Raw genomic sequence first — 72,089 nt, forward strand, 5'->3', positions numbered from 1 at the left:
GCCTGGCCAAAGTGGTGAAACCCCGTCTCTACTAAAAAATACAAAAATTAGCTGGGTGTGGTGGTGAGCACCTGTAATCCCAGCTATTCAGGAGGCTGAGGCAGGAGAATCACTTGAAACCAGAAAGTGGAGGTTGAAGTGAGCAGAGATCATGCCAGTGCACTGTAGCCTGGGCGAAAAAATGAAACTCCTTCTCAAAAAAAAAAAAAAGTATTAATAAGAAAAATGAATTATAACCCATGGATAAAATTGGAATCTATATATTCATACTAATAATAGGGGAGAAGGGAGAGAGGAAGAGAGGCAAAGAGGAGAGAAGAGAGAGAGGGGAGAGAAGAAAGAGGAAAGGGATAGAGAGAGAGGAAAGGGGAGGGAGAGAGACATTTTTTATAGAACAAAAGAACACCTAGCAATAAATGTGGAGACAGTGGGTAAACACGTAAAATCAACAGTTTACAGCCATTATAGCAAACTTTAATTAGAGCAAGAATCACGTTTAGGAAGAAAAGTGTGATGAGGAGCAGGATATTTGCATGGGCTTAAAGTCTCTTTCAACATATTGCTTACTAGTTGCAAGGGAGAAAATAGAAATCCTATAGTGAAGAAAATGAACAAGAGTTTGATCAGGTGATCAAAATTAATATAATGAATGAATGAGGAGCAGATGGATATTTTATGCCTGGGTTACCTGAGGAGGACACAGAATCTTTTATGTAGTTTTGTGGCCAGAGAGGAAACATCAGCAAACCCAAATGGAGAAACATTCCATAAACCTACTGGCCTTTGCCATGAAATGCAAAGGAAAGACTAAGGAACTGATCCAGATTAAAAGAGACTAAAGAAACAGACAACTAAATGTAATCCACGGTCCTGTACTGGCTTCTGGACTGGAAAGGGTAAAAAAGTTATAGAGGACATTACTGAGTTAATTGGAAAAAATATACATAAAACTATTGCATCAAAGTGTCCTGAATTTGATAACTGTACTATGATTATGTAAGAGAACGCCTGGCTGGGCACAGTGGCTCACGTCTGTAATCCCAGCACTTTGGGAGGCCGAGGTGGGTGGACCATGAGGTCAGGAGTTCAAGACCAGCCTGGCCAACATGGTGAAACCCCACCTCTACTAAAAATACAAAAATTATCTGGGTGTGGTGGCACACACCTGTAATCCCAGCTACTCAGGAGGCTGAGGCAGGAGAATCGCTTGAACCTGGGAGACTGAGGTTGCAAGGAGCCAAGATCACACCACTGCACTCCAGCCTAGGTGACAGAGTGAAATTCTGTCTCAAAAATAAATAAATAAACAAATAAATAAAGAATAAAGAATGCCCTTAGTCTTAGGCAATAATTAGAAAATATTAAGAGGTAAAAGAAAGTGTAAAAGGCTTACCCCTCAAATGATTCAAAAAATGTAAAAAGTACAGACATGGGCAAACAGAGAAAAACAATGATTTTTAAATTGTGGTTAAAATGTTAAAAATTTTAGAAATCTGGGTAAAGGATATATGAACATTTTATGTATTGTTTTAAAAATTGTGTAAGTTCGAAATTATTGCAAGAAGAAGTTTTTCTAAACATATGATTAAAAGTTTTTAAAAATTCAGACTGTTCTTCACCCAATTAGATTGAATTAGTGAGAAATGGCTCTAATTCATAGTACCCTGGGAGCCTGTGAATATTTCTATAATGATACCCACCTAGTCTCTATGAATGAATCACATGCCAGAAACATCTGCCCTGTGATTCTATGGAGATTTCTGACTTCTATAAATTTGACAGAGTATGTTTGAGAAGAAAAGCAGAAGTTTCCTGCTGCTTAAGTCTAGAATGAAACAGGATTCATAATCTTTATATTTCAGAGCTAATCAAGTGGCAATGTCAATGGGGGAAATCCAGGTCAACTTTAATTCTCATCATGACTAAGTGGCAGAAAGACTCAGAATACAATGACCTAGAACTGACCTCAGGGAGAAATCACAGTCAAATCAGGATCACTAATTTCCAGGATTCTTGGTAAGGATGACTCAGCAATTCATAAATCTCAACATTTACAATAAACACAAACCTACGTCACATGTCTTTTACTCTCAAATAGGTAGTACAGTACCAAGCTGCTTCTCAGGACTACATAGAGTGTTTATACATTCTTTAAAAAGATAAGTTCAGATAGAGAAATAGTTTACCAAGTATAAAGGAAATGTATATAACCATCTTAAATGTATTAGAAATTAAAAATCTAGTATGCTCATTACCCACCTTGAATTTCTTAGCTCTGGAAGATAGCATATTCTTCAAAAGTTATCAGTTTCATTACCTAAGAAGTAGAGACAATACTGATTTTCTTCAAATGTGTTCAACCCTTTTGTTCAAAAAGTAGTCATGTTTTCATTTGAAAGACAGAGAAATCCTAGAGATTGTGTGGTCTGATTGCTTATCTGTTGGTGTATTCTCATAGCATCTCTGGCTTCCCTGTTGATTTATAATACAGCATCATTCAAGGTAAAAAAGAAATTGCTACATTGTGAGTCAATTCATCACAAATAACGAATACAAGTTTCAGCTCTGATGTTGATTGTATGATTTTGAGCAAATAATTTATCTCTTTTGGCCTTAGGTTTGTTTGGTTGGTTGGTTGTTTTTGTTTGTTAGTTCTTTGAGACAGGGTCTCACCCAGTCACCCAGTTTGGAGTGCAGCAGCACAATCACGGCTCACTGCAGCCTTGACCTCCTGGCCCAAGTGATCTGCCACCTCAGCCTCCCAAGTAGCTGGGAGTACAGATGCATGCCAACATGCCTGGCTATTTTTTTTTTTTATAGAGACAGTGTTTTGCCATCTTGCCCACGCTGGTCTCAAACTGCTGGGGTCAAGTGATCCACCCACCTTGGACTCCCAAAGTCCTAGGATTACAGGTGTGAGCCATAATGCCCAGCCCAGGCCTTAATTTTTTTTTTTTTTTAAATAAAGCTTCACAAGAAAGGCAAGCAAAACAGTGAGGCATCTAGAAACCATATGACTTAGAGAACGGTTACCAGAACTGGAGAGATGTCAAGTTTAGACTTGAGGGTTGGATTTGGCTTATGACAGCTGCCTTTCCATGGTGATGAAGGAGAAGAGTGAGACTTGGTATATGGCTCAATAGGCAGGATGAAGCTGTGAGGTGGAAGTGCCAGCAAAGTGGATGGTAGAAAAAAGTTTAAAATGCTAGAGAATTTCCTAGCAATTGAGCTGTGCCACACGGAGGGAAATGTTTCAGGGGTCACTAGTGGAGCCAAAGGAGACCTTAGATAATTTGGAATAGCAAAAGTTCAGCATCATGCAAGATACTGAACTGCTAGATAACCAAAACACCCAATTCTTTTTATTTATTTATTTATTTGTTATACTTTAAGTTCTAGGGTATATGTGCACAATGTGCAGGTTTGTTACATATGCATACATGTGCCATGTTGGTTTGCTGCACCCATTATCTTGTCATTTACATTAGGTATTTCTCCTAAGGCTATCCCTCCCCACTCCCCCGACCCCAAGACAGGCCTATGTGTGTGATGTTCCCCGCTCTGTTTCCAAGTGTTCTCATTGTTCAGTTCCCACCTATGAGTGAGAACATGCAGTATTCAGTTTTCTGTCCTTGTGATAGTTTCCAGCTTCATCCATGTCCCTACAAAGGACACGAACTCATCCTTTTTTATGGCTGCATAGTATTCCATGGTGTATATGTGCCACATTTTCTTAATCCAGTCTATCATTGATGGAAATTTGGGTTAGTTCCAAGTTTTTGCTTTTGTGAATATTGCCACAATAAACATATGTGTGCATGTGTCTTTATAGTAGAATGATTTATAATCCTTTGGGTATATACCCAGTAATGGGATTGCTGGGTCAAATGGTATTTCTAGGTCTAGATCCTTGAGGAATTGCCACACTGTCTTCCGCAATGGTTGAACTAGTTTACAGGCCCACCAAAAGTGTAAAAGTGTTCCTATTTCTCCACATCCTCTCCAGCCCCTGTTGTTTCCTGACTTTTTAATGATTGCCTTTCTAACTGGTGTGAGATGGTATCTCATTGTGGTTTTGATTTACATTTCTCTGATGGCCAGTGAGGATGAGCATTTTTTCATGTGTCTGTTGGCTGCATAAATGTCTTCTTTTGAAAAGTGTCTGTTCCTATCCTTCGCCCACTTTTTGAGGGTGTTGTTTGATTTTTTCTTGTAAATTTGTTTAAGTTCTTTGTAGATTCTGGATACCAGCCCTTAGTCAGATAGGTAGATTGCAACAATTTTCTCCCATTCTGTAGGTTGCCTGTTCACACTGATGATAGTTTCTTTTGCTGTGCAGAAGCTCTTTAGTTTAATTAGATCTCATTTGTCTATTCTGGCTTTTGTTGCCATTGCTTTTGGTGTTTTAGTCATGAAGTCCTTGCCCATGCCTATGTCCTGAATGGTATTGCCTAGGTTTTCTTTTAGGGTTTTTATGGTTTTAGGTCTAACATTTAAGTCTTTAATCCATCTTGAATTAATTTTTGTATAAGGTGTAAGGAAGGGATCCAATTTCAGCTTTCTACATATGGCTAGCCGGTTTTCCCAGCACCATTTACTAAATAGGGAATCCTTTCCCCATTTCTTGTTTTTGTCGTGTTTGTCAAAGATCAGATGGTTGTAGATGTGTGGTGTTATTTCTGAGGCTTATGTTCTGTTCCATTGGTCTATATCTCTGTTTTGGTACCAGTACCAGGCTGCCAAAACACCCAATTCTAAGTTAAGGTGATTCTTCATCTAATTTGGCCTAAGATTGAATTAGCCTGTTTAAGAAATTAAAGCAAGCTCTTGACTCATATTCAGCTTGGGATCAGTTAAAGCTCCTAGATCTTTTTCACGAGAATGCCTGCATAGTCAGACTTCCCCAAACCTGTACTTGAACAGCAAGTTCTTTATTTTTATGGGTGATGTAAATGTGGAAAGTCTCAGCATAGATAATTGTCAGCACATGAAATTTCGGCAACTGAATAGACAAATTAGATACCATGAACCAGTGAGTCAACAACTAACTATATTTGTTAAGCTGGTAAAACATTCTGACTTCTTGAGGTGTCTAATCTAGGCTTGCCTACTCTTTTAGGGGATCTTTTAAAACTGTTTCTATGCTGGTATATAATCTCAAATTCTTCCTACTGTTATTTTATTAAGTATCTCATTTTATTTTGATTTTCTACATGGTTCAGCCTGGTTGTTTTTATTAAAGCCAAGATAACTTCAATTGCTCAACAACGAGGTGAACTTGAACTGCTGAGCATGATCAGTCTCATCAAGTTGGCAAATGCTTATTGAGGGTCTATCTATCACATGCTGTGCTTGATGCAGTGGGAAATATGAAAGTATGGAATCGTGGCTTTAAATCATGTGCAATCTACTTGAGGGCTCTGGGAGTATAACTCTCAATGCAATCAGTCTGTGATGAGTTAAGTGAATGGAGGGCACAGTAAGCACTTACAGGAATCGAAAAGATACCATCTCTTGTAGTGATGTGATCAGGGAAGTTTTTATAGAAATAGTAAAAGTTTGAAGGATGTTCAGAAAATGACAAGGCCTTTTTGTTTTGTTTTGTTTTTTTTACTTTCTCTTTCCATTATCAACCAGGGGAGATTAATTCAAGAAATAGAGGTGTGTCTTAAGAACTCCAAAAGGAGAAAGACAGCCAGACCTCAGGAAGCAATCATAACAAGGCTTGGAAAACCCCAAGCCCTTTCTTTCAATATCTCCCTCTGCCTCCCTTGAGCCACCTGCTTTAGTCTGTCTCTCCCTGTACACAGATTTTTTTTTTCTACTTCTTTGGTTCATGGGGATAGAATTTTCATGTCATAATTTCAGCTACCTGCGGAGAGTGAACTTCACTTAAAATTTCTTTGTGAGGACAGTTGAAACTGTTAGCTCAGGCTAATCTAAAAGACGCAATTTAGAAACGACTGTCAAAAGAAAAATAACTTAAGATTTTCAGTTCATCACTCAATGTTCATCCTGAAGATTTCTCAAAGACTGCTACCTACCTCCCTGTTTTTCTTTGACTTTTTTTTTGTAGCAAGGTTTTGAGACATTGCTACAGCAGCATAACATAGTAGGTGAAGTATCCATTGATAAATTATATTTTATCTGCTTCCATCTGTTAGCAGATAACTTCCCCACTAAAAGGATATGGTTCTATAGAGCAATGGCATATGCAGACAGTGATCTGTTATTCCACTATTCTCTTAAGCTATCAATCAGACTGATGAGCCAAATTTATGCTTCTAGTCTGTATTTGTGGTTATAACCATGTAACATTTGCTTTAGATTGTTTGTAGGGAAAGTCAAAGTAGGATGGTTTGTTGGAGGTAAGATGGCCTAAGAAATAAATCAAAGCATTTCAATTATGATGTATAAGAAAATTTAGAGTTGGTTTGTACAAACTCGTATCCAATCAAGGTCCAAGCATTATATTTGATGGTTAAGCCTTTTAAATCTCTTTGATTACAGAGCAGCTCACCACTCCCCTTCCTCCCAACCCACCCTTATTACACCATGGGTTTATTGAAGATACTAAGTCACTAAAGGTCTTACGGATGGTAGTGACTTGATAAAATAAGTGTTTAAGAAGGAATATTGTGGCCAAAGTGATGAGTGCATTGGAAGAAACATAAAACTAAAGATTGGGAGAGTACATGTAGGAAATAATTGCTGTATTCTGGGCAAGCAATGATGGTAATCTGAACTAGGTAATTAGAGCAGGAAATGGAGGGAGGAACTCATCTTAGTTTCAATCCAAGAGATAGTTCCGAACTCCAAAGAGCGTTACAGAAGAATTATCTAAGATCCATAGTTATCTAACAAGTGAGAGTAATATTAAATAAGCTGTACTCAAATGTTTGAGCAATGTAATTAAGTAGTGATCTCTCCAACCCAAGAAGTGTTCAAGAAAAAAACTGGATGACCAGCCACGGGCAATTATGTAACCTTAAGGCAAGAATCTCTTGTTTCCTCCTCTTCTTCAACAAATGATTGTCCAACATGTAATTGAAGAGTAAGAGGAAACACAGCTTTGTAAGGCAGTCCATTTTTTGGCTGAGCATCTATAATTATGAAAACTATAAGTAGCTCAAAACCTATCTAGTTGGTCCTGGTCTTCTTTCTAAGACTATATATAAACAGCTCCATTTCTTACCATTTTCTCTTCTCCACGCCAAACGATTTAAGTTCCTGTAACTGTTTCTAATTTCCCATCCTCCTTCCGTTTTTCTGGCCGTGCTCCCAACTGTCACTGTCCTTTTTGGAGTGTGCACCCAGAACTGAACACCCTTTGTGAGGTACAGTCCAACCTGAGTGCAATAGAGAGGCTGTTCACTCTGCTGTTCCAGACATTTCATTAATGCAGCCAAAAGTTACAGTTAAGGTTTTAGGAGTTCCTTCATGCTCTTGACTCGTTTTGAGTAAAAAAAGAAAATTCCCAGAGTTATTCTGTTTATATGCTACTGTTTTGATATGTATACATGTGAAGCTCACCTTGAAATCTAACCAGAAAACTTCATGTTAACCATAATACATGTTTCTTTGTTGGATTCAGGTTATTGTTCAAGTTCCTTTTGAACCCTATATCAGACATCCAGCATTGCAGTCACTGTTCTCTCAGTCTTATATTTTCTGGAGCATTGATTAGACAGCCAGCTCAGTCTATATTCATTAAAACAGAAAGTTTAAATAGGGTCAGACTATGATGGAAAACTCCTGCAGATCCCTCTGCTGGATGACATGGCTTCATGAGCAGCACTTCCTTAGATATGGTCCCTTACCAGTTACAAATGAACTTAGTCGATTTATTACATTCTATCCCCAAATATTCTTCTCATGTCCAAGGATATAGAAGACTTAATCTTGTCTGCCTGCAGCCTTCCACTGGTCTACCTAAAGAAGACCTCTACAGACAAAGGAGACGAGCCCAGCATGGCTTGTTTGCAGTGAATCTAAGCAGGTTCCTCATCTGTTCTGGAATACGTGTGTCGAGCTTGCCAGACTGTGGTTTGTAGACTTTATCTTCCTCCCCTTTTGAAAATCAAGGTAGCATATGCCAAATTCTACCTTTTTGGGGCCTGTGCCATTCTTCACTGTCACAGATTAATGCAGCCTTGTGACCTTTCTGGCAAATTCTCAGGAAGCTCATTAGTTTAGGCCAAGAGATTTAAACTCAAGGGAGCTGAGTTTTAAGAATCTTTACCAGAGTTGGATCAAACATGGCAGGTCTAAAGATTACTTTCATTGATGAAGGCAATGGAAGCAAACTAGGAGTAGAAGAGTATAGTTTTCTCCCTGTCTCCCATTGATGTTACACCACCAGCCTTTGGAGGAGGTCTTTGCCTTCTTCGTTCTTTCTTTTTTGTAATGGAGTGTTAAATAGCTCAGACGATTTATTTACTACTGTACTGAAAGTGAAAAACAGAGTGGCTGTATTGGTACTCCAAGTATGGTTTCTATTGAATGCATATTGCTTTTGCACCATAGCAAAGTAAAAGAAAAATCACATCAAACCACAGTCAGGGACCATCTGTATAACCTTAGCTATTCATAGTTTTCTTGGGAATATATTTTTTAAACTTTTATTTTAGGTTTAAGGGTAAAAGCGCAGGTTTGTTACATAGATAAACTTGTGTCATGGGGGTTTGTTGTACAGATTATTTCATCACCCAGGTATTAAGTGTAGTACACTTTAGTTCTACTTCCTGCTTTGAACATACACCAAATCCCCTCACTTTTCACTTCAGCACTTTTCACTTCAGCACTTTTCACAAGCCTTTGTTCCTACAACTTCAGCATTCCAGGTCCTGGATGTAACCTCACATGCATATTACTCCTTAATTATGAGCTTTTCTACCTTTCCTGTGTGCCTTTCTAAAATCTGAACTGAATTCCTTGAGAGCCGTATGAGCATCTTTGCCGACCACTTCAGCTTTACTCAGGCTGGGTTATTTGGAGAAATCATTAGTTACCCAAACATTTCAAATGCTCTCTATTTTATAGTTGAAATCATGGACTTACATCTAGCTTTAACTGAATTCTTTCTGAAATGTCTCCCCAGGTCTAGTTTAAATGTCTGACACTCCTCAGAAGACAGAGTCTTTTTTCTCAAGGAAGTCATGTGGTAATGGAAGAGGCCTGGACTCTTGAGTCGGGGCTTTGCTCTAAACCTGCACCTGCTAAAACTAGCTGAGTGACCTAAGGCCAGTTACTTAATGTCTCTGAGGCTAGGTGGAGATACTGATGCATTCCCTCACAGAGTCATTGAGATGAATAAATACAATGGTATGTTTTAACTGCTGTGGGTGACATCTGATATGTGGTAGGGGCTCAGGAAGTGTTTGTACCCTTCCTCTTTGACTTTCCTTTTCCCTTCAGTTCACCAACCTGCTTTCACTTGTTTTTCGTAATTTATCCAGGACAAAATCTCCTCTCATGAGTTTTTGCTTCTTTTGGGAGTGTCAGCATCTAGCCAGGTAAGTTAAAAACTTATCAGTCTTTCAGTGTGACTGAATTAAACTCTGTCAGCATATGAGAAATCCCCCATCATTGCCACATCATGCCTCTCTGCTGCTTCTGCAATCTAGGTCAAGACTTCAGTCATATCCTCCATCTGGTCAGATGTTGATCTCTATTAACTCTAAAAATTATTTAGAAAATACTTAGAACATTTTCAGCCTTTTACAGTTAGCTGTTCTTATGTTTAGCTTCTTATTCCAAAACACAGTAATCTTTTTTTTTCTTTTTTTTTTTTTTTCTTTTTCTTTTATTATTATTATTATTATTATTATTATACTTTAGGTTTTATGGTACATGTGCGCAATGTGCAGGTAAGTTACATATGTATACATGTGCCATGCTGGTGCGCTGCACCCACCAACTCGTCATCTAGCATTAGGTATATCTCCCAATGCTATCCCTCCCCCCTCCCCCCACCCCACAACAGTCCCCAAAGTGAAAACACAGTAATCTTTTACATCCCAAGATGATTTTTCTCATCTTGGAGAGATGAGAAAATATGGAGAGTCCAAAACAGTGTTTTGGCCTCTCCATGAAACTTTTCTATTCAGATTCCCTACAGTTGTATGTACTTCTGCAGCTATGTTACCATTCCAAGAAAGTACAATGCAGACTCCAATTTGATGATGGATTCAGAAATAAGTTTTCAAACTTTCAAATCTAAATATGATGGGTGTATACATTCTCTGATTCCAAAATAACACTATTTGGTCTGTTTTCACAATTTGAATTCTATTCCTGTTGGAATACCTGGCTCACAAGCCAGAGTGCCTTCTCCATCTTGATTCTCTCTTCATTCTCTCCTCTTTGAGTCAGTTTGCAGTTTTATTCCAGAATGAACCTCCTGAGTTGTCTGGGAGTATCAACAAAGGCATATTGTAACATAATACATTCCCAGTTTTATTTGGCAGCACCAGCCCTGAGACAGGCCTTCATTTGTGATGGTCAGAAAGCCTACAAAACAAGGAAATATTTATATGTGCAAAATTTGGAAGGTAGAGGGAGGCAAGTTGCATCAGTGAGAGATCAAAGGTCAATGCTGGATGGGATGTTTTGTTCCCAGCCTCCATCGGTTGAACTTAGGTGGAAACAGATCAAAGGCTCATGGGAAATGGGCATGGAACTCCCCACTGTCTGATGCCAAGTGGTGACCAGAACAGATGGGAGCAGAATGATAAGCACAGCATCCCACATCAATGGATACTTATTTGGAAGTAACTGAAGTGGAAAGGTCAGGATAAAATGTCAGCATCTCTGTGTGGGTGAAAATATGTCTGAGAAACTAACTTCGCTCCAAGAAATATGAAGGCAAAGGGGAATGCCTTGGAATCAAAGAGAAGACACTTTCAGTGCCTTTATCCCAGCTGAATGTACTCTCAGACTCCCTAAACCTGATTAAAGTTTTCTCTTACCCTTAGTATGCAATCCTTGCTTTACCCTTGTTGCTATTGGGTCAAAAAGTTGGAGAAGTTGCTGCTAGTGAAATGTTTATGGAAGAAAATGTTTTGGTAATGAAAATAACAGGAAACAATTTTCCCGTCTTGATATTTTTAGGATACTTAGAAAAACTTCAGGAAAGTCATTTTGAGCTGGTCACTAGATGTTCATTATTTCCTCCTCATTTAGTTTGATGTTACTCATGAATTCACTAACATTTATTGAGTATTTGCATTGAGTCAGGTTCAAGAGAGGTTTATGGTCAGCCACATATACCCCAGGGGCACTAAATTGGGAAGGTTAGTGATTTATGGAAGCAATGACTCAGGAAAGCAAAGTCTAAGATAAATTGATAGTATTAACACGAATATTAATACCAACACAGGAGTGCCCTAAAGAGCAGAAGGGGGTGGGAGGTTGGATGAAGACTAGAAAGCTGCACAGCTTCGCAGCTCTAGGCCTTATTCTCCATTGTATAGGAACCCTTATAGTTTCTGTTTGCTATGCTGTGCCCTTTGAAAGAAAACTGCAACCTTCCCTAATCATGATATGATGCACCCAGGTTTTCCAATGTTAGCAATGGAGTAAGAATCCTGTGTCCAGAGGGGCAGATGGATCTTGCACCTCTGACTTGCTCCACTTTCTTAGGAATTTTATTATTTTTTTCTCACTGTTGCCACCATGATGCCTCAGGCAGCACTGCTCTTTACATCTTTGTCTACATGGAAAACAGGACTTAATGCCTTAATGCCTTCCTAGAACAGTGCTTACAGAAGTAATGAAAGCTAGAAATGTCATAAATATAAATAATGTGATTTACAAGATGCGTTTACCATCTAGGACTCCAGGCCTCTTCCCATCTCATCTTGTGGTTTTTTCCCATGAGACTGACATTATCTCACCTCCCAGATCCCATGTTTCCTACACTTATACCCAAGGGATCATATCCCTGGAAGAAATGCAAGTTCAACTTTTCTGCACAAGGTCACCAAGGGTGTGGTTACTCTTTTGTGTCAACTTGACTGGGGATGCCCAGATAGCTAGTAAAACATTATTTTGGGGTGTGTCTGTGAGGGTGTTTTCAGAAGATATCAGCATTTTAATCAGTAGACTGAATAAAGAACATCCATCCTCACCAGTGTAGGCACTCATTATCCAATGTGTTAAGAGCCCAAGTAAAACAAAAAAAGTGGAGGAAGGGAGAATCTGTTCTCTGTTTCCCCTGAGCCATCATCTTCTCCTGCTTTTGGACATTGAAGCTCCTGCTTCTCAGGCCTTCAGATTTGAACTAAATAATACCACTGGCTTTCCTGATTCTCTAGTTTGCAGACGGCAGATTGTGGGACTTCTCAGCTTCCTTAATGTTGTGATCCAATTCTCATAATAAATCCTATTGGTTCTGTTTCTCTACAGAACCCTAAGCCCCTCAATTGATTCCCAGACTTGAGCCAGTTTAAAGATCCAGAATGCTCGAGCGAAGGGGAGGTAGGGTCCCCTCAAGGAAGAACCCCAGTACACTACCAAAAATGTATAGTATTAATCATCCTCCCAGTCTTCCCCAAAGAGACCTATGGTTTTTTTTGTTGTTGTTGTTTGTTTTGTTTTTGTTTTTTGAGATGGAGTCTCACTCTGTCGCCAGGCTGGAGTGCAGTGGTGTGATCTCAGCTCATGGCAACCTCCGCCTCCTGGGTTCAAGCTATTCTCCTGCCTCAGCCTCCTGAGTTGCTGGGACTACAGGTGTGTGCCACCACACCTAGCTAATTTTTGTATTTTTAGTAGAGACGAGGAAGACCTATGGATTTTTACCATTATAAATGTGCACTGGAGAAAGGAAAATAATCAGACATTTTAGGGACTACAGAACACTGGGAGCAAGGTCCTGCCATCATCCACAGATAACTACTCTCCTTTTAAGAGACAGTTTTTGGCCTGCTCCTGGGCCTTGTGCAAATGGAATGCAGAACTACAGACTCTCTCTATGGTATCCCTAAAAGACAGTGGTGAAGGGAAATCCTCCCAGTGGGCAAAACTTCAGACAGTACACCTGGTTATGACTTTGCAGGAGAAGAAGAAATGGCCACATGTGAGATTACGTACTAATTCATGGGCGGTAACAGATGGTTTGGTTGGAGGATCAGGGACTTAGAAGAAACATGATTGGAAAATTGGTGACAAATGAAATTTGGAGATGTATATACATAGATTACTTTGAATGTGCAAAAAATATAAAAATATTTGTGTCCCATACAAATGCTCACCAAAGGGTGACCTCAGTGGGGAGGATTTTAATAATTACACAGCTAGGATGACTGTTCTGTGGATATCAGTCAGCCCTATTGCCAGCCACCTCATGCTTGCCCAATGGGCACATGTACAAAGTGGCCCCGATGGCAGGGATGGAGATTATGCATGGGTTCAGCAACATCAGCTTCCACTCAGCAAGACAAACCAGGCTACGGCCACTGCTGAGAGCCCACTGTACCAGCAACAGAGATTGATACTGATCCCCTGCTATGGCACCATTCCCTGGGGCAATCAGCCAGCTACCTGGTGGCAGGTTGACTAGATTGGACAGCTCCTATCGTGGAAGGGGCAATGTTTTGACTTTACTTATTCTGGATATGAATTTGCCTTCCTTACATGCAATGCTTCTGCCAAAACTACCATTCATGGACTCACGGAATGCTTTATCCTCTGTCATAGTATTCCACACAGCATTGCTTCTCACCAAGAACTCACTTCACAGCTAAAGAAGTGCAGCAATGGGCCCATGCTCGTGGAATTCACTAATCCTACCATATCCTTCATCATCCTGAAGCCGCAACCTTGACAGGAAGATAAAATGGCTTTTTAAATTCTCAGTTACAGCACCAGCTGGGTGGCAATACCTTGCAGGCTGCGGCACAGTTCTCTAGAATGCTCTAAATCAGCATCCAATATATGGCACTCTTTCTTCCGTAGCCAGGATTCACAGGTCCAGGATTAAAGGGGTGGAAATTGGAGTGGCACTACTTACCATTACCCCCAGTGACACATTAGTAAAATTTTTGCTTCCTATTCCCATGACTTCATGCTCTACTGGCCAAAAGGTCTTAGTTCCAGTGGGAGGAATGTTACCACCAGTAGACATAACAATGACTCCATTGAACTGAAAGTTAAGTTAAGACTGCCACTAGGCCACTTTGGGCTCCTTATACCTGGGTCAACAGGCCAAGGAGGGAGTTACAGTGTTGGCTGCATGACTGATCTGATTACTAAGGGGAAATTGGACTACTGGTCAACAGTAGTTGAGTATTGGAGGTAAGAAATAGTATGTTCGAAATACAAGAGATCCCTTAGAGTGTCTCTTAGTATTACCACGTCCTGTGATTAAAGTCATTGGAAAACTACAACAACTTAATCCAGGCAGAACTACTATTAGCTCAGATGCTTAAGGTATGAAGGTTTGGGTCACTCTGCCAGGTAAAAAACCATAACCAGTTGAGGTGCTTGCTGAAGGCAAAGGGCATACAGAATAGGTAGTAGAAGAAAGTAGTTATCAATACCAGCTACAATTATGTGACCAGTTATAGAAACAATAACTGTAATTTTTATTAGTTTTTATCCTTATATTGTTATAAATGCATTTGTGTGTCTACGAACATACACTTGGGAAATATCTAGGTTTTCCTCTCTCTCTTACTTCCTTATGATGTAACATAAAGTGTATTGACTTTATACCAGGTTTTAAGTATTATTAATATTAAATCAGTATTCAAGTTATAGGAAATCAGGAGAGTAAACTTTACTCAAGAGCTTTGCCTCTTCTTTTAGGGAAGGTATTTTTGGTCGTATACAGCATAGTTGTATCATGTTAGGCGGAATTATGACTCCATTGTCTTTATTTATAGATTAAGTACGTAAAAAGATGTGTGTGGGTGCCAGATTAGCAAGGGGTGGACTTGTGATGGTGAATTTTTCAGTTTGACTGGGCTAAGGGATGCTCAGATAGCTGGTAAAACATTTCTTCTGAATTTGTCTGGAGGGTGTTTTCAGATAAGATTAGTGTTTACATAGTAAACTGCATGACGAATATCTGCCCTCAACAATGTGGGCAGGCAACAGCCAATCTACTGAGGGCCTGAATAGAACAGAGGAAGAGAGAATCCATTTTTTCTGTATGAGCTGGGACAGCCATCCTTTCCTGCCATTAGACATTGGAGTTTCTGATTCTCCGACACTGGGGCTTGAACTGAATTATAGCACTGGCTTTCCTGGTTCTTCTGCTTGTAGACAGCGGTTCTTGGTAACATCTTGTTCTCTGTAATCACATGAGCTAATTCCCATAATTATTCTCCTGTTACATACATATATGTCTTATTGGTTCTCTTTCTCTTGAGATACTTGGTTAATACAAAGTGTTAGTGATTAAATTGGGCTTTGAAATTCAATAGACTGGATTTGAACTCTCACTGGCTCCATCACTCACTAGCTGATTCCCATAGTTTTTTCAGCTATAAAATGGGGCTAATAATTGGCTGGTTGTGAGGATTAAATGAGCTAACACAAGGAGAGCCTTTGGAGTAGGCCTGGCACATTTAACTGCTCAATACATCTTAGCTTCAAACTACACAACAATCATCATGTCAATGAATCCAATAAAGCCCTTGAGTTGCCCATGAGGCAACATCTAGGTCATTTTCTCACAGTTTGTTTTGTAGGAAATGTCATGACCTGTAAAATCTTTTGTAGCAAGGTTCTGCTTAAGTCAGAACCTTCCTTAAGCATTGAATGGGCATTTATCCTCTGTTAAAATAAACATGCTATGAACCTAAAACTGCTGTAGAAAATAAAATTTATTTAAAAAAGAAAAATAACACTGATGAATGGTGAAAGCAGAAATATCCTTTCTTTTTCCTAAATTGCTCAGTTAATTGTCTCAATCTTCGTATCGCATCAATGATTGGGTCCTGGCTAATCAGTATATCAAGTTTAAAATGAGAAAGTAATATGATGGAATGAAAAATAATTAATCTGGAAGTGAGCCTGGCCTCCTCCCTTTCTCCTGACTCCAATGAGAAGCACTGATTGCTAGAACCACTTTCCCTCCTGGAGAAGATGGGGTGTCTCTGCCTGGGAGAGTGGGTGGGTGGAGATGCATGGGAGAGTGTGGAATAGGCAGATTGTGGGGCTGGGAGAGAAGAGCCACCTGATGGTGGAAAGATTTGGTGCACTGAGAACAGAGGCACGCAGAGCATGTGAGAGGGGCATTTCAAAGGAAAGGGAATTGCTGTAAGAGCAGCTGTGGGTATGTATTTTGATCCCTTTCACAGTTTTATTGTTTTCTTTTTTAAAAAACCCCACTCAAATAAAGGATTAATGTAACTTTCAAAAATTTATTTTGGTCGTTGGTCTGTAATTCTGCAGCTCTGTCAGCATCTCAGAAAAGTACAAGGCCAACACAATTTGGCAAAGGATTCAGAAATACACTTTTGAACTTGAAAATCCAAATGTGATAGTCTACAGACTCCCCAGTCCCAAAATATCAGAGTCTATTGTGTTTTAAAATGTGCGTTCCATTCCTTTTGGAATGCCTTGCTCACAGGCCAGAGCGCCTGCCCCATTTCCAGTCCCTTTCCAGCATCTCCCCACAGTTCAGCTTCTGCCCTAGCATGAGCTCCTTTACTAAGACACAAATCTGGTTGCATTATTCACCTCCCTTTGCTACCCAGCGGCTTCCTCTCTCTAGCAGCATCCAGTTCATGCTTCTTAAATGATCGTGGCCCTCTACAGCCCCTCCTCCTAAATAAAACTCTCTACCCCATGGGAGCCCAGAACACTACAGCAGACCCCCAAACAAGCTCGCTGCTGTGCACACCCAAGCCTTCACACAGGCTGCTGCTTTGAAACACGCCGCCCACCCTTCCTGCCTACAGAATTTCTATGAGGACTCCCTTGAAAACCTCCTGGCTGCCTACCTGGCTGTCCCACCTCTGTCCAAAGAGAAGAAAGCATTTCCTTTACGGATCTCTCTGCCATGTGTAAATCCTGAATTTTGCTGTAAGCATTAATGTTTCTCCAGCAGGTCTGCAGTTCAAAGGACGTGAACTTATCCTTTGTTCATGCTAGACACTCAGTGGTGGAGAGTGGATTAAATGCATGAATGTGCTCATCAACTCTGGGTTGTTTCATTGTTTTTGTTTGCTTGCTTTTTAAGGAAACCTGGAGCATCTAATGACCATATTCCCATTGTTTTTAACCCAAAGAAGTTCAAAAGTAGCCCACAGGAACTTATTTTATTTTTCCTGTGATTTTTTTTTCCACTTTGAAAATCTATGTCTCTCATTAGCCGTTAAGTCTTTAGAGACATCTGAACACTTTCAATCTCATAATTGAAGACCATTTAATGCTATGAAGCCATATACCCACTGGGAAACCCTCTGGATTCATCCGAGCCATTCTGGAAGCCACAAAAATATTTTTCTATTTTTCACGGGAACCTATGGGTGCCTTGTACGTGGTAGACATTGACGAATATGGAACTGAACCAACATCTTGAAGACAATATAATGTAGCAGAGAAAGGAAAGCACCTGCCCGGGAAGAAACCTCAAACCTTGCGGAATGTAATGATCTACCTCTTCGCTGCTGTTCTTGGGCTACTGAGCACAGCTGGAGGAAAGCCTCCTAGTGAATTGGTTGTTCCTCCTATAATCTCTTGGGCTCGGGCATCATCACGCCCTCCCCCCTCCTGAATTTCTCTAAGGAGCTGTTTTTCGATTTTCCACTTTCTTCAAATCATCCATCCTCTACTTTCCTAAGAGAAAACAGAAGCCGTTTGATGAAAATTCTAGTAAATCTGCCACTAAAACTTTGAATATTTTTAAAGAATGCTTTCCATTACATACATTATAAAACCTAACTCAGCTAACTGAATTAGTAAGCTAATTTTATCAGCTCACATCTCAACAAGTGTTGAAGCAGGGCCTGTGAGTTTGGTTTTTCAGCAGCTCAATGATGTTGTCAAGGGCCCAGGGTTTTTTTCCATCTCTCCTCTGTACTATGTCAGCTTGTCGACAGGCTAGTTCCAGGCACTACATCCCCATGCAGCAACATTTAGTGGAAGAAAAATTGTTCCCAGAAACATTACCAAGCCCCATAGCAAATTTCTCTTCCTAGCTACTTGACCAGAACAACATCATACGCCCACCCCTAAATCAACCCCTGGCAAGAGGAATATTTCCATGTTTAGCTTCTTCTAGACTAAACCAAGCATCAGGTTCTCTTTCTTAAGAGGCTGGAAACTGAAAATTGGAGGATGGACTTACCCCCACATCCATCCCTCCTTTCCTAACAGTTTCACTCACTGCTCTTTCCCTGCACATGGTGCAAAGCTTGATTAATATGCGTTGAGTCAATAAGTGAAGCTTGGCTCCTTGTCTTGGCCCTGCCACTAACCAGCCATGTTAAAATAGTGAAAGAACTTCTTGGACCTCTGTTTCCTCTTCTGCAAAAGGAGGGATTTAGTATAGCTTAAGGCCAACTATTACTGGCTCCATCTCCACTACTTCCTAGTGAATGCAAAAGGTTCCCATACCTTAGGAGTACCCAGCCTGCCCAGAGAGTGGCTGTGACTCCTTGTGGAAATTGTCAACAATGACAGCTACTGATGACAAGAGGTGTAGTAGCCACCTTTGTCAAAGCCCAGCCATGGTTCAGCAGGCAGAAGTCCGCATGCCTTCAAACCAGCTTTAGTTTCCCCTCAAGGCAGCAAACAAGGCAATTTCTTCCTAGGAATGCTGCCTGGCCGTGTCCATCCTGCCCAGGGAAACTTCGCAGGCCTTGCCTCTTCTCAGGGTGAGGCAGTTGAGAGTTTATCACCATAAGCCATTGTTTTCACAGCAGTGAGAGCTCTGGACTTTCCCAGGAATTCCACTGGAATGTAAACAGTCTTCAGATCCCAGGCAGAAACCAGCGGATATCCTGAGCTGTCCAAAGTCCCATGTTGGATCCCAAAGATTTGATTTCTTCTTTTTTTAATCTTAAAATGTATTTTTGCTCATCAGATAGATTTCTTTTTCTATCTCTAAATATTTAACACACCTGATATCAGTTAATATTAATGATCTGAAATGAAAGAATAAATCAACGGAATAATAATTCTGTAATGAAGGTGTCGTGCAAACAAATCTCCATGTTTCTGAACTGTATTAACTGTTAGAAACACAAGCTCATCAAATGTCCACCTTTTCATTGTCTCAGCCGGGTATGGTGGCTCACGCCTGCAATCCCAGCACTTTGGGAGGCTGAGGCGGGTGGATCAACTGAGATTGGGAGTTTGAGACCAGCCTGACCAACATGGAGAAACCCGGTCTCTACTAAAAATACAAAATTAGCTGGGTGTGGTGGCACATGCCTGTAATCTCAGCTACTCGAGAGGCTGAGGCAGGAGAATCACTTGAATCTGGGAGGCGGAGGTTGCGGTGAACTGAGATCGCGCCATTGCACTCCAGCCTGGGCAACAAGAGCAAAACTCTGTCTCAAAAAAAAAAAAAAAGAGAATTACAATTCTGAATTGTTGTGGTTGTCGTTGTTTAATGAAATACAAATTCCTCTCCTTCCTATACCAAAGCGCTCTGCCATCCAGCACAGCCTTCAAGCAGGGGACTTCAGAAGGATAGTCCACAGGAAGCCTGGGACTAAAAACTTGATGTTATTCAACTTGTGTGTTGATGATGACTGTAGGGCTAATGTTTTTCTGATTCTGTCTCTTAGATTCTCTCTGGACTATTTCATGGCTCAGGAAACACACCCCCCTTCCCCACTTCCTGAGTGTATGGGATGGCCACATATACTGAAGCTCAATCTTATGAAAAGAGCACTTCAGAGGCAGGAGGATCTGGATTTGAATCCTGGCTTTATCCTGGGCTGAACAGGACCAGTTCTGCTTTCTGCCCTGGGGCAAGTTTCCCAACATCGCTGAGCATCTGTTTCCTTTACTATAAAATGAGGACAATGATACCACGTGGGATTGTTGAGAAGATAAAAAGAGAAAGCACTTGAAAAGCTTCTAAACATAACCTTTCACAAAGCAATTCAATAACTGTTAGCTCCCTTCTCTCCTCTTTGCAGCTGCTGTTTCCTGGAGTTACAAACGTTTCTAGGTGAGCTCATGTGAGACCATCTGAAACATTCCAAGAAGTAGTCCAGATGTAAAGACAGCTTTATCCTTGGCCACGTGCAGCCTTACTAGAATGGCCCATCCTGGTAGAGAATCATGTGGCCCCTTAGACAACTATGACACCAGGAATTGGATGAAACAAAGTTCCAGCTACAGGATGAGGATATATAGATAAATGTTGATGACATATTTCTTTCCTTTTTTGGTTTCCTTTTCCCTTGAAAATGCTTTCAGATCTCTGAGACATCCCGTTGTCATCTTCCTCTTTTAAAACCCTTCATGTGCTCTTTTCTATGAAGGGCTGGTTGGCAGCTGCTGAGGCCCCAGACTGGAAGGAACTCACCGGCTCATGGCTCACCAACCCCTAACTACATCTGGGCAGGCAAGGAGGGAGGCTGCAATTTCATTCACTTCTTTAGATTGATGTTTTCACATCTTCAGAAGCCTCTGTTAAAATGGAAATGTGGAAACTGAGTTGTGTGGTCAAACTGGTATACCAGGACATTTTGGTGGTGACTCGAGTCTGATGAAGCTTTTCTAGTAACTTGTGCCTTCCATTTCCTAGGAACAAGAGTGAGTGAGGGCTAAGGACACAAAACAGCAGCAGTGTCAGCCCCACTCCTATAATATTCTAAAAACTTGTCCTTAGATCTTGATATTCTTCATTCAGGCAGAGGGCTTAAGAATATTAGAGAAATAATATCCTGATACTTTTGCATTTTAAGGTAAGCCACAACCAGAAAGAACAATGGGAGGCCCAGAAGCCCACCTCCAACCACTCCAACCAGATACACCAAGGACTCTGGCTCAGACCAGATACAGCCACCTTGGTGATCCAGAGAGGACTCCTACTGGGTGCAGTGGCTCAAGCCTGTAATCCCACCACTTTGAGAAGCCAAGGTGGGAGGATTGCTTGAAGCCAGGAGTTCAAGACCAGCCTGGGAAACATAGCGAGACCCCATTTCTACAAAAGAAGAAAAGAGAGAGAGAGTGAGAGAGGTCTCCTGTCAGGAATCATGCTCAAGTTCTGATTCAATTTCAATGAGAGATAAGGGAGTAAACAGCAGGAAGGAGGGAGATTCCAGAAAACCCCAAGACTGCATTGTTGGGCTGTCATTCTTCATGGGAATTACTCACCCATGGGTCTCCATCTGGTTTCACCCACAGGTCTGTGCACCATGTCTTGCTCTCTAGGAACCAGAACATCTCTATGGTTCTTTGGATACAAGTACTCTATTTCAGTGGCTCTTAGATTTTTGTTTATTTTTAAGAAGGGATACTGGTGGTGAATTGCCTTAAGATTACTAAAATAAAAGCATTAAGAAACTCCCCAAAACTCCAAATACATCGGGAGTCATTCTTTCTTAATAGGGACGATATTTTATTACCAAAAATGGTAGACGGGTTAGAAGGGCCTAAGTCTCAGGATAAAGGATAGTTCATTGCATTTAACTAATTCACATTCAGAAAAATATTTTTCAAATTGATCTTATTTTTCTCATTTTGCCATGAATTGATAAAGCTTTATCACAAATTAGAACAGAGAATAAGGAGGTCTGTGTTTAAATCCAGGCCCTGATGCTATTTACATCCCCTAGGCAAAGCAATTATTCTCTCTGACTTTTATTTTGTTATTTCCTAAAGGAAAGAATTGTATTAGTTGATTTCTTAAGCAGCTCTCACTTTCTTTGAGCTCCTATTTCTCTGATTGTAATGTGGAAAACTGAGCTCTGTTTCATACATAACCACACCCTTCATCTAACATTTTATAACAAATATGGTTTCCCTGATTTCTCCATTTGCAGCCCAGATAACAACTCTCTTCCTAGGATTAGTGAAAGCTTGTAATATCATACAAAACCCAGTAATTTTCCCACTAATCTGGGAGTTTCCCAGAATTATCTGCCAAAGGTTATTTTGGCACCTAACAACTTTTTTTACTTTTCCGTCATCAGTATTATCATCAACAAAAAATATTTCTTAAGTTAACAAGGAAAACACTGAATACAGAGAATAAAGACATAATCATAGAATAGGTAAAAGTTCAGACAGTCTGTTAGAGAGCAGTACTTTTCTCATATCTTAACCACATCAAGGGCCTGGGACAGGGATGATGGTGACTGGAGCGGCAGCTTTGAGGGTCACATACTGATGTCGTTAGTGGAAAGAGAAGCCAGCACCCCCCTTCTCATCAATCCAAAACCATTATAGAAAAAAAACAGGACTACATAAGAAGTTGGACTAAGGGGAGGGCAGGAGAAGTGAGACTTTATGGGGCCAGATGTCAAGGACATGTCACAAAAGAGAGCCATACCTTAGACCAGTGCTGCGACTGGCTCCCAGAGACATTTAGTCATGTCTGGAAACATCTTTGATTATCACATCTGTGAAGGAGTGCTATTGACATCTAGAGAGTAGAAGCCAGAGGTGCTGCCAAACATCCCAGAAAACACAGTCGCCCTATAAACACAGGGCAGCCCCCGCAATGAAGAATTATCCAGCCCAAAATGTCAATGGTGTTGAAGTTGAAAAATCCTTCATTGGAGTAAACTTGAGAGTGATCATGAGACTAAGAGCAAGAGAACATTTGACATCGGTGTGATAAATAAGGAAAGGGATATCTTTGAGGCAGAGAAGAGGAGAGTGAGGAAGTACATTCCTTACTGAAATCTGGACACCTCCCATCCTTTACTGAGGCTCTAGAATCAGTCCTAAGAAGTACAGAAGATCTAGCCTCCAGGCCGGGCCTGTTGTCCTGATAGCAGAAGCAGTGAGTGGGGATGAAAAGCAGAGGGACTACTGCTCTCCCTCATCAGTGCATTTACCATGGAAAACTGCTGGTGTGAAGATGGCTAAGACCATACTGAATGAGAAGGAATGAGAGCAAGTGACGTGACGGCCAAGTCATCAGACCCAGAGCAAAGCATGGTGAGCAAAGTGGATCTGCTCCCTCAAGAGGTGCAAACCTAACTCCTGGACTTTCCCCAGCTCAGAGCAGCTGCCCTGTTAGAACAGGGCCACACCATTGCCGGGGTTTGGCACACAAAAATCCCTCACCTTAAGTGCTCTGAGTTACTAAATAATCCCAGGGTTATTAGGTAGTCCCAAGGGAATCCCATAGTTTAAAATTATGGGCTCCTGAAGGTCCTGTTTGGTCCCTAAAGTCTTACTAAGATTCATTATTTCCTTAATCAATATTTATTGAATACCTATTACTTGCCAGGTCTGTCCAGCAGGTGAGAAAACAATTGGAAGCAGAAACAGACATAGTCCTCTCATGCCTAGCACTTAGAGTCTTTCAGGAAAAATAGTAAGTAAGCAAATCATCACGCAAGTATCATAGCTGAAATGCATGCTCTGAAGGCATGAGGGAGTATCATGGGGTGTCTGTTAGCCATGGGGGAACGGGGCAGCCTTTCCATGAAAATGAGGCCAGGAAGGCCTTTTAACTAAGGGGGATTTACTGGCAAAAAGACAGTGAATTTACATTCTTGACTCTGTATCCAAGTGAGGTTGTAGGTTCAGGTGCAGTGACCCTCTGACGGGACTGAGAGAAGTTGCTAAGTCCCCCCGAAACAACCCCATATTCTGTCTTTTCAATCTCAGTGGAGGCCAACTAAATTTTCCAGTACTCGGGCCAAAAGTCTTGGGTCTTCCTTTACTCTGCTCTTTCTCACATCTCACAATGAATGAATCTCTACTTAAATTTTGCTGGTTCTATGTTAAGATTGTATGCAGAATCTGGCCATTTCTCATCAACTCCACTATGCCCTCAGTGCAAGCCACCAGCACCCCTCCTCTGGCTGCCTTCAGCAGCCTCCTAACTGATCTCCTGGCTCCAGTCCTTGCTCCCTAGTCTATTCTGAAAGTAGCAGCTAGCATAATTCTTGCTCCCTACAGTCTATTATGAAAATAGCAGCTAGCATAATTCTTTTAAAATAAATGTCAGATCACATTGCTTGTTTGTTCAAAACCTTCCAATGATTCCCCATTGCACTCAAGAGTAAAAGCCAAAGTCCTCCCTGAAACCCACAAGGCAATTCACAATCCACCTTCCCTGAATTATGTTCTAGGCCCCACCTACCTCCTTGCCTCTAGCACACTGGACTCCTCTATTATTCCAGACACACTTCTTCCTCAGGCTCTTTGCATGGGCTGCTTGCTCCCCTCGCCTGGAGTGCTCCTCTTTCCCATGGCCACATGGCTCCCTCCTTCATGAACTGCAAGTCTCTGCTCAGATGCCAACTTCTCCATGAAGTGTGCCCTGACTATCCAACTCAAAATTACAACCTACCCCTCTGCATACATTCCCCACTGCCATTCCCTGCAGCCTGTTTTTCCATAGCACTTATTACTATTTCCCATCCTCTCTATATAACAGACTTAATTAGTTTATTCATTGTTTATCTCCCCCCATTAGAATTGTATGCTCTTAGAGGCAGAGATTTTAGTCTGCTTTGTTCACTGATATATTTGAGCATCCAGTAGAGTGCTTGGCATATACATGTACACAGCATAGATAGATAGATAGATAGATAGATAGATAGATAGATAGATAGATAATAGGTAGATGATAGATAGATGATAGATAATAGATAATAGATAGATGGATAGAGAAATAGATAGATATGAAAAAACCATGGCTATTCATTCTATTGCTATGTAGATTTAGAAATTAATATTTTAAATACATCTTACAATTTTACAATAGTGAACACAATTAGATTGCATTGCAGTTCATAAAAATAATCATTTTTTTCAGTATAAGCTTCTTTTTCTTTTTTTTGAACCAATGTCTTGCTCTACTGTCCAGGCTGGAGTGCAGTGGTGCGATCACAGTTCACTGCAGCCTTGACCTTCTGGGCTATGGCCATCCATCTGCTTCAACCTCCTGAGTAGCTGGGACTAAAAGTGTGCACCACCACACCCAGCTATGTTTTTGATTTTTGTAGAGGCGAGGTTTTACCTTGTTGCCCATATCTCAAACTCCTGAGCTCAAGCAATTCTCCCACCTTGGCCTCCCAAAATGTTGGTATTACAGGCTTGAGCCACTTTGCTCAGCCTAGACATTTTAAATATAGAATTTCATTAATTTGATTGAAGTATATCTTCATTTTTATTTTTACTTTTTTAAATTTTTTCATGGCAAAGATGCCATAGCATTTTATTACCATTACAAAAGTCAACCAATGATATTTTCGTTGAAATATCTGCACCGAATGATGATTCAACATATGAGGCAAAGAGGAAGGTTTTTGGAGAAGGCATTTAAGGTAGAACATTAGCAAATCTTACCGGTTGGCTAAAACAAAAATGAGCTCATTCAACCTGGCTGGAGGCCTGTTAGGGCTGTTCCTTCTCACTGTGGCCTGATTAAAAACCAGTGACATTAAGAAAGCATCACATTTCCCAAGTCTGAGGGTGCCCCAGTCAGGTGGTGCTGTTCTCAAAAGCCCTGTGTTCCTAAACACATCCATCCTCACAAGATCAGTTTCCCCAAGTGCTAGTTCCAAAAATAAGCTCAGGGCTGGCAGAAATTGTTCAGGAAGCTTCTTGAAGGCCCTCCCTTATTTCTCAGTCTGACTTTCAGCTTGTCCCAGCTACTGTAAGTAGCTTCGGCTTCCCAACGTCACTAGCAACTTCTTCTTTTGCTAATATCCTTGGTTTTCCATGGCACTGGTTGTGACTGTCTTTTAGATTAGTGGTCCCCCAATTAACTGCACCTCCACTTCATACCCTTTTCTTGAATGTGAGCTGGGCTTGTGACTTGTTTAGTAAGTAGAGGGCATACTCCAGCTCTCTTCTGATTAGAAAAAATCATCATCATTATCATAATCAACAGAGGGCAGTAGAAGGGATGCTGCGACAGTTCTGGACTTAAGTCTTCAGAAGGCCTGGCCACTTCTGCTTTCAAGCTCTTGGCATGTGAGAGGTCTAGCTACCCTGCCAGCCAGCCACTGAAAGAGACAACACAGAGAAGGAGAGACTCAGGACTTCAGCCAGAGAGAGAAGCCCAGCCATCCCAGTCTCTCTGCTGACCTGCTAACCACGTGAGTGGCCACCTGCAGTCTAGCAGAAGAACAGCCCAGCTGAGCTCAGCTCAGATTGAAGAACAGTTGGGGGTGGGGTTGTTTTAAGCCACTAAAGTTTTGGGGTAAGTTTGTCAGGAACATTTGACAACCCAAAACACTGGTCATTCATAGATGCCTTTTTTCTAAGTACAAGACAATTACTCAAATGCAAAGAAAATATGGCAAGTGTTTTCCTACCACAATCGTCTCAGTCAACAGCTGAACTATAACTGGTCATCGGCTGAAAAAAAAAAAAGCCATACTTTTTATCTTAATTCATAAATATCCATGATTCTTTTTCTATGACTCTTTAATGCCAATGCAAAGGTAGACCAGTCAGCTTCTGACAGTCTCAAGCACTGGCGTAATTCTCATTGAGCCAAACATAGAAGCTGTCAAAATGAATTATCCACTACTGGATACATGATGGTAAATGAGATTGTTCTCACCCTTCTAGGATGTTGTTACTTAATTTTCCCAAACCATTTCTTCTTATCATCCCCCATGATGAGAAAAAAAATTAAGCTGGTTAGGGTTATAAAAAGAAAAAAAAAGCCTATAACTAGAATTTAAATCCCCATAATCTGCAAGATACAGCACACCATTTAACTGCTTCCTCAATTTAAAACAAAATTCCATGAAATATAACATTGTCTGCATTGTAGGGATGATTTCTCCTTATCTGAGGAAATGAGTAATTGGGAAGGAGGTATTGCTGAGTTAAAATACAGTGGCCTTTAAATGGTTTCAAATTTTGCTTATCAAAACGTAGTCAACCAAAATGCAAGCCTTCCAAATCCAAATTCTGTCTTCACATAAATTTTCTTGTGTCTGTTCTTGATCTTTTTAGGGAGAGGGTGAAAATCCACATCTGTGGACTTTCTGTGCTGAAGTTTTGGCAGGTTTTCTCATGTGAAACTTTTCTGTTGCATCAGGCCCACGTTTTCATAGACTCCAGCATTGTCTTCTCTCATTTCTGCACAGGATGGCGCTGGAGTGCAAGGCGGGAGGGGGCTCTGGGCTCCATTCGTCTGGTCCACTAGAGAATATTTAATATTTGTATATTCGTGCCCTTTCCTCTTGCTTTTCTGCTCTTCTTCAATCCTGTGCTGTAGTGTTTCAATATAATGATGGACTGCCATATAGATAAATCAGTACTGTGCTTCTGTCTGGGCCATCCCTGACCTCTGAAACTGCACTGTGTGGACGGTTTTGAGAAGGTCAATGTTGCAGTTAATACCTTTCTCTCTGATGATGTCAATAAGACTATTAATCACAATGAACGTCCCTGTATGGCCAATTCCAACACTGCAGTGGACCACAACCGGCCCTGCATCCATGATGTTCTCCTGCTTATGGTGCACCTCCTCCAGGAAGTCCAGCATGCCCCTGGGGTCACTGGTCACTCCGTGGTCCGGTCAGGCCCAAAAGTGGTATTGCCAGACCATTCTTTCCATATTCCCCTGGAGTAGAGCTTGTCCAACCTTTGAAAATTTAAGTTCTTTTAGCATATAGTCATGAGCAGCACTTTCTTTGATGTTCCTAACACACATGACCCCATATTCTTGTAAAGCATCCTCTTCAGACCAGTATTTGACACATTTACTCTTTCTTCTCTCCATTTCTTTCATTGTCATGACAATCACTTGGGAGTTTTCTTGGAACACCATCCAGCAAAAGTCATTCACCATGTTTTGCAGGCAGCCTTGTGTGGCAATGCAACTCTTTTTGGGCTTCGAATTGTTGCACTTGGTTTCAAATTCAGGTGTGATGGTATTTGCACTGATGTAATCTGAAATAGGCTCACTGGGACCACCATCGTGTAGTACAACCCTGGTATAATCAAAGGGCGGGATGTTTTTATATCTATTTTTGTTTTTGTTTTCTTGCCTTTGACCCTCTTTTCGGCTGTAGAGAAGTTTGCACTCCTGTGGTTGTAGTGTCTCAAATTCTTCCCAAAAGCCTTGTTGGACTTTGTCTGTGGTCTCAGCTAATTTGCTTAGTTCTCAAACTCTGCTTTCTATTTCAGCAGCATTTATACGAGTCGTGTTAAGGGGCTGCTTGAGTCGTAGTACTGTACCCAATGTTTCCAGCATAGGATTCTTCTTGTAATGTTCCACAAGATCCGTCAAAGAATCAAACCGTTCTCCTCCACCAACGTCATATTTCAGTTCCTGACAGCAAATCATGAGATGGGTCACTTTAGACTTGCTGGCATTTCTCTCCCTTTTGTCATCACTGGTGCGCACAGAGAGAACAAAATCTCCGGGGTGGCTCTGGCTCTCTTGTATAAGAAAGCTACCACATTTTCCTTTTTCAATTAATTTCTCTGCTTCTTTCCCAAAGAGGTGTCCGTGAAACCATCTTTCAGAGGTAGGATCTGCACAGTTCAGAGGATATTTAAGCTCAATAACATCTCCATTCTTCTAATTGCCTGTGATGTTCCATGTAATACTGGACCAACTCAGCCAAAGTGGCAAACTTTTCCCCCCAATACGGATCCTAGTAATCACGTGTTCTGAATCTTGATGTGGGTGACAGCTCCATTTCTTCTAACGGAACATGTGAAGTCTCCAGGGGTACTTTTACTAGGCCTTGCCAAAAAACTGCCATCAACTCCTCTTGTCAACAATAGGTTTTATCTGCCTCCACACCACTGATATTTGGGTGAAACCATTGTCTCCAAGCCTCAGTTTCCTCCTTTCTTTTCTTTCTATAAGATAAAGATAGTAGGCTGGGTGCAGTGGCTCCCAACACTTTGGGAGGCTGCGGCAGGAGGATCGCTTGAGTCCAAAAGTTCGAGGCCAGCCTGGGCAAAAAAGCCAGACTTCATTTCTACAAAAAATACAAAAAACTAACCGGGAGTGGAGGCTGCGGTGGGAGGATCACTTGAGCCCAGGAAGTCAAGGCTGCAATGAGTCATGGTCACGCCGCTGCACTCCAGGCTCCTTTATTTTTATTTTTAATGAACAGGGATCTTTTTAAAATGGAAGTGGTTGGTCCTTGATGTCTGGCTTCCCTTGCTAATAAACAAACCCAGAGAACTATTTGCAATGGTGTAGCATTTAGAATCAACAGGCTTCAAAACAGAGAGGGTCTATTCTGTTTTGTTTTGAAGTCACCCTTTGCACAAAACATATGGTAATCTCGGGCAGCCCATGAAGCAATCGGCAAGATCTGAAGGATGAGAACAGTGTGTTCTTTGAAATCCCTCTGACAAGCAGACAGTCCCTCCTTCCCTCAAACCATCCTCAAAGGGAAGTGTGTCGGCTTAGGCAGTAGTGAGACGGTGTGGGAATTCCCCTGTCCCCTTGGTTCACTTTACAGACAAAGTTCATTAGGGTTAAAGATGGGTCATTCCCATCCACAGATTCCTTCACTTGAAATCAAGACTTCTTGGGAAATATAAATTTGGAGAATACGTGACAGTGAACTATAGTTCCCCCCAAAACAAATTTTTTAAAAATCAGGTGGTATTAAAAATTGCTGTTTCATGACATTACCAATAGATGGCAGCACGGGATTCATCTTCTCCCAGCTTCACCGCTGTTTTCCTGGCGAATGGGTTCACCGACAACTCGGCCTCAGGCCCTTTGACGCTCTTGGTGTCATCAGAGAGCAATTTGAGGTGTGCAATAAAATCTTTGGGTTACCCCCCCCCCCCCCCCCCGCCTTCTCTACTCTAGGTGACCTCAAACCACAATCACCAATCGACTGCGGTACTGTGAACTGGAAAAACAGCAAGGAAACTAAAAACAAAACAAAACAAAAACCCATCCTGTGAGCTCTGCAAGGGAGAACAAGATCATGGCACACAGGCAATTAGCAAACTAAATTGCAGATGAGTTCTGTTAGCAGAGTCAAAAAACAAAGAGAACGATTTTTGTGAATTGTGTTTTTAAGATCACTGCATCCAAACACTGGAGCTTCAACATAAAGACTCCTGAGCGATGTATTGACTTGACCCCTGCAGTTCCTTCCAGTTCCAAAAATCTCTGATCTGTGAATAGAAAAGTTCCAGCAGATACGTTTCTAAGAGCATGAAACTATTCTAGATACTAGTCTAGTACCTGCATGTATTAAAACACAAAAATAAACAAACAAAAAGACCTTCATGCTAATCAAAATATTTTTTAACAGAAAGGAAACCAAAACCTATCAGACCCAGCCCACAAGAACTGTTTTTTTTTTTCCAATGCCCATAGCAATAGAGTCATGTTTTGAAAACCAATTATGTAGGCCATAACACCCATTGTAGAAAGAATAGAATAGAATGGAACAGATCAGAATGCATCACAGTCTGCAGGGTTGTAAGGTAAAATTTCTTGCTCCACATCACGGGCCAAAGAAAACTTGCAAAGCTCTATCATGGAGAACAGCATCTGTCTTCAACCTTTGTATCTTCCACAGCCCAACACCAATAAGCTCCTCACCATCAAAACATCTAACTGGGCAAACAGAACTTTTGGTGGATTTGAGTGGCACAAAGCATCAAGCTGCATTAATACTCTTCTCAATCACTGTCATACAAATATGGAGAATTTGGTTATTTATCATCATTTTCTGCATATCCATACTATTCCAAGACAATCCCAATTTCTGGCTTTTTGTTCTACTCTTCCATAAGCACATTCATATTGATAACGTTGTATGTCCTGAGTTTCAGTTTGGAAAATATAGTCCCTGGTTAAATCAATGGGCATGGGATAAAAACTTTAATGTCTAAAGGGGCTGGGTAGGTAGAATCAATGAGTGAAGTAAGCCAGAAATAACAAAGGATTAAAATGTGGATTTTATAGGAGATGTGTACATTTTTTAAAAGTTAATAATAACATTAAAAAAGGAAAGTGAAATTGTGCTGGGCAGAAGAAATTAGGTCTTCTATAGACTGAATTTTATCCCTTCAAAATTCATATATTGAAGTCCTAGCTCCCAATGTGACTATATTTGGAGACAGGTCTTTAGGAGGTAGTTAAGGTTAAATGAGGGCATAAGGGTGGGGCCCTAATCCTGTATGACTGGCGGCCTTATGACCTTATTAGGGAAGAAAGAGATCTCTCTCTCTCTTTCTCTCTCTCTCTCTGTGAACGTGCACCAAAGAAAGGCATGTGACCACGTTGCAAGACGACAAATGTGTGTAAGCCAGAAAGACAGCCTTCACCAGGGAACCAAATTAGCCAGCACCTTGATTTTTGAGTTCCCAGCCTCCATAACTGTGAGAAATAGATTTCTGTTGTTTAAGCCACCCAGGCTACGATCTTTTGTTACAGCAGCCTGAGCAGACTAATGTGAAGGCTTAGGCCTGGATATACTCAGGGCCCTCCAGGGGGCAACTTCAGGTTGAATGAAGCCCTGCAGATTGAAGGAAGCACAAACTCATTGGGGTTAATATCTGATGTCATTTAAGTATCAGTCCTCATCAGGGCTCTGAAGTCCCGGGGCAACCTGTAACAGGATATTCATTCATTAAACAAATGTTTCAAGAGTACAAGATTAAAACTAGTTTGACTGTGAGTCAAGTGGGCCAAAGAACAGCTACTTGGAGAGCACAGAAAGAAAAGTGAGCAATTCCAGAAGAATGGGTGATCTCCAGAATTTCCGAATGAGCATCTAAGCACTCCCACACCCATGGGCCTGGGAAGAGATTGGCATCAGCAGGGCAGGGACCATAGCATGGGCTTTCAATTTCATCTTCTCATCCTGCTCCAAGTCATTTTCTCTCCTGTTCTAGTACAATTCAAATATTATTTGATTTAAGCCTCATGGTTTTAAGAATTTCTTTCATTTTTTTCAATAATTATTTTTTAAGTACACATCTAGGTACATTGGTGAAGAAAACAAATGAAAATTCTTGTGTTCGTGGCACCTTTAGTTAGGTAGATAATAAACAAAGTAAAAAGTGTGAGATGGCAGAAGGCCATAATATGCATTGGTAGTATTGTTTGAGAATATTCAATTATGCTAAAGAAGAAAGCAACTGAAATAAGTGAAACTCATGTTTAAGTATAGGAAGGTCAGTTAGCAGCATGAGAGACAGGTTACAAAGATCAAGTGGAGCATATGTACACACAGGGACAGGAAGGAAAGGCAGCACCAGGATACCTGAGATTCATAACACTGTAATATATGTGAGACACTCGATATTCATGAGTTCTTTATTTGGCTACTCATTTGTGAAATTTATTCTGACCTTGAGTGACTTTTGCCCCCAAAAACCAAATAGAATCTTGGCTGCTCAGCAGGTTAATTGGCAAGCACCAGCCACGCCCATGTGCTGGAGCCTCATACCATTTCCATCTGCTGAGACTCCATGCGCAAAAGTTCAATGCTAGGCTAGGCACCATGGCTCATGCCTGTAATCCCAGCACTTTAGGAGGCCGAGGTGGGCAGATCACCTGAAGTCAGGAGCTCGAGACCAGCCTGGCCAACATGGTGAAACCCTGTCTCTACTAAAAATACAAAAATTAGCTGGGCATGGTGATGGGTGCCTGTAATCCCAGCTACTTGGGAGGCTGAGGCAGGAGAATCGCTTGAACCTGGGAGGAGGAGTTTGCAGTGAGCTGAGATCGCACCACGGCACTCCAGCCTGGGGGACAGTGTGAGACTCCGTCTCAAAAAAAAAACAAAACTTCAGTGCTGGTCCTAGTGACTGCCAGGAAAGGCTGGTGTGGTAGAGAAAGAAACAGACATCTGAACATTGTCCTGGTTAGGGTTTTTACCCATTTGTGTGCCATGTGAGGCATGTTAACTCACCCCTACTTCTCCAGCATGAATTTTGAGTCAATTTAATAAACCATGTGATTCCATCACCTTCATTTGATCTGTGATTCCTTCTGGGAGAGTTTGCCTAGTTGTGGACTCAGAGGCTGCCATTGATTGCAATGAAATAATTTCCCAAGTGGCAGTGATTAAAAAAAAAAGTATTACAGCCTCCAAAATAAAGCATGGAAGAGAGACAGGGAGTTTGGGAGATGGGTTTCCGTTTTAAATACAATGCTCAGGGAAGGTCTCATTGAGAAGGTTCCATTTGAGCAAAGACATGAAGGAGGTGGGGAAGAAAGATATGTAGCTATCTTGAGGAAGATAATTCCAGACATAGGGAACCACAAGTGCAGAGGTTCTCAGCCATGAGTTTGCCTGGCCAGCTCCAGCAACAGGAAGAAGGCCAGTATGGCCACGTGGAGTGAGCAGGGTGGCAGGAACTAAAGTTCGAAGTCACACGGGACCTGTCTTTCCAGGCCCTATAGGTCATTGGAATAACTTTGGCTTTTACTCTGATGGTTTTCCACTGGACAAGAAAGTGGTCAAATTTATATTTTTATGTGATCAGTCTGGCTGCTGTATACCAGAAGGGAATAGAGAAAGATTGTGGAGGTCAATTATGAGACTACTGCAATGATCCAGGCAAAGGTGACCATGACTCAGATCAAAATGGTAGCAGCAAAGGTGGTAAGAAGTGATGAGACTCTGGTTATGTTCTGAAAGTGAAGCCAATGGGATTTGCTGTTGGACTGGATGTGGGGAAGAAACAAAGGGAGGAGTCAATGATGAATCCAAGGATTTGGGCTTTAGCAGCGGGAAAGATGGAGATGCCACAAATGCAGGAGGGAGAAATTTGGGAGAAGTTAGTATCATTTTACAGAAGAAGGAACTGAGACTTAAATAACTTATCCAAACTCACATAGGAAATGGGTTATTCAAGTCAAGAATCAATCCAAGCCAGGCCATTTCCAAGCTCATGCATGTGTTTTCTGTCTCTCAAGCCCGTGAGAAGAGTATCCAGGGAGTAATGGGAGCTGAGTAGATGGAGCAGCTAATTATGCTTGCCATGGGGTTCAAAGGTTTCACAGAAGAAAACGTGCAGCTTGGCCTTGAGGGGTCTGGACGAGGTCTGGGAGAAGGGCAGGTATTCCAGATAGAAAGGAACATGGATAGAACTGAACAATAAATAGTGTAGGGAAAATTCAGAGGTTTGAAATGTCACTTTATAATTCTGTAAAGCTGCCTTATTCATGTGAATATAGGGTCATATTGCAGCAATTTTTCAATATGTATTCAGTGAGTAGCTAACCCTATTATTGCTAGATATGGGAATACAATGTTTTCACTGTGTGTTTATTATTATGCTAATAAGCATGTGCAAAGACGGGGTCTGCACTGCCTCTCTGTTGAGGAGGAGGCACTGCTAGATGCTGCGGACATTGCACCAGAGTGATGCAATGAGGCTGGTGCAGGGACAGTAGAAAGAAGCTGGAAGGTGGAATGGGCAAAGGCTTCTGCCTGGTGAAGAGCCCCTGGCACTGCTGTGCACAGGAAGCAAATAGAGGATGAAATCCCTTCTCCTTCCTTCTGACTTCAAGTCTCTCCTCAGGGTCCTTTGGGGCAGAACCCAACTGGGAGCCGACATGGAGATAATAGGGATATCAGAGTCCAGCCCAGCATCAGAAAATTGAGTATAAACAGCTTAGTCTGTAGCTGAGAGACACTAAGGTATCAACTACTAAAGCAGTAAAACAGGTATAATAATATCTGACTTAAAGGTCAGATTAGATTTTATGTGTAAAAATACAATGTGCTTTGTATTGAAAATAACATTATTGACAAAGGCTATGGAAGGTTTATTGGGCTGGTTGTAGAGGATCGAACTGATGTATAGGATGTTGACATTCTGCTTTTTAGCTGCTAACTTGTACATACGTAAGCAAATAAGGTAAAATTAACTTTAACCTTGAGCTTTCATTTTGGAAAAGTCTCAAACTGCTTTGTTATAGATGCTTGTAAACAGGGTGAAAGATGTCCAATGTCCTGATTCTAATGACTATGCTTGTGAGAGCCCCTCCCGCCAACATGTAGGGCAATTTTCTGATTCTGGGAAAATCCCATGTCCTAGCTCTGGGAAAGGAGCTATCTCAGACTTGCTTCTGCTTAACACGGAGCCTGAAAGAAGCTAGATTATTGGATGAGGTTGCACATATATTGCTGGAACAAGCCTATTGGGAAAAACCGCTTTGTGTTGTGTTTGTTGTTTATGGTAGACACTGATGTTTATATTGACTTTTTTTCAGAGTAATTTTGCCACATAGCTTCTCAAACACATTATATTTCTATTTCTATTGGTTCAGTTCACAGAAACAAATCCTGTATTAACATGTAGTTGATCCCCAAAACCTTGTCTCTGAATTATGACATTTATCTTTGAGAATTGTTACTTTTGTTTTCCAAAGGGATCTTCACTTTGTATTTCATGAGATTCCATGTGTTACAGATTATATTAATTTACTAATTCTACAAATAATAATTGAGGGCTTACCATGTGCCTGATCCAACACTAAGGGATCAACCAGAAAGTGATTGTCCTTGCCTTCATGGAGGTTATAATCTATTGAGAAAGAGGTTGTATATAAACACAAGAGATAAATATATAAACACACAAACACAAAGTTTCTCTATAAGGAAGGACTCTGTGAACTGGGATAAAGAGCATAGGAACTGAATTTAGCATATAAGTTTAGAGATATCTCCTAAAAAAAAAAAAATTGGAATTGCAACCTATAGGACATGTCAAGCCCATGTTGGGTAAGTGGGTGTCTTGGCAGAATTGAAGGTAGAGGAGAAGACTGCAAAATGGTCAGTCAGTACGGCTGAGATGCAGTGAAAGGCCTCGGTGAGGCTAGAGAACAGCCAGACCCTCCCTGCATGCATTTTATTCTAAGGTCAACAGGAAGCCTTGGGGGACTTAAAAATGGAGGGACATATTCCACTTTGACTTTTGTGTGAAGAATGGATGATGGTGCAGAAGTGGATGGAGGAGTTTAAGAGGATGCTGAAGTGGTCCAACCAGTATCACCCTGTGTCTGTCTCCAGGGGTGGACATTCACATAGAGAGAGAAATTATCATGGCTTGGACTGGGGGAAGAGTGGTAAGGATACATTGAATTAAATTTGACCTCTATTTTGGAAATCTGATCTGCAAGACTTGGTTATTGATTGCATCTAGAGGAGGATATTCCTGGGTTCCTTGCTTGAGCAATTGGATGGATGGATGAAAGAGTTTCTGGATGAAAGGACTTGTGACAAGAGAAAAATGAAGGAAAAAAAGCCAAAAAGGATGTCAGGAGTGAAAGGCTTTGTACAACCAATCAATATATGTGCACACAATTAAAAGAAATGCACTCCCATATAAAAAGGACTCATACACAATAATTGGTGGTAACAGACCGACTCGTGGAAGACAGTATATATCCTTTTATTAAAAACTGAAATTTCTGTAGCAACAGCTTAAAGTAGGGCCACTAGTTTTTCTCTACAAACTTACCTTGGTGAATTCACTACCATTTAAAATACTTAATACCTCTTGGCTTTAGAAATGGGAAAAAATCTCTAGGAACAATTATTTAATACATAATTTCAAGGCATATAAAAGGTAATCCTTTGGTGTCAATTTGCTCAACACAAAGTCACAGTTATTTACATCTTGGAGAATAAAGAGCCTTTGTTAGAGATGATCTGTGATTTTTGAAGATCATATTGATTCAGAAAATGGCAGAGTCAATATTGGAATCCAGGGGAAAATAAGAGTTGAAATTCTTGAATGAATCAGGACAGATGATCAGAATTACCTGGAGACAAAACTATCCACTTTCAGGTTTCAATAATCCCCCCTGGCTGTCTATGCTCCCAAGAGTCATTGAAATACTGTTCCATGCTTTAATTTAATTGTTTGGATATGGTCATAGGCTTTGTAATAAAATCTCTAATTTAAGTAGATCAATAAGATCATAATTACAGGTACTCCTTTAACAGTCTTTACTGTAGACCCTGAAATGACAGAGAAAAACTTTGTATGATAACTAACTGCCAAAACAAAAACTAAAACCTTCTAATTTGATTTCAAAGATATTTCCCAGTGTTAATCATGATACACCAAACCATTAACTCATAATGGGATAAGGCTTTAAACATAGAAACTGTCACTCACTGAACCTGACCATAAAATAAGTGTTTTCTAACATTTTATTTTTAACATATCTCGGCTTAACATAGGTTATTTGTCACATGAAAATCCCAGCTGATGATGCCTGCAGAGGAAAATAGGCTGGTGAGAGTTTGGCCTTTGACATAGCAAAGCTCTGTTTATGGAGACACTGCTTAATGGTTCAGAGCACACACTCAGGGCTTAACTATCTGGGTTTGAATTCCAACTGTCCTCTCTTAACCACCACCAAATTTCTACCAGTGTGATCTTCACTAAATTGACATCAACAGTCTGCACTTTGGTTTCTTCATCAGTGAAGATAATAATCTACCCAACCCTAGGGTTTTGTATGGTTTAAGTAAGATAATGTGTCTAGAGGGTTTATGACGTGCTCTCTCCATGTAAGTACTAACACTCTGGGTGAATGTGTAAGAGGTGGTGTTTGTTTGGGTTTTAGCTCTACATAAACCAACCACAGGAAGATGTAGTGACTTGATACGAGCAAATGTTTGTGTGGAATACTCTTTCAAACCACTCCTGGGGTGTATTAGAACCTAACCATAAACAATATGAAAAGACCTGCCTTTCAAAAAATTTGATGTTATTTGGATCCTTTTGACTCTACTATTTTTAACTTAGCTGATGAATGATATTCACATTGGAGATGCTTATCCCATTTAGGTATTATTCGAAGAGCTTGGAAAAGCAATAAATGATGGCTTATATTTTAAGAATTAATTTTGTATTTATCATGACTGTCATAATCAGAGCACTTGGCAAGCCTTATGGAAGAGATGCAAAAATCTTAAAATATGATTGCTTAGGCCAAAGTAGCTCATAGTCTTATCGGAGAGGTGAATATATATTCAGAAAATAAATTGAACCAAGCTGGGTGGTGGCAGTGTTAGGTGTAACTAAAATTAAAGTTCTCCAGTCTCAGATGCCAAATTATAATGCTGGAGCTTCCAATTACTTTTAAGCCCCATGGATATGCCAGAAACAGAGACTCCTCCTGGGGCCTGAGGCAGTAGGTATGGGCAGGAGAGCAGGTCTTATAGAAGAGGCGAGGCTGCTTTTGAATTCCATCCAATGGTGTGGCAGTGGTGGAGTCTACCTACTTGGCTGGCCTTGGAAAGTAGGATAAATATCAAGGATATTTCTTTAGTACACTCTGATTTTTAGAAGCTTATTATTTCATCAAAGAGATGAGTTGTATGCCTCCCAAAACTGATCATTTCATTCCCCACATAAAGCCCTTTAATGTCTTTCAGGACAAAACCACGGTCCTTAGCAAAGCGTATAAGATCTTGAAGACTTGTTCCTGTCAGCAATGGTTAAGGGTGCTTTCATCTGCAAGTAATAAGACATTCAATCAACAGCGGCTCCAACCAGTGCTTCTTAAGCTCTAGTAAACCTTCCAGTCACCAGGGCTTCTTATTAAAATGCACATTCTGATTTAGGAGGTTGGAGTGGGGGCCTGAGATTCTGCATTTCTAACAAGCTCCCAGGTGATGCTGATTCTGCTGGTCTAAGGCAAACCTTGTGAATAGCAAGAGCTTAAAAAGACCTTTAAAAGATTGAGTTTTCTGCCTCTCACATAACAAGAAATCCGAAAGTTGTTCTACACTTGATTCAGAAGATCAATAATGTCATTGCTCTGGGATTGGCAGATCAGGGAGTGGCAAACTATGCCCCACAGGCCAAATCTAGTCCAACAATTGCTTTTGTAAATAAAGTTTTATTGGAACACAGCTGTGCTCCCTTGTTTATGTATTGCCTATGGCTACGTTCACACTAAAATGCTGGAGCTGTGACAGAGACCATATCACCCACAAAGCCCAAAATGTTTACCTTCACCTGGCCCTTTATGAAAATAGTTTGCTGACCCCCAGCTTAGACATCATTATTTGCCTCTGATCTGGGCACCTCTCGTCTCTAAACTCAGTGAGGACTCTGTTAACAAGGAAGAGAGGGAGGAGGGAGCCATGTCTGCAACGTGACTCCTCTCACTCACATCCTGCCATCCTCTGATGTAGACTCACCTTGCAGCCATGGCAACCACGGGCAGTTCCCCAAAGGCATCATGCTTCACTGTGGCTTCAGAAAATGCCATGTGGGTTTTGAGGACAATGAGATCAGAATGTTTGCCTTAAACAATATAAAGGCTGAGAGGCTGAGCAGGTAACTATGGGGACGACACGGAGGGTGGCCTCAGGTTCCAAGCTAAAGCATTTGGACTTACAAGTCATGGGGGTGGGCAGTGGCAGCCTTGGGGATTTATAAAGCATGGGGTCAGTTTAGTGTTTTATGCATGTAACTCTGAGAATACTGGGCAGATAGCCTATTTATTAGTCTGTTATGACTGACATGAAATACCACAGACCAGGTGGCTACAACCACAGAAATTTAATTTATCACAGTTCTGGAGGCTAGAAGTTCAGATCAAGATGCTGGAAAATTCATCCTAGTGAGGCCCTCTTGCTGGCTTGTAGATGGCCGCCTTTTCTCTGCGTATGAGCAGAGAGAAAGAGTAGTGTCTCATCCTCTTCCTATAAGGACACCAGTCCTATCAAATTAGGGCCCCATCCTTATAATCTCATGGAACCAAAATTACCTCCAAAAATGCTCGGTCTACTAACACAGTCACATGGGGTTAGGGCTTAAACATATGAATCTGGGGGTGGGTGGGGACATAATTCAGTTCATAACAGCTGCTGGAGGGAGAAATGTATGCAAGGAGACAAGCTGGACCTACCCATGAAATATTAGAGACTGAGAATACAAGACCTGATCTAGAAAATTGGGCTCTAAGAATGGAAAGGAAGGAATGGGTGACAAGACAGAGACTGCTAAAAAAAAAAATCAGTTTAGGTCTTGGTAACTAAATGAATTCAAGCAAAGAGTGATTGTGTCTGACAGCTGCGTTTAAAGCCTAGTGAGTAGGGAATGGAGTCACAATTAACAGAAAAATGAAGATGTGGGAAACAAGAAAGTCTTTGGGCAAATGTAGTGGTTTGGGATCTATTTAGTCTGAGGTGAGGTTATCCAGGTGTATTTGGAGGACTATAAATTCTTCTTCCCTGAAGCAAATGCTACCTAACACACCTTTTATCAAGAAGTTGTGAATATTGAATTTTTTTCAAAAGTCATTGCACCCTTCCCTTGAGACCCATGTAATTATGTTGTAAGAATGAATGTCAGGTTCTTCATTATCTATCCCCATTCCCACATACTAGGATTTTAGCCAACTTCTCTTATTCTGATGAGTGGGGATGAATTTATCACCATGACATGTTACACATAGGATACTCTAAAGAAATAGTTAGTGGAGATTCACTCACTCATGCATTCAAGCAATAAATATATATTAAATATACAGTTCTGGGCACTAGGGAATTTTTGTTTTTTTTTTTGCAATTGCAAGATTTAATAGAGTGAAAACAGAGCTCCCATACAAAGGGAGGGGACCCAAAGGGGACAGCCATTGCCGGCTCGAATGCCTGGGTTTATATCCCAATCATTGTCCCTACCCCTTTGGTCTCAGGTGATAGATGATTGGCTATTTCTTTACTTCCTGTTTTTGTCTAGTTAGCATTTTAGTGAGCTCTCTTTACTACCTGATTGGTTGGGTGTAAGCTAAGTTGCAAACCCCGTGTTTAAAGGTGGATGTGGTCAACTTCCCAGCTAGGCTTAGGGATTCTTAGTTGGCCTAGGAAATCCAGCTAGTCCTGTCTCTCAGTACCCCCTCTCAATAGGAAAACCCAAGTGCTGTTGGGGATGTTGGCTGACGACAGCTCTAACTGCTTCCTGCTGAATTGGGGCATAGTAAGGGTCATGCAGTTGAAATTTCCTTGGGAGGGGTGCCTTCGATGTCATCAACTTCGGAGCATGGGCTAGCAGGCCGGTCCAGGGGTCCGTGGTAGATCTTAGTCACAGACTGCATCTGGGGCTCCATTTGAAGAATGATTTGTAGTTTTACAGCTTTGATTCTGGAAGAGACAAACTTAACAAAGAGGTTAAAGACACAGGGATTGAAATGTATGGCCTGCAGTGCAGGGGATTATTTCTTTGGCACACTTCACAGGCCCTGACTATATGCTTGACAGTTTTGAAAAGGCCTGGTCCAGTAAATAATAATTTGGCCATCTGATGGGCGCTATCAATGCCTAAGTGAAAGGTTTGGTGAAGGGTTTTAAGTAATTTCCATTGGTTAGCTGCAGGTAAAATATTTTTCCTTCTTCAGTGGTTAGCCATCCTGAGGAGAGGAAACTATGTCCTCGTGAGGTTCCGCATTCTATTTCTTCTTCTGAGTACTGGGGCTTGGTTTCCCAGGGGGGATTACCCCATACTAGGGGTCCTTCTATAAGCATTTCTAATGGAGGGTCCCGCCTTGTGGCTCTTTTGGTTTCAATATCTGCTTGGCGGTTCCTTTCTATTTCCCTTTCCTTTCCTTTCTGATGACCCCAGCAGTGTAAGACTGCCACTTCTTTAGGTTTCTGTACAGCCAATAATAATCTCCTAATGGCTTCCTGATGTTTGATAGGTGTTCCCTCGGAAGTTAGGAATTCCCTTTCTCTCCATATTGCTGCGTGGGCATGGAGGACTATGTAAGCATACTTAGAGTCTGTATATATATTTTCCCTTTTTCCTTCTCCAAATTCTAGTGCCCGAGTGAGGGCTATTGGTTCTGCCAGCTGAGCACTAGTTCCTGGAGTGAGGGGATTACTTTCAAGTAATCCATTATCACTGAGCACTGCATACCCCACTTTTTGAAGTCCTTTTTCTACAAAGGAACTTCCATCAGTATACAAGTTGAGGTCGGAATCAGTCAAGGGAACCTCTAGAAGGTCACTTTGAGTGGTGTAGGTTTGAGCAATCACCTATTGACAGTTATATTCTATCTTTCCTTCATTGTCTGGAAGAAATGTGGCTGGGTTAAGAGTTGCACAAGTGTGCAGTCACAGCACTGGCCCTTCATAATGCCTGATATTTAAGCAAATGGTTATCTGATAGCCACAAGTCTCCTTTAGCAGTGAGTATGCCGTTCACATCATGAGATGTCCACACAGTAAGATCTCTTCCCTGTATCATTTTAACTGCTTCAGAAACTAAGACTGCTACTGCTGCCACTACCCGTAAACAATGAGGCCAACACTTTGCCGCTACATCAATTTCCTTACTCAGGTATGCCACGGGTTGCAAGCTGGTCCCTCGGACCTGTGTGAGGACTCTTAGAGCTATCCTGCTTTTTCTGTCACATACAAAGAAAAGTCTTGCCCCTTTGGCAAGCTTAACACTGGGGCTTGGGTTAGGGACTTCTTTAGGGACTGGAAAGCTGCTTTTGCTTCTGGTGTCCATCTTACTAAATGGGTATTGGCTTTCTGAGTTTCCTTAATTAGTGTACATAATGGCCTGGCTATTTTGCCATACCTGGGAATCCATATTTGGCAGAAGCCTGTTATGCCAAGGAACCCTTGTAATTGCTTTTAGGGTTTTGGGATAAGGATAAGCCAGTATAGGCTGGATACATTCCTCACCGAGGGCTCTGGTGCCTTTGGATAATTTTAGCCGTAAGTATTTAACCTGCTGTAAGCAGAGCTGAGCCTTTTGTTTGGAAACCTTGTAGCCACAAGTGGAAAGGAAGTTTAAAAGTGCTTGGGTGGCTTCATGGCACAAGGTTTCTGAACGGGCGGCTAGAAGTAAATTATCCACGTACTCAAGGACAAGAGTGTCCAGGTATGAGAACTGGCTCAAGTCTTGGGCTAATGCCTGGCCAAATAGATGGGAGCTATCCCTGAAAGCTCGGGGTAAAACAGTCCAGGTGAGTTGAGACATTGGATTCGAAGGATCTTCAAAGGCAAACAAGAATTGAGAGTCAGGAAGTACAGGGATGCAGAAAAAGGCATCCTTAAGGTCCAGGACTGTAAACCAGTCTGTTTCCTCTGGTATTTGGGAAAGCAGAGTGTAAGGGTTAGGTACAGCTGGGTATGAAGTGACAATGGCCTTATTGATAATCCTGAGATCTTGCACTAACCTCCACTGTCCATTGGGTTTCTGTACCCTAAAATTGGAGTATTGCAGGGGCTATTGCATGCTTTTACTAGACCTTGGGCTTTTAGGTCCTTAACAATCTTTTGAAGTCATTGTTGGGCCTCGGGTCTAAGGGGATACTGCCTTTGGTAGGGAAAGGAGGTGGAATCCTTTAGTCTAACTTCAACAGGACGGGCATTCTTTGCTCGTCCATATTGTCCTTCTGTTGCCCAGACTTCAGGATTAATTCCTTCCTCAAGCAGGGGACAGCAAACGTGTGTTCCTTCTATGTTCAGGTATATAATGGCCCCTGCTTTTGCTAGAATGTCTCTCCCTAACAAGGGAGTGGGGCTTTCAGGCACAATTAGAAAAGCATGTGAAAAGAGTAAAGTTCCCCAGTCACAACATAGTGGCTGGGAGAAGTATCTAGTGACTGCCTGTCCTAGGACCCCTCAGATAGTGACAGATCTGGAGGACAGTTGTCCGGGACAGGAGAGTAAGACTGAGAAGGCCATGCCAATGTCCAGGAGACAGTTAACCTCCTGGCCCTCAATGGTCAAGCATACCTGGGGCTCTGTGAGGGTGATGGGCTGGCGTTTGCCCCGGGGAACCCTCAGTCCTGCTGCTGGATCATCTGGTTAGTGGCTTCTGACTCAGAAGACCTTCGTCCCCTGGGGCAGTGGGCCTTCCAGTGATTCCCTTGACATAAAGGGCATGGAAGAGGGGGCGGCTTATTTCTATCTGGACAACCTTTTTTAAAGTGTCCTTGTAGACCACACTGGAAGCAAGCCCTATTAAGCATTTGATTTGTCTGGGCACTAGGGATTTAAATGTGTCTACAAAGGGTGAACTTTAGCAACATTGAAAGTGAGCTTAATAGTTCTGTTTTAAATGTGCTTACTCATTTTCTCATGTAAGCTTTCACTTTCTTAAGTTTTCTTTCACTGTCAGGAAATAAATGAGACAGCATTCTGAGAAGGATCTAGAGGTGCCACCACGAACATTCTGAAGGAGGCTGATAGAGCGGATGACCCACCAAGTCTGGGAGTTGACTTGACTGCCCTGCCTACGAGAAGCTGGCTAAGACAGCACAGTAGAGATGTGGCCTGAAGATTGGGGCTCAAACACAGCACAAATCTATCATAACCGAGTCTTAAATTTGCTTTACTTGTGAAAACCATATACTCACACACCAACAAGAACTCACCCCAGCTGGCCTAAGCTAAGGAATCTACAGTCCTTGGAAAAAGAACAAGTCAGAAAAAAGACCTTCAGGATCCTTCCAGCTGTTTCCTATGATTTATCATTCTTACAGTATAGCCACTTCAAAATACTTTTTTAAATTCATGCTATGAATTCCAAACACATTTAAGGGTAACCTCTGTCTTTGGTGTGATATAAGACCACTTGTGCCATTCTGCTTTCTCTTGGTTGGCTTTTATATTTCCTTTCATTCATGCCCCGTTTTCCAGTAAAGTAACCCTATCCCAGGGCCTTTGACTAGCTCTACTTTTGAATCAACTAATATTTGCTGTTTCCACGTGGCAGGTGTGACCTTAGGCCAGGTGCTATGAGTTAAACAAAGATGAATGAGACTTGGACCCTGCCCTTAAATATTCAAACCAGCTAAGTGTTGGTGGTTAAACTCTGGACTCAGACAGACCCGGGGTGGAATTCCGGCTTCTCTATCTACCAGCTTGGGCAAGTTATTTACATTCTTCTAAATTCCCCCCTTTTTTTCCCCCACAACTGGGTATGATACTATCTGCCTCATAGGCTTGCCATGAGGATTAATTAAATAATAAAGTGCAGTGCCACATGGTAAGTGAATAATTTAGCCTTCTCATTATTCCTATTATCATTATTTCCATGGGGAAGAGGATGTTTGGACTTTTCCTTCTGAACCCTCCCTCCCTTTTTTCATTCAACCTCTTAACTGCACAGAACTCTTCTGTTTTCTTTTAAGAGAAGAGGGAAAGCCACTCTGATGAAGATCTGAGATGTGAGTATAACCTTGACTGCAGATGGACGGAGACAATAGGAAATTATGTCATACCCCTGTTTAATCCACGTTGGTCCTGGTTTCATCTTCTCATTTCTGACTTTTGAGAATCATTTGTTGTAGAAAAGAACAAATAACATGATTACGTCGCTGATGATTAGTCTCTAGGCATTCACTCAATAAATATTTATTCTGTAGTTTCTGGGTGCCAGGCCCTGATTCAGTGCTAGAAACAGACTGGTGGACATGGCAGCCACAGCCTCTGACCTCATGGAACACACAGCCCAGCAGATGGCAAGCACGTGCCCAAGGGAAAGAGGAAAGCCCTAGAGGTGAATGTGGGGGAGCTTTGCCTAGGTCATCAGGCACACCATGACCTTCTATCATAGTGGAAGTCCCATGTGCACGGTGAGTCCCCTGTGCATGGTGGCAACTCTTTATTTGCCCAAACTGGAAACTCAGGGTGAAATAAATAACTGAAAGCTTGCAGATCTATACAAGGAATTAAATAGTAGAATATTGAAGTCCATTGATATCATTGATTTTAAATTGAAAAAGAATTACAAAAGAATGTGGGTTAAGAGATGGTTTAAACCTCTCCAAGCTATTTTACTGCTAGAAATGTTAACACAAAAAATGTAACAATCTGATCATGGAGGATAATGGCTGATATTTCCTGTGCCTTCCTCCAATCCTCAGGATGACCCTGGAAAGTAAGCTATGAATTTGGATTCAAAATAATGTGGTATGGTTGGAGAGCATCAACTTCATCAACTGGATACAATGGCTGGAGATGCTCTGAATTTTCAGTTAGCAGGGTTCAGCCGGTCTCCATGAAAATGGTAGTTCCATTGGTTACAGCGTCTACAGTGATTTCATGTAAAAATTGCATCCCATTGCCTAGCCGTCTGGCAAGAATCTGATTGCTGTCCCTTGAGATTCAGGAAGCTATGATGGTAAACTCACAGCTGAACGTGGCTGGAGTAGAGGTGGGGGACTGAGGCCTGGTATTACACCCATCCTCCAAATGGAATGAGTCCAGTGCTGGGTAAGGTCCCAGTTGACCCTCAGAGAGCATGGCAGGCTGGTCAGCTATGCGACAGCTCAGGAGAGTGAAACTGCACCATACAGAAATAACAGGGACTCTTTGAGCTCATTTCCCTTCCTTCCATTGTGCAAGGAACTTGGCAGGCACCGTTGTGTGGGCCAGAGTGGACACTCAGCAAAACAGCATGCGCTTGGCTTCTAAAACTCACTCTGCCAGCTCCTGATTTATGAGGGTGGTAGCAAAAGACCTGCTCTCTCTCAGCTTCTGTATCCATATCCCTAAAATGAGGGGGTTGTGTTGTATGATGCTGAGGAATGTTAGGATAAGATAAGATGATGGGAAACTCTGTTCCTCCTCTGTGTTCCCAGACACCTTAACCAGAAACCAGGCAGCCACGGGAGACTCCTCACTCCTTGTTTCTCACCTCCTACTATTTCTACCTCCTAAACCCATCCCTTCCTCTTCTTCCCAATTGTCCCCCCTTATGTCAGGCTGTCCTGTTGTCTCACCTGGATAAACAGATTCCCTGTGTCTCACTTCACCCTCCTTTCCTGCGTCTGCCTCATTCACTTACACTGTCTCCTCACGCCACCATGAAGTAGTGAGAATGCATTCTGTCTTTTCTCTCTACATCACCAGTGTCAAGCACAGTCATATGGAATAAGCTCCCCTCAAAATGTTTGATGGATGAATAACTAGGTAGAGGAATGAATTAATTAAACCTTCTGTGCAAGTACCATTTTTATAAGATAGCGTCTGAATGTGAGCTGCTATTCTCTGCAGTTCAATAAGCATAAATATTTGTTATAGATTTGGCACTGTGCTAGGTACTGGAGATGTGAAGTTGAGTTAGATACAGTTCTTGACATTCGATTACCACCCAGTGAGCAAGATGGGCTGTATTAGTTAGGGTTCTCTAGAGAAACAGAGCCAACAGGATAGACAGATTGATAGGTAGATAGGGATTTATTTTAAGGAATTGTCTCGTGCAACTTTGGGGGAAGGCAAGTCAAAATTTGCAGAGATCAACAGGCTAGACACTCAGAGAAGAACTGATGTTGCAGTTCTAGTCTGAAGACAGACTGGAGGCAGAGTTCCCTCTTCCTTAGGGGACCTCAGATTTTTTTCTTTCTTTTTTTCTTTTTTTCTTTTTAAGGCCTTCAACTGTTTAGCTGAAGCTCACCATCATTATGGAGAGTAATCTGCTTTGCTTAGTCTGCTGATTGAACTATTAGTCATATCTAAAAAATACCTTCACAGCCATTTCTAGACTGCTGTTGGCCTAACATCTGAGCACCATAGCCTAGCCAAGTTGACACATAAAAACTATCACACAGGCATATAGGCAGATGATGATAACACAATGCCTACTATTGCATTTCTGCAAAGTAAACTAGGTCTTTCTTTTATGAGAAGTTCTCTATACACTTTGGCATTCCAAAGCTGACATTTGTGAACTGCTTTCTCTGTAAATGCCATGCACTCTACAGGATGCATTCATAAGTATGGCTTCCATCCCTACAGCAATCTGTGATGTGGGTATTGTTCTTGCCTTTTACAAGTGAAAGAGGTCCAAGTAACATGCATGAGGTTCCACTGCTGATGTGTAGTGGAGCTGAGATTTGAGCCCAAGCCTCTGCACTACTCCAAGTTCAATAATCTTTTCTGTACATCATGATACTTTAAACAAACATATCTAGCTTGAAGCTTAACTTTTCCTAAAAGAAGCACGTCTTTAGCCAGGAATACTGTAGTATCACTAGATTTTGTAACAGGAATCATTCCCCCCCCCCCCCCCCACCAATCCCCCCACACACATACACGCAAGGATGTGAATCAGTGCTCCCAGCTCATTTCCTATTGGCTCTGAAGCTGTGAGAGGACCATGACTGGCCACAATCTTATTGGGTCACGTTGAATCAATAAGCTGAAAAGGGAGCTTCCCAAATATCACTATTATGACTGAGTTTTTGTCACACACACTAAAAAATCATCTCCTTATATCCAAGCCAGGCACAGACCACATAGCCGCTAGTCTTTCTCAATAGACAAGACAGAATTGTTGGCACCGGATTTACCTGTTAACTATCTGCTCAATATATGAAGAATACTCTGCTTTAAACTTGCCAAAATTAAGCAGGAAATGAACTGCAAATGAAAAATACATTGTCTCTGGAGCTCTAACTTTTAACAGGAAAGCAAAGACACATGATATGAATACATGAATACAGTAATTATTTATTAATAGCCTACTAGGCACCAAACAATGTTGGCCTTCCAAGGAAACAAAATGAGTAGAAATAATCTCATACCTCAAGGATGCACGGAATGGAGAAAAAGAGAAGAAGCTATATTTATTGAGTGGCTTTCATATGGCAGTCATTTTATCTCATTTAATCCTAACAATCCCATGAGATAGATAGCATCATCCCTTTATACAGATGGGGAAATTTAGTCTTTGCGAAATGGAGTGACTTGCCTGAGATCACACAACTGGTAAATACTGATAACTTAAACCGGATCTCTCTCTAAATCCAGAGCTCATGAACCTTCCACTGATCACACTGCAGAGAAGATAAAACAAATACATAAACCACTATGGCCAGCATGGACATATAACACCAAGAAGGGGTCAAGTAAAGTTTGAGGAATCTGGAGATGTTATTGGAAATGGTCTTTAGAAAGAACAGATGGTATTTTTCAGGCAGAGATGAGAAAGAGCATTTCAAAGGAGGGGAAAGAGCTGGAGCGAGACTTGGAGGGAGAAGTAGAAGGGGTTTGGAGGATAACAGTTGGAAAAGCTTTCTTGGCGTTTTAAAAGCAGGATGATCCTCCTAGAAGGAGTAACTAATATAGATTAGAGTAGAGCAGATTGGAACATAAGGAGACTGGGTGGGAGATCCTTGCAAGTGTCTTAGAGAGCACCTGCAGGAATGGAAGGAAAGACAGATTTGAGAGACATCACAGAAGAGGATTGTAGGTGATCCTGAACTGAATGATGGACCAGTGAGTTCAGACTGATGCAGAAGAATGAAACCAAATGCATTGTCAGAGTAGGTGACCAGATAAAAGTAATTCAGTAGAGGTCTCAATTAAGATGAAAGGCAAAGCAGAAAGAGGGAGGGAGGGAGGCAGAAAAGGAAGGGATTTCCAAATGTGCCGTCCTGAAAGTGGAGTCGATCTGAGTTGTGACCAAGCATAAGGTGTGGCCTCCTGGGGAGTGGCTGAGACAGAGCTCATCCAAATGGAAGACATCAGAAGATTACGAATCTGGAAGTCACCAGGAAATCTGGCAGTGAATTACATGGAAAGGATATCAGTGCTGCAGAGACTGAAACCATGAAAGAATATGAGAAAAAAGTCTTCAGAATTAGAAGTTACTGGGCAGAGAAGGGCAGAAAGTCAAAAGTTTACATCAAACCAGAAAAAAATAAGTTGTCTACAAAATGGATGATGCATTATCCTGCAATCATAGTGAGGATTTCCATTGGAAAAATTAATAATAATAGTCAGAGTCTCACTTCTCCCTTCTTAGGGGAAAATGACATATTAGGCATATTCATACAGGGTATTGCATTTTTCGTATTTGCTAGCAAGGAATGTCAAGAGAGGCAACTGGTGCTATCAGATAACATTGAAATGCCTCACCCTCACATTTCCTCACCTGTCCTGTGACACACCTAGCCTGCATAAACCCAGTGAAGAAGAGAAAGATCAAAGTTGAGCAAATTCTCTTCCATTTTTGTTGAGTCAATCACTTGCTATCACAGGAACAGGCATGCATGTTTAAGGACACCCTGCCCATCTGTATCTCTTGTGCTGTCAAGATGAATGGGCAAAGTGTTAGTTCATGTAATGTGCAAGAAGACATGCAGCCCGGGTGAATAACTTCTGATCAGCATGTAGTATAAGAGAAAAGTCTGTCCAGCATGGCATTGAGCTGCATTCCAGCCCCATGACATGGCATCAGATTTGGCAACTGGGTCAGCAATTGTGCTCCAGTTGTTGCTTCTATTATCTACAGGGTTTTGCAAGCCTGGAACTTCCACCCACTGAAAGCAGACTGCCGGAGCTTATCTGGCGTTTGTTAGTGCAGAGCTCATTGTGTTGTCATGCATTGTCTAGTTTAGGCTTGATTCTACTGTCACATAATCCAAGGGAAAATGAAGAGCTCTGTGGACTGATTTCCATTTAATTTCAATTTTTCTATTGTTAGTGCTCTGCCTGCTAGGGAATTCCAGAAAGTGTTGCTTCATAATTACAAGGTAGGTCATAGCAAAGAAATGAATGGTGTAGCTGTCAGTCATAAGGGAAGTCTGGGGAAAACAGCCCTGGTTGCTGGCAACTGACTAGATGCGTTTGCTTCGTGCTGACATTAGAATCTCATTTGGAAGCAACGTGAGAGGTCAGTGAGTCCAGCTGCTCTCTCAGAGCAGCAGCACTGGAATATGGTCTTTTTTTTTCTTGCTCTGTCACCCAGGCTAGAGTGCAGTGGCACAATCTCAGCTTACTGCAACCTTCACCTCCCAGGTTCCAGCAATTATCATGCCTCAGCCTCCTGAGTAGCTGGGACCACAGGTGTGTGCCACCATACCCAGCTAATTTTTGCATTTTTAGTAAAGATGGGGGTTTTGCCATGTTGGCCAGGCTAGTCTCGAACTCCTGGCCTGAAGTCATCCACCCAGCTCAGCCTCCCAAAGTGTTGGGATTACAGGCGTGAGCCACCGTGCCTGGCCCTGGAATATGGTCTTTTGGGCTCAGAGAGCTGGCTACCTCATGCTACATACAGTTGTATTACCAAGATGGCCTTGCATTTTCTCCCCATTGGGTTTAGTTTTCATAACTATATTAAGAGCTAATATTTAGTGAGTGCCCACTATGTGCCATGCACTGTGCTAGTTCTTTAAATACATTATCTCAAATAGTCCTCACAATAAACCAGTAAGGTAGGCGCTTTTATTTCCATTTTTCCAGATGGGATACAGAGTCAAGCCCCGTGGAGTCAGGATTTGAACACACGTCTGCAGGTCTGGAGGATAATAGAACCTATCTTGTCTTCACTCACGTTCCATGCTGGTCCCCAGGGCCCCAGTGCTGTACATTCCATGATGCAATCAAGATTCATTTGGAATTCTCTGAAGTGCTCCAGCAGGCCTTGTGCAACTCAAAGTTTCTGTCAACTCCTGTCTGGGGCTGACATAAATCTACAGCTTCTTTCACAATAATACTAGTAATAACAACAATGACAGGTTTTTCAATAATTTGCATATGTATTCTTGTATTTTATCCTTACAAAAGTCTTATAAAATGGGTAGAACAGATAGTTCACAGTTCAGTTTGCAAATAAGAAACCAAGACTCAGGTAAGTAATTTAAATTCTCTAAGTCACAGCTAATAAACTGTGGAATCCAGGAGTCAAACCCACATCTTCTAAGCTGAAGGCCAGTGGGTCTCAGAGTGTGGCAACTGAACCAGTAGCATCCAGGAATTTGTTTTAAATAAACATTCTCAGGGCCCAGTACATACCTAATAAATCTGAAATTCTGGGGGTGGGTCCAGCCATCCGTGTTGGAGCAAGCCCTCCAGGTGACGGTGGTGCACGCTCAAGCTTGGTCTAGGCCAGTGCTTCTTCCATTGCCTGGCGCGGCGTTCACTCTACCACCTCTAGGTCTGACCCTCTGCAATGAATGAAAAGAGAAAAAAGTGAACTGGTCTAACAGAATCTTTTGTATCTGAAGTGCAATTTCATCAGTGACTTCTTAAGATTATGCCTGAGGTTTTTGGTGTTGGGAAAAAAAAACACATCTCAGCCCCAATACAGGAGGTTAATAAAGCCCGTTGAACTTCATTTATTTTCTCACAGGGAACGCAAGGGTGACAATTCTCCAAAATAGGGATTGCATTTTTTCCTACTTATAAAAAATTTTATCTCAGCAACATCTCTTCTATGAAATACAACACCATCATAATCACAAATGGTTTTTTTAAGAGTTTTTTGTTTTGTTTTGTTTTGTTTTGAGATAGGATCTCACTCTGACACGCAGGTTGGAGTGCAATGGTGTGGTCAGGGCTCATTGCAACCTCAACCTCCTGGGCTTAAGCACTCCTCCTGCCTCAGCCTCTCAAGTAGCTGGGACTACAGGTGTGTGCAACCAAACCTGGCTAATTTTTTATTTTTTTGTAGAGACGGAGTCTTGCTATGTTTCCCAGGCTGGTCTTGAACTCTTGCAGTCAAGCACTCCTCCCGCTTTGGCCTCCCAAAATGCTGGGATTACGGGCATGGGCCACCGTCCCTGGCTAGGAGTTTTATTTTTGATAGGATTTTGCCTATAACATTAAATAAAGAAAATATTTTCCAATGAACTGTTTATTAAAAATTAGCAATATTTATCTAAATATTAATCTCAGATAAGCATTTAATGACTAACGGAAATGGGGGGTGGGGGACCCAAGCAAATAGCCATCAAAATCAGTAGAAATAACACTTATTTAAAATAAATATTCATTAGGGAGAAAGTGCTGCACAGAACATAGGAACATTGTCTTTAAAGTCAAATGGCCCTGGGATCCAGCAAGGCTCTGCCACTTACTTGCTACCTATGGGACTCAGAGCAAGTCATCTATCTATCCTCAGCTGGATTTTATGCATCTGAAAAATGGAATCATAATTGAACCCACTCAAAGAGTCGTCCTGAGAATTAAATGAGCTCACATATGAAAAATACTTAAAACACAGTGACCTCTGCATAGTAAGAACTCAAAGACTGTTAGCAATTATTTTTGTGTTTTAAGTGACAAATATGTGCCATGTGCCTAGTAGATCAGAGGCCAGGGACAGAACAATGAATAGCACGTGAACCTTGCCCTCTGATCCTTCAAGGCTCACTCTTTCACTCTATTCTACAAAGTCTGTTTCTGTTTTGGTTTATTTTTAATGTAGCACTTGGAACATATCCCGAATTTACATATAACCTGGCAGGGCTGTGCTGGCTACCAGTAAGATTTATTTTATAAGTACTTAAGATACCTTCAATGATAAGACACATTATTTCAGGTACTGTTCAAAAAGAAAAAAACCACTGCTAATCATAATTATAAGATGTCATTGATAATGAAATACTCCCTAATTTCAATTCAAGAAGCAGTAGAAAAAAATTTTGGTTTTAGAATTCATGCAATGTAGTATTTTCATTTCCCATCACTGCCTAGAACCCACAAAGAAACACTCTGCCTAGGCCATGTGTATATCTGTGTTAAGGGATGGAATGGGAAGTGGCTCACAAGAAGGATATTTCACAATAGATCAGAACTGGCTTTGAAGAAACTTTCTGAGTCAGAAAATAAATAAAACATCAATGGCAGATATCCTGCACCAAGAGGACGTATGCTTCTGGAGCTGCTGGTACACTCTATAAAAATGACTGCAGTCAGGTCCAGTAAAAGTCCACTTATTTGGCTTCTACTCTTTGCCATTCATTGTTAGGTGGAGGGCTACCAGCAAAATCACATCTATTCTCTCTAGATATTCACATACTAGTAGGAGAGGTAGAAACATAAACAGAATGCGGAGGACGGTTTCAGTGTAGAAATACGCAAAGTCTAGAAACAGTACAAGAAAAATTAGGCATTAGGGGAGGAGAGAGAGTAAGAAGTGTGGCTAAAAAAGGCTCCTTGAGAAGGCAATGCCTGAGCAGGTTTTGAAAGATAACTAAGAGCTGAACAAGCATTTGGTGAAAGCAACAACGCTAATAAAAAATTGTTGGTGTTATGTCTATTTCAGCTAATGTTGTTTTTCCACAACTGTAGCTTGGATGCCCTACCTCGGCTAATCAGGAGAGAGCTTGTGAAAGAGCTGTACAAATATCTTTCTGCCAGAACCAGTGAATCTGGAAGCTCATATGAAGTCACTCATTATTATGACACACACATACACATACACACACACACAGACACAAAACAAAATGAAAAAGAACCTGGCACAGACTTGGTACTTTTTGTTTTCATAGCTTTAAAAAAAAAACAAAACAAAAAACACGGCATTAGGATTGAGACTTAAAGAAAAGTTGAGATATCACATTTCTTTTCAATTCTTCATATTGAACTCTGCAAGAGAAATAAAGGGGCGGGGAACACATTGTAATAAGAAATAACACGCATCATGAAATTGTTAAACAAGGCTGGGCACGGTGGTTCACACCTGTAATCCCAGCACTTTGGGAGTCCAAGGCGGGCAGATCACCTGATGTCAGGAGTTCGAGACCAGCCTGGCCAAGATGATGAAACCCTGTCTCTACTAAAAATACAAAAATTAGCCGGGCTTGGTGGTACGCGCCTGTAGTCCCAGCTACTCTGGAGGCTGAGGCAGGAGAATTGCTTGAACCCAGGAGGCGGAAGTTGCAGTGAGCCAAGACCACACCACTGCATTCCAGCCTGGGCGACAGAGTGAGACCCAGTCAAAAAAAAAAAAAAGAAAGAAAAGAAAAGAAAGAAAAAGAAGAAAAAGAACGGAAGCAAGCAAGCAAGCAAGCGAGCAAGAAAGGAAGAAAGAGAAATTGTTAGACAATACAAATAAATCAAATCAGGGGGATGGAGGAGCATGTGTGATTTTTCTCAAAGGAGGGGTTTTGCAAGGAATGGTCTATGTTAGCTTGTAAAGTATGTACAAAATCCATTTTTCTCTGGGCACTTGTCCAATTCTGTCTCTTTTCCACTTCCAGTCAATGCTGATGGTGTGGTAAAGCTTTTTTTATTCAGAAAGAACTCTAGTCAACCTTGACACTTTTTTTTTTTTTTTGAGATGGAGTTTTGCTCTGTCACCCAGGCTGGACTGCAGTGGCGTGATCTCGGCTTGCTGGAAACTCTGCCTCCCAGGATCATGCCATTCTCCTGCCTCAGCCTCCTGAGTAGCTGGGACTACAGGCGCCCGTCACCACGCCCGGCTAATTTTTTGTATTTTTAGTAGAGACGGGGTTTCACCGTGTTAGCCAGGATGGTCTCGATCTCCTGACCTCATGATCCGCCCGCCTTGGCCTCCCAAAGTGCTTGGATTACAGGCATGAGCCACCGCACCCGGCTGACACTTCTAAACTTAGCAATCCATTTCTTTGACCCTATCAGTTTGTTGTCACTTCCAACCTAGGGCCCCTCAAATGGCAGAAGTAAGTTGAACACAAATGTAGTGATGTTCCTTCCTTGTTTCATTTTATAGCTGTCATTCATCAAATTGCCTTCTTCCTACATCTGCCACCTACTATACACTCTCATTGACACTCTGAACAACACACCAGATAAAACCAGTTTGTTCACAGATCATATGCCAAGGCAAACATATACCAGGCAATTCAATTTTGGACTTTCTGGGATTTCAGGGAGAATTTATCCACAAAGAGTATATGCAGAACCCAGGTTCCCTGTGAAAAAAATTCTGAATAAGTTGCAAAATTCCCATGACACATTATAATTAGGGAGAGATAGACAAGAAGATAAGAGTATGGCTCCAATCAAGGACACTTCATCGCATATAAATGTTTGCACGGCAATCATGAGATCATGCATGCAAACAGCTAGCACAGGCCCTGCTATGTAAAACCATCAAAAGCTTAGTTTCCCCTGTGTGGGGCTATCTCAAAGGCATCCCACCCTAATCTGAGGTAACAAGTATTCTGGAAGAATCCAAAGCTGTGGAAGAGGAGAAACACAGAGGAAAGAGGAAGTTGTTTGATTTGTGTTGGTTTGTTTTTTATCAGAACCTGTTTCAGCATTCTTACAGGGAAAAGCCAAGCCTTACCATCTTCCTCATTATTAAACAAGCTTAGAAAGCCTGAAAAATCTTATTTTTTAGCAGACGTTGCTAGCATATACTGCGTATCAATGGAACTGAATGCTCAAGTTAGAGCATAAATAACTTTTGTACATAATTTATATGTTTCTATAAAGCAAAAGGAATTATGTTTTCATCAGAAGCTTTTCTCACGTTATTGCCAAACTCCCTCTTTTCTCTGTCTGATGTAAGGTCACACTGTTGCACAACTGGGAACACTGGGTTAATAACGGGAGACAGAAAAGACAGGGAACCATGCATTTCAGTTTGTTCAAATACATTGGTAACTCATCTCTGTCTCCTCCACACTTCCTCCTGGCTCTATGGGTCATGGTAGAGGAACAATTACGTGGAAGAAATCAAATATGAATGACTGCTTTCCCCCTCCAGCTCTCTTCCCTACTTCCTCCTTGTGATGGGCTTATCACTTTTCCCTCCAGGGTTGTAAATAAAGGCTTCTGGGGTTCTCACAGCTGGAGAGAGAAGTAGTCCCCTCCTATCAGCCCTAACAAACTGTTTTTCAGCAAATCGTGATGAGAACATCGTTGTGATATAGAGCATCTAATTAATTTCTAACTAATATTAATATTTTGGCCTGGTGCAGTGGCTTGCACCTGTAATCTCAGCACTTTGAAAGGCCGAGGCACCACTTCGCCTATTCTGTTTGTTTTCTGTAACAAAAATTAAGCCCAGAGCACTTAAATGCTTCATTCAAAAACCACCCACAAGATAGTGGTGGAGGCACATATTGAGGTAAGAATCTTTCTATCACATCATGATACTCCTGAGTCAACCCCACGGATATGCTATATTGAGTCATGAAAATTTGACAATATATTTGGGATAATAGTCTGAGGATCTTATCCAACATAAATACAATTTGCCAACATTTTCACTTATATTCTAAAGCAACATGCTCACAACTAACAATTATGTCTTCATTTTATGCTTTTGTAATAAGGTAGTCTGTCTAGTCTACCTTATTACTAACTCTGGTGTTACCCTTTGTTGTCTAAACAAGTACCTAGGTTTAACTCATGGCAGTGTCTCTTCTCTGGATCTGTTCCTCTGGCTATGCCTCAGTTATCACAATGTCTTCCTAAGGCAGTTTCAATGGCCAGCAAAAGAGATGCTTGAGCACTAAGAAGAATACTTTCCAGTCCAATGAGAAACAAAAGTTCCCATGAATTCCCTTTGATAGTTACACATTCAATATTCACTCATTCATTCACTTACGAATTTCTTCTGAAGTCCCAGGCACTGGATTAAGTGCTGCAGAGGCCAATGCCTAATAAGATACTGTCCCTGGACTCATGGAGCCCATAATCTCATGAGGACAAAATGTGTAAACCCTGCGCTGTGGATATGGCCAGAGAAAGCAGTAAATAATCGAGGTGCTTTGGGGAGTGGAGAGGAAGGAGCCATGCCTGGGGAGGATGGGAAACAGCCTTATCTAAATATGCCAAATCCAAGCAGTCAAGACACCTAGGTTCTAAAATTTTTATAAGAACAATCTCATTTCCTCTGATGCAGAAGACACAGCCCAGCTGTGATCTAGTATCTGGGCATTCTGATCACAGGAGCAAAAGGTCAGGAGTCATTGCCTGATCACCAAACAGAACAGAAGGGTGGATCTCAGGACCTGGAGAGTGGAGATAGATGGTCAGAATTAGAGAGAATTGACCACAGAAAATCTATTTGAAAAGCAAGCCAGCCATCTGTAAGCCTCTTGAGAGAGAGTCAAACCACACAGTTTTGAAAACAGATTCTCAGCTGCTTGAGCAGGCAGGTGGATCAGCCTGGGCTAACTCTGGGAGATCTAATCAGTTGCAGGTGCATTTTGGGTGTTTTATGAGCATGTTAGTCATAGGGGTAAAGTGTCACTTTGCACAGTTGAGGTTGAGGCATAGAACTAGTACTTTCTCTTTACTGGAGTTGCTGCCGCACCTGAGCCAGTGTGAGCTCCCAGCCACGCATGGGCCTGGGAGATGTCCAAATTGAATCGCTGTTTTGCCTAAATCTCAGAGCTCTCCAACAACACTAGTTACCTCTCAGGGCTAGGACAAGGATGAGGCAAGAGAGGCACCGAGAATAAGATATAACTCAGGTTCCCACTCGGCACTGCCTTGAGCAAGACCAAGTTCTTCCTTAGATCCTGCCTCTTTCTCCAGAATGGCTTTCCAATTCTAGGAGGAGGAAGGGCTTCAACGATTCTCTGGCAGGCAGCACTTACTATAAAAGAGAAATGTGGGACAGGGAGGAGCCTGGTCGATTTCCCAAGGATCTCTGACCAAAAATTCCTGTTGAATTTTTACAAAGAGATGTTGGTCAGAGGATACAAAATTTCAGTTAGATAGGAGAAATGTTCAAGAGACCTATCGTGCAACTGATGACTATAGTCAATAACAATAGGTTGTGTTACTGAAAATTAGGAGAGTAGATTCTAAGTGTTCTCACCACATACACACACACACACGTGAGGTAATGCATGTGTTAATTAGCTCGATTTAGCCATTCCACAATGTATGCATATTTCAAAACAACATGTTACACATGATAAATATATATAATTTTTGTCACTTAAAAAACTAGTTTAGAAAAATTTCTATTGGCAGAGTCTCAAAAGCAATGGTACTCATAGTGCCCAATCTCAAATTACTAATGGGGTTTTTTTTTGTGATTTATTTTTTTAAAGAAAATAATCTCCTGTCTCCTTCCATGTGTCTCCTTCACTTCTCCCAGTCGAAAATGCATTTCTCAGCATCTCCCTTCTCTGCTCATTGAAAACAGATTCAAAATATAAGCCCCTGAGAAAAAATTTCTTATGTAAGGCATATTTTTAATTCTGTTATGGCTTAACCCTTGGTTGTAACACCAGAGCCCTGCTGAGAACTATCAGCTCTAATGTTTAAACACTATTTTAAGACTAATACATATGTATTACAATGTCCCCTGGGTTTCTCCTCTGAATGAGAGTTTAAGCCAACAATCATTTTTATAAACAGAGCAATAACCACGAAATACTCAACAAATTAAATACATGGCTTAATTATCTAATCTGGAGAGAATGCATAGACATTACTATTTAGATAATATATCTTATTTTTTTATTATCCAATTTGCCTCAACTTCATTGTTTTCCTTTTTAAAAAAATAAGGCTAGTATTATCATAAACTGGTATCCATGGTTTCCTTTTCATTAAGTTCTCTTTTTCTCATTATCTTCACTCACCTTAAAAAAATCCGATTTGGGAAAGAGGAAGAAAATAAGCGGAAAAATGATTTACAAGGCAGGAGAGAGACATTTCCTCTACATGACACCATGGCTCCAAAAGCACTGGGCAGATTTTCCACAAAGGATAAGGAAAGAACTAAACATGTTCTATTTCAAAAAATTACAGACAGATTATTGGATGCAGGATGGATTGCACCTCAGAAAGAGCACATCCCTCCGTCAACACACACTGGTCATAGAGTCTCATAAAACATTTTCAAATAGCTGAGGGCAAGCCCCGAGATAAGAAGTCCCTTCATGCTGGGTTTCCAGCCAGAGGTCACTTTGCCAGTGAGCTTGTATGCTGCTCAGCTGACGCAGGAGTTAAGTAAAAGCCTCCAGCAGCACAGAAATGTGGGTCTTTCCCTCAGTGATTCATCACTATCAGCAATCAGACAAACTGTCTCATAAGGTCTGAGCATAAATTACTTCATCTCCACCAATTTGGGTTTAAAGATCATTAAACTCTGAATGCACTTGGAAAACACCTTGTTCATTTGTTACTTACTATTAACTCTAGGATTTTTATATGGTTGACCACAAGAAGACAGCGATGATAAAATACTGCAATTACCCAACCATAACTTTAAGAGAAATCCTCTCATGTTTAGAACTCTGTATAATTCATTAATATTATCCATCAATATCTATGAATATAAGGAAACAGAGGCACTTACCCAAATGAGTAATTTTTTTTTAAAAGCCACCATCTACAATATTGTATTTCATTGAATCCTCACAAAAATTTTGTGATATATGGCTGAGACTTTAAATCCATTTTGCGATAAGAAACTGAGATCCAGAAGGGTTAGGGCACTTGCTTAACAGCACATCACTTGTTAGTAGCAGAGCTGGGATTTGCACCAGGGTTGTTCCAAATTCTAGTCCAGCTTCTTCCTAATATGCTAGGCTGTTTAACTCAGATGATGGCCAGGCTTACTAAGACCATTATGCTCAATAATTTTAAATAAATATAAGAATCTAGGTAGCAGACACGTTCTTCCTGTGCAGTTAGAAAAGTAACTTTGTCTTAGAAGCACTTATCCTTTTGAAAAGATGACCTCGTGAATTACGTCAATGTTGCGTCAATTGTGTAGGACTCATGGTCAGTAGGAGAGAAAACTGATACGTGAACAAACCTAGTCATGCTGGGCCTTCTCTATTTGTTTCCAGCTCTCGTTTCCATCCTTCCCACCTGCTCTGTGCTCTAGGAAGCTGACCTCTATTAAATGAATTCCTTCCTCACTCTCTGGGGTTTGGTTAAGACATGGAATGTCTTTGCAGGGGCCAGCGAGTGGGAGAGGAGGTTGGGTTGGACTGTGTGCTTCCCCTCCCTGTTGCCTGCTGGTCCAAGAGTTGGCAGTCACTGCATTCTTCCCCTGAGACAGCAACTTGTCTTCACCTTCAGCTTGCTCCTGCTCTGACCCCTGCCTGTCTCCCTCCCTTTTGCCCCAGTAGCTCCATACTCCCTTTACACCTTCTGGCAAAGAAAAGCCTGAGACAAAGGCTTGGGTGCAGGTGATCTATTTGGGAACTCAGCTTAGAGAAGAGGAATGAGGGGCAGGAAGAATGAACAACAGGGAGGTTCAAAGCCAACAAGGATGAATTACTGAGTTGGCCACTGCTGTTGTCAATGGGTGCTTCATTCCTCAGAATCTTCTGCGGAATCTTATGAAATACACCTCAGACAGTCTGCTAGGGAGGAAGATGAGAAATGTGCACCAGTTGCCTTCCACCCCTCATTCTTTAAGAGAAGCGCAACCCCACTGACTCACCCACATTTTCAGGTTGCACATGCCGGAAGGCCAGGCAGGGTCCCACAGGCATCAGCATCCCAGAGTCAGGGAGGGCCTAGGGCAGGACCTGAAGGCACCATGGAGCAGGCAGTTGGCAGCAGCCCTGACAGTACAGCTCTGACAAGGGGAAGGGCAGCAGGATTGGGGAAAATGGAGCCCTGCCACTGTTGCTGGGGAAGGCTTCACTGCCCCTAGTTTGTTTGACTTTTTACTTAACTCTGATGCTCATGGAAACAGTTTCTTCTTTAAACTCTCCTTGAGTTCCCCATTGGATGGGATATCTATTTCGTGTTAAATCCTGCCTGCTTTACTAGCATTCTGTATCTTTTCAACTATTCCTTCAAGACTCTTCCTCTCTTTTCCTCATTATTCTCTATCCCCAAACAATAACACCTCATGGTTTTATGCTTCCCTCTTTACCAGGTTGGGGACTGTCTCCCGAGAATTCATGTTCTTTCCAGGAACTCATAATGTTATCTTATTTGAAAATAGAGTTATTGCAGATGCAACTAGTTAAGATGAGGTCATCCTGGAGTAGGATAAGCCTTTAATAAAACCAGTGTCCTTATAAGAAGAGAAGAGACACAGAGACAGAGACACATGGAAAACAGCTGGTGAAGACAAAGGCAGAGACTGGAGAGCAGCCTCTACAATCCAAGGAAAACCAAAGATTGCCAGCAATTCCCAGAAGCAACTCCCAGAAGCTAGAACAAAGGCATAGAACAGACTCTTTCAAAATGTCCAGAAGGAACCAATCCTCCTACATCTTGATTTCAGACTTCTGGCCTCTAGAACTATGAAAGAATAAATGTCTGTTGTTTTAAGCCACCCAGTTTGCGGTCATTGGTTATGACAGCCCTGGGAACCACGTACACCTCCCCATCAAGGCCCTCCTTCCAAGTCTCACGGGAGCCTGACAAAGACCCATGTTTCATTTTCTCTCAATCCATCAAAACTTACCTGTCGTGGGTTTATCCTTCAGAGTCACAGCCTTTGCCAGGTGACAGTGGGTGAATAGACTGTCCTTGCTAATGCTTTAAGCAGCTAACTTGATGACTAGCAACACAATGTATCTCTTTCCCTTCCAAAAACTGAACTCTAAGAAAACAACAATGACAATGTATCTCTTCCGGCTAAACTCTGCTTAAGGAGGCTCTTTAAGAACCCTTAATGGCCAGGTAATGGAGAGTGATTTGGGCAGCTCCTCAGAGCACACCCTGCAGGCCACCTGCTGTCCTTACATTCTTAGCTTGAATGAGGGGCTCAGCCAGGGTGGAGTCATGCTGGAAATCTAAATGCCTGCCCACCTGTTAGATATCCCAGCAGGAACTACACAGGAACCAGGACTGCTGCAATGCAACCCATGGAGAGATGAAATCCCAGATCAGCCAGCCCGGTGGGGATACAGAAACCACACTGGACTGGAACTGTTTTCCTGTAATTGCAATCACCTCTTGATAGGCATTTGTTGATCATTCCCCACCTTTGTTTCTCCCTCACCTTCCTTTGAACCACTTTTTGCCACAAGTTAACTCTACTGAAGGAAAAAAAGTCAAGAGCAAAAATATGCAGCTTGTTTCTTTGGGGTTTTTTGCTTTAATATAGTTCTCTAGATGATGTACTTTATCAGGCCAACATGAGACTTTACATGCTATGGGTGTTTTGTTTGTTTCTTATTATCATCTGCAAATGGCAGAGAGTGGAGCTGACCTTCAGCACCTCCCTGCTAGGCTGCTCTGCCACCACCAAGCATGGGCTTTGGAGATGAGCACGCCCAGGCTGACTCTAGCTCTCCTACTAACTGATGACCCAGAGCAAGTGAATGAGTGTCTCAGAGCCTGTCTTCTCACCCATGAACTGGGAATAACAATGCCACATCGTAGTTGGGTGTGAGGCTTAAACACATGACTGTACTTACGGCCCCATGCAGAGCGGCAGGTATACAGTAAAAGTTAAGATCCCTTCTCAGAACGACTTCTTACTTAAGTTCTATTTTAAATCTCACTTTGCCTGGTCATCTTAACTCCAAGGTGTCTCAGCCTGTTTTGGCACTAGTTGTGCATCAACCATTTATATACTTTTTTAATTGATTTTCTGTTTTGTCTCCCGAATTTAAGCTGGGACCACAGGTATACACCACCATGCCTGGCTGATTTTTTGCATTTTTTTTTTGGAGAGGTGGTGTTTCACCATGTTGCCCAGGCTGGTCTCAAACTCCTGGGCTCAAGCAATCCACCTGTCTCGGCCTCCCTAAGTGCTGGGATTACAGATGTAAGCCACTGCGCCCAGCCTGAAAAATATTAATAGTAACATTCATGAGCCCATTCTGTGTGTCAGACACCATGCTAAGCACTTCAGTTACCTAACCCTGACAACAACCAACTGAGTTAGGATATTAACCTCATTTTAGGAATCTAAAGGGTAAACCTTACTTTAGACAACTAGTGAGTGGCAGAACCAGAATTCACAAGTATGTCTGTCTCAATTCTAGCATCCAGCTCCCTTAAACAGATGATGTCAGGCACATAGTAGGAACTCTAAAGTAATCAAACAAAAAAATAGGACACAGTGGCTCACACCTGTAATCCCAACACTTTGGGATTACGAGGCAGGCAGATCACCTGAGGTCAGGAGTTTGAGACCAGCCAGACCAACTTGGTGAAACCCCGTTTCTACTAAAAATACAAAAAAAAAAAAAAAAAAAAAAAATTAGCTGGGTGTGGTGGTTCGTGCCTACAATCCCAGCTACTCGGGAGGCTGAAGCAGGAGAATTGCTTGAACCCAGGAGGCGGAGGTTGCAGTGAGCCAAGATAGCGCAACTGCACTCATGCCTGGGTCTCAAAAAAAAAAAAAAAAAAAAAGAGGGTCGGGGGGTGTCTCGCTATGTTGCCCAGGCTGGTCTTGAACTCCTGGTCTCAAGTGATTCTCCTGCCTCAGCCTCCCAATATTCTGGGAGTATAGGCATGAGCCACCATGCCTGGCCAGAACTTTATAGTAATCTTTAAAAATTATAAACAGATCCTGATCTATCAGATACCAAAGAAGACATAAATATGCACTTAATGACAAAGCTTATTTGAAAAAGACATGTATCAAAATCAAATTTATTCCATGATTATTTTTTAAATGTATTCTTCTTTTTCTTTTTTTCTATTAAATTCTCTCCAGTTAGGCTTATCCCGCTATTCCACTGAAATCGAACTTATTAAAATTATTCAAGACCACCATAGTACTAATTCAGTGGTCACTTCGCAGTGAGTCCTCTTCTTTTCCTTGGTCTCTCTGCAGAGCCAGATGTGGGCATTCAAGCCTTCTTTGAACTTTCTTCACTTTACTTCCAGAACACCATGATCTCCTGGGTTTCCTCCTATCTTACCAGACAGCTCCTTTGCTGGCTCCTCTTCTCCTAGGCCTGTTATAGTTGATGTGTCCCTGGATGCAACCCTTGGCCTCTTCTGTATCTACACTCACCCACTGAATGATCTCAACCAGTCTATTCTGCTGTCATATAACATAGTGTTTGTAAAAAAAAAAAATAAATAAATAATAAATAAATAAATCTCTGTGCCATGCAAAATACATGTGGTAACAACCAAAGGTCTTATGCAAAAAATGTGATTGGGGCACAACACTTAAAAATGTCAGCAACTGGCCGGGCATGGTGGCTCCCTCCTGTAATCCCAGCACTTTGGGAAGCCAGGGCGGGCAAATCACTTGAGCTCAGAAGTTCAAGACCAGCCTGGGCAACATGGTGAAATCCTGACTCTATTAAAAAAAAAAAATGCAGAAAATTATCTGGGTGTGGTGGCAATGCCCCTGGAGTCCCAACTACTCAGGAGGCTGAGGTTGCAGAATCACCTGAGCCTTGGATGTTGAAGCTATAGTGAGCTGTGACTGAGTCACTGCACTCCAGCCTGGGTGCAGGAGAGAGATCTTATCTCAAAATTAAAAAAAAGAAAAAAAAGAAAGGAGATAACCTGATAAAAAGAATGGCACAGTTTCATACATATTAAATGGTTAAAAAATGAATAAATATTACAGTAAATATCATACTGTACGTTGACAAAGACCGGAAATTTGCTTGGGAAGGATTGCAGCTTATGAGTTAGTGTAAAGCGGTGGAAGGAAAGTTTTCTGAGATCAGTGGGGAAGTTACACCAACAGACATGAATAGGTGTAGCTCGTAACAGGGTGAACTGAGGTTAGCTGGTGGATGTTTTGAGGTGTGCTTGTGTGAATAATTTGAGTTTTTCTATACAGTTTGGTTCACCTGAGTGCAGTTTTTAATGCATTCACTTAGTATTTCTTCCAGAATCAATAGCACATATGCAAATGCAAAATTTCCATTACGTTTAAATTGTTATTGAATATATTTATCCGTATTAGGTCTTCAAAGACTGTTTCTGAATAAAGTCACATTCACAGGTAACTGGACTTAAGATTTTAACATATGTTTTTGGGAGACACTTCAATCCATAACACAAAATGTGCCCCCACATTTCTAGAAGTCCCACCTAATGTCTCACAAGGATCATTTTTTACCTTTTTATTGACAATTACCCACAGTAAGAAAGACTCTCTGCCTCATCTCCCAGCACACACACACACATACACACACACACACACAACTGAAATGTTTCACAAAACTTACTTCGTGTGTTGCAATCAGATATTTTTTATTCTACTTGATCTACCATTGAAAAGAAAAAATGCTAGTCATGACCCACTCATTGATTTTACGACCCACTGATGATTTGTGACGTACATTTTGAAAAACACCACTCTAGAATAAGGAAAAAAGCTCCTATCTTTAACATTAGGTTAGGTTTTAAAAGATTGTTCCTGAGTCTATTTATTTGTAAGTAAAAAGCATGTGATTATTGTTTATTACATTGCACAGGATACGATTTGTTTTGCTGTGTGACAGACTTTCAGTCTTCAAAATCCTTTTCACTATTTTAAGGTTCATTCCATTTGCATTTCCAACAGGCTTTCTCTCTCTCTGTCTCTCCCACTTTATTATATTATCTCATATTTGGGTCACTTTGTAATCATTAACCTCTTCTTAACCCACTGCTCTATCACTTACCAGACTTGACTGGGTTAATAGTGCCTATTAGTGTGTCCACGTCATCATGAATGTAGGAATGCGCAGGAAGCTAAGGGCCAATGGCTAAATGAACACTTGACTTTCACCATCTGTCATCCTGCAGATTCGAAAGTGGAGGTGCTTCTGTACTTTCAGCCGCTGCATGGTCTTTGTGGCCTTGGTGGTTTTTACCCTCCCTCCTCTTGCAGCCCCTTTGCCTAGAGGGCTGTTATTAAGGAGTATAAACCTTGTCAGTGGGTAGCAGGTGCCAGCTCCTGCCTCCAGTGTTGCTTCTCACTCTGCCCCCGAGGTTGCATTGTGCCAGCCAAGGCCCTGAGGCCACTCTGCTAAAATGGGAAAAGTACTCCCATCCTAGCCCTGCTCCCAACTCACTGGATAATTCCAAAGCCTGCTCAGATATTTCATGGGAGATCAACCCTCCTTCAATGCTAATTTTGGAAAAGAGCATATTGCAAGTTTAGAGAATGTGCCCCTGTCATATCACATATTCATTGCAAAGTTAGAACCTAAACTCATGTTCCTGATGTTCCTGGGAGCTTTTCCATAAGCTATAATGACTCTTCACCTATTTCACAATATTGCTAAAGGCAGGTCCTGTTCATCTTCAAATAAACTGGGATGAGTAAAACTATTCATGAAATACTTACAATTTGCTGAAGATACTTAAGTCCTCAATTTGGTATAAATCTTAGCCAAGTTGTGATCTTTCTTTTCTCACAATTCTCTTGGCATTTTTTCCTAGCAACTTCTCCCCAACTACAGCCCCCCACCTCCACTATAGCTCACATTTCTCACATTTGAAATGAGAAATCTGAGCTTAGATCTCTCTGGTAGAACAATAAGAACTACCATTTTCCCTGTAGACTAAAATTCTCACCTCTCACACTTCTAATCTTTCTGAAGTTAGCTCTGTGAGAATTGATGTATCCATTTAATGTGGTTTACTTTTTCATCCTTAAAACACTGTTTACATTGATGGTGCTTTGCAAAATCTTTGTAAATCTGGATAGTGCTTTGTAGAATTCATATATATCTTTAAAATATTAAATATATATGAATATCTCTTATGTGTTCATAAAATAAATGGGGCTGAAATACATGAAATTATAAAATTTTTCATGTCTTTCCTAGTATTACAGGAATTACATTGGGAAAATTTTTTGTAATTTAATGAACATGTTTTAGACAGAATTACAGACTTTCTCTGATGATCAAAGCTTTTGTCAAGATTGGCTGACAACTGGACCTCTCTCTCTCTTACGTTCTCTTTTCTTTTCCTGGTTCTCACTTAAGCATCTCAAATTCTTCATAATTCTACACGTATGCTGTTAACTACTCAGCCTTCTGACTCATTGTAAATGTTTTCAGAAGTCAGAAGGTGTGCATATTCCTCTACTGAGTCTGCAGTCAATGCTTTCTGGAAGCTGGCTGCTTTTTGGGGGAACAGTAGAAGTTAAGGGGTTTCCCTATAATTTACGCCCCTGACTGCACCATTCAATTCTTTTGGAAAGCCCCTCTCAGGGAAGCATTTTATACTTTAAAAACAAAGGTTTTTGTTTCTGCAGTGATACAAAACCTTGACATTTCAAAACTGAAAGGAACAAAAGTCAATGACCCAAGGAAAAACAATGATGAGAGAATAAGTAAACCAAGTCTAGTGTAAACAAAGGCAGAAAAATATATTTTATTACAAAAATAAGGTTTTTAAGGACAAGTGGGGGTTGGGTTAAACATAAAAGCGGGAGATTTTTTCCTTTTTAAATACTTGGCAACGTTTCCTAGACCAGCCTGCATTAGCCAACAATTTATTTCTGGTTCTTTGAAGTTACTGCTTTGACTCAAGTAGAGGCTTTTCCATTAATATCTAAAAATTATCTGTTAGTAAGCCTAAAAAGTATTAACTAATAGAATCAAGTCATTATCTATTAAAATATTATCAATATTTATTCCCGCTATTGTCAGACCTACACGTCATCTCTGTGGGATGAAGCATTTATGATTACGTTAGGTAATTTTTAAAAATGCTATATTTATTCAGCTGCAAGTAACAGAGAAGCTAAATACAGGGGTTAGAATAGATATGAGTTTGCGTATTCTCTCACAACAGGAAGTTTCTTGGATAGTTGCTGGAGTTGGTTCAGTTACTCAATAATGGCAGGGCCAATGTCGCTGTAATTCCCTGGGCTTGGCCTTTCACTCATTATTACCAGATAGCTGCTGAAGCTCCAGTGATCAGGCCTGTGTCCACAAAAGGAAAGATGTATGTCTTCTTTAATGATGAAAGCAAAGTTTTCAAAAACTCTCCAACAGATTTTTACTTCCATCTCCTTGGTAAGAGCTGTCAATTAGCCACTCCAAGGAAGGATGGACTTTTAAGTAGAGGAAATAGAGGGAGAAGAAGGTTAAAATTGGTTGCTGAATCAGCCAACTCATAATGTCTGTCAGAATTTTTTTGTGGACATTTCCGACACATGATATTATATAACTAATCCTGGGAATAATTAATTGATGATTCTGAGTCACCTAACTTCAAAATATCAGTGTTACCCAGTCTTTAGATTTTACTGAAGATGAGAAATAAAATTAAATTTTAAAATTGGCAGTGGCAGACAGAATAAAGGACCCCCAATTATGTCCACATCCTAATCCCTAAAACCCATGATCTTGATATAAAGAGATGGGGAGATGATCCTGGATGATCTAAGTGGACCCAATAGCATTGCAAGTTTTCTTAGAAGAGGGAAGCAGGAGTATCAAAGTCACAGAAGGAAATGTCATGACAAAAGCTGAGGCCAAAGAGAGAGAAAAAGGTTTGAAGACACTACACTGCTGGCTTTGAAGATGGAGAAAGGAGCCAGGAACCAAGGAATGCTGCAGCCTCTAGAAGCTAGAAAAGGTAAGGAAGTGGAGTCTTCCCCAGAGCCTCCAAATGGAAAGTAGCCCTGTCTACTACCTTGATTTCAGGACTTCTTACCTCCAGAACTGTAAGATAATAAATGTGTGCTGTTTCAATCTACCACATTTATGGTACGTTTTACTGTACCAGTAGGAAACTAATACAGTAGCCCAGGTCAGATTAGAATGAAAGCTTCAAATTGCTCTTGAAAAGTAAAACTTAATGCTTTATAAGACTGTGGCTACAAGCCCCAGAAATTATTTCCTGTGGGCATGCAAAACAGCAATGATAATTGCTAACATGTATTGAATATCTACCATGTTCCTGGAAAATACCAATTGCATTGTAAGCATTTAATTCCATCCTTACAATAGCCCTATGAGGTACATACTAATAGTATCACCCATTTTTCTCAGCATGGATGAATAGACTACCAGGAGACAGGGACATGAGGACTGGGGTGGGGGAGGGGGGCGGGCGTGGCACATGGACAGCAGCACCTCCACGGACAGCAGGGTTGGCATGGGTTGGCAGATGGTTGGTAAGGAGTCTCTGTGATTGGTGGCACAGGCTCACCTGGCTTCTTGGTTGTAGCTGGCTACTACACCAGTGACCTGGGAACCCAAGAGATTGTGTGAGACACAAAGAGTCACTTAGAGGACTCTCCTTACTGTGTTTGTGGACACTGGAAAGAACCTGACTAAGGGCTGGAATTGCATCTGAACCACCTAATGGAGTAATGAACTGTGCAGAGAGTTCTTTGTGTTTGTCCTGCACCGGGAGTAGACCAAGGCTGATATTCACAGAGGCAATGTAAGTCTGATAAAGACAACCCAAATAACTTCTCAATTGTAGAGGAAAGTGCCAATGCAATCAGAAGACAAAGTTATTCCAGTCTCCCAAAAGTGATGTTTGAATCCTGATAAGTTAATACAAACAGAAAAGCATACAGCAGCCCTTGCTTTGCACAGTTCTGATACAAATGAGTTTCAGTTAACACAGCACTGTGCAAAGCAAAGGCTGCCTGTATTCAATTCTCAAAGCAGCAAAAGTAATGCAGAAAATTACTCTGCAAGGATTCAAATGTCAAAAATATATTACATGCTACTGTCTTGAATACTGTATTTATCAAAGATAAGTACTTTAATTGTACACTGAAAATATATACAATAAAGTAAAAGCAACTATTTAAAACTTAATGTTAAGCAAGCTTCAAAACTTCCAACTTACTATAATTTTATTTGGTATTTGGTTAAAAAATGTTCCAAAACTTATGGGAAAATGTAAGTTTAAAAATAGTGGTTGTTGCAATTATGGATAAGAATAGCTAAAGAACACCAATAACTTCATTTTATTACATGTGCAAACATAAGCATCAAAGTGAAAGTAAATGAATCAGACTGCTTTATATTATCAGAAGGAACATGATCTCAAAGGGACATTTAAGTTAATTGTTTAGCCTGCCTTACTGTATTTGGTTTGTGTAAAAAAGGAAAAAAGCAAACCAAACAAAAAATATCTCCCCTCAAAATCCTCCCTTTCTCTGTGTTTAAGTAGGATTAAGAACCATTCCAAAATTTTGTCGTTGAGCCATGTCAAAAAAAAAGGTCCTAAAATAACCAGTTGTGTCCCTTGAGGGGAGAACTCTAATGTCATCAAGCTGATATTTGGATCCTGATGGGGGAAAAAGAAAGTGTGTCTCATTCCCGGGAAAAAAAAGGAGATACACAAGCAAGGAAATTGCATGATGAGCTGTTGAAGTTCAAAAAATAAATCAGATGAGGTGTCATGCAGGCTGTCTCCATGACTTAGGGAGGACTTTTTGAGATCTTCGTATTTCAGACTTTTCTTACATCATTCTCCTTTGTCCTAAAAGATGACAGTCCTGGCCGCTACTTCCTATAGACGTAAGGGTAGCTGAAAGGAATGAGGCATAACCGCCTCCACCTCCCTGTTTCCTCCCATTTCCATTATATATTCAGACAGCAACCGTCGCTTCCAGGACCCGCTGCTATTTCTGGTGGTGCCTCAGACCTGGCACAATGGGTAGATCAGAATTAAACAAAAGCTTTTCCACTTGACAGGTTTCTTTGTCATTTCCAACTCTTGTCATCTCCGTTGTGTGGCTTCCAGTTGTGCTGAGGAGGCACTGGAAACATCTCTCCTTCCTGCCCATTTTCAGAATATCGCAGTGGCAGCCCTTTCTGGTTGATGTTAAATTTAGCACGAGAATTTTAGGCAAATATTTGAAAGGATTAATAGGCTCTAAACAAAACCATACGAATCAGAAGTGATTACCACACAACCACCAACACTGCCTAACAGTATCTCTGTGTGCCCATTAAAACTGTTCCTATCTCATTCCTTTTGTCAGCCTTCAACATAGAGTCACTGTTTGTGAGGATAATTGTGTACTGCCCGACTGTGGCCTCTGATAGAGTCACAAGTCACGGTTTTTGCATATTCCAGTGAAGAGCATTTAAAACGTTTGAATGTATCATTTTAATATCCAACGATGATCCTTACCTCTTACAGCCAGTTAACCTGCTCTAGCAATTAACCATCATTTAATGAGTTTATTTCAGTGTTCTCAGTAATAAACATTACAAAAATAGTTTTAGCCGGGCGTGGTGGTGCACACACACCTTTAGTCCCAGCTACGCAGGAGGTTCCCGTGAAGGATCCCTTGAGCCCAGGACTTTGAGGGTGCAGTGAGCTGGGATTGTGCCACTGTACTCCAGCCTGGGCGAGAGAGTGAGATACTGTCTTTAAAAAATGGAATTAAATAAAGAAATAAATAAATAAATAAATGGATTTTGCCACCAATAAATTTGGAAAATTGATTACAATTTGGAAGCACACCTGTGAAGGAGTCTCAGCACACCTTTTGCTCCCACCTCTTGGGAGTTACAT

The 72,089-nt window shown here is 41.3% G+C and overlaps 1 long non-coding RNA gene and 1 pseudogene across 1 annotated transcript; both read right to left on the bottom strand.

Moving 5' to 3' along the window:
* Positions 1-27,133: 27,133 nt before the first annotated feature.
* LOC129039125 (tyrosine-protein phosphatase non-receptor type 11-like) lies at positions 27,134-31,916 on the bottom strand (annotated as a pseudogene).
* A 5,305-nt stretch (positions 31,917-37,221) lies between these two features.
* On the bottom strand, positions 37,222-60,387 carry LOC129038976 (uncharacterized). Its single transcript, XR_008503270.2, has 3 exons — positions 60,052-60,387; positions 51,807-51,958; positions 37,222-41,203 (listed from the first exon to the last, which is right to left on the bottom strand). It is a non-coding gene; the product is annotated as an uncharacterized LOC129038976 (long non-coding RNA).
* Positions 60,388-72,089: the final 11,702 nt, after the last annotated feature.

Source organism: Pongo pygmaeus, chromosome 5 (genome assembly GCF_028885625.2).
Source record: "Pongo pygmaeus isolate AG05252 chromosome 5, NHGRI_mPonPyg2-v2.0_pri, whole genome shotgun sequence".
Lineage (NCBI taxonomy): Eukaryota > Metazoa > Chordata > Mammalia > Primates > Hominidae > Pongo > Pongo pygmaeus.